Below are 62,606 nucleotides of genomic sequence, written 5' to 3' on the forward strand. Positions count from 1 at the left end.
CTCTGACTCCTGTAGGCTGGAGCTCTACTCATGGGTTACCTGCGGTTAGACCTGCCACCTCACTGTGTTACATGTACTGGGAGTGTAAACTCTTCGGAGGAGGAATTGACTCATCCCAATTGGAGTTATGAATACTGCTTTCACCTTGTCCATAAGAAGCAGCATGTCTGTGCCAAATCAAAAAGCATTTTACCTTGAGTTGCATGGTCCCTAAAGCCTGAATCTATTTCTGACCCAATATTTTTTAAGATGCAGGAGTCCCTTTTTGTCACTGTCAATGTGAGTCATGGGTCATTAATGATACAGTAATTGTCATATCATATAGGCTTGCAGCTTCTGTCTTGACTACAGACATGCAGCATGTTGCTATTTAGTCATCAAACAGAGGAAGTGAGGCTAATTCTGTCATTGTGATATTTTTAAAAATAGATATTTTACATGTGAACTATTTTCAGCAACAAACTGCATTGCTGGAAATAATGCTGAGAATTGTTTTGATTATATCACCTCACCAAAATTTAGTCTACACATTCCAAGCCTAAACACATCTGTGCCACCTACACAGCTGTGGTTGTTATAAGGTGTGTGTGTGTCTGTGGGTGGAATTGCAGCTCCATAATCTTGTAGCCTGATCAGCAATGATGGGTGATTTAATCTGCCTGTGTATTTCCACACAGGGTCTCACTCTGTGGTCTCACATATTTGTCAAAGTTGGCTCAACATTTGTTGCTCCTGGGAGTTTTGCTTTTATGTATCTTCTGTTTAAGGATAACAGCACTGGTTGATTTTACTGGTAACAACAACCTTACGCCTTTTCCTGTTGCCACAGTTTGTTTCTACCCTGACCCCAAAGTTTGCATTCCATACATTCATTAAACATCTACCCTGCCATAAAGTCATTTGTTTTCCCAAATTCTTTACTTCTGAGAAGTGTATTTTCAGGCTGGATTTCTTTTCTTGTGGCTGTTTTTTAAACTAGTTCTCTCTAACATAGAGTACCTTTCATCATAAAACTGGCACAGTAATCTGAGCGGTAAGTACCCTGCAGTTAGATACATCAAAGGAAGTAAAACAAGTCATAGTTTCACACAGCCCTCTGTCTTTGTCTAATGTTCATATCTATTACTTTAGTCCTGAGTGGTTCCATTATAACAGGATGGCTGGGCTTTTTTGTGAATCAGTATTGGCAGTTGGTTTTGACACATATTGAGCTTGTAAATCTCTAACCTTCAAAAAACAGAGAAAAAGGTGAATTGCAGATAACTAATCACTGAAGTAATGATGATGTCCTTGGATTCTGTTTATTTTTCTGTAGTTTTGGAGGAATTTTGAAATTTATGTTCTCTTGGCTTGTCTTCCCTTATTAGATGGCATTTCTGATAACACAAGTTAAAATAAACCTCTTATAATACAGCTGTCTGGAAACAATAAGTTTCTAAAGTACAGAGAAAGAGATAGATGATAATGACCTGATTCAGTCTGACCTGAATATCACGTCTAGTTCTGGTCACAGAGCCATACAAAACAGATAGCATGAATAAAAGGCTGCCAAAACTGTCAGGAGAATTTAAAAAAGCTGCTTACATCAAAAGGCCAAAAATTTTAACCTCAGTTTTAAAGTAAAAGTAAATAAGAAATCTGCTTAAGATACATAAACACCTTACTGAAAGCAGATGTTCTTATTTATTTACTCTGTTTCTTGATATAAGAAAATGACATATTCCGTGAAGTAGGACAATATTTAAAGAAAAGGTACTAGGGAAGTACTCTTCCACAAAATACACAAAAACCTGTGGAGTTTATTGTATTATTCTAAATCTGAGATTCAAGTGACAATGTGGATATTAAGAACTCCTGTAACTGTGCAAGAAAGAACTAGAGAAAAACAATGTAAATTTCATCAGCTCTTGAAATATTCTGTGACAAGGTTTGTTTACTCCCCACTTTAAGGATAGACAGGAATAAGACAGTTTGAGATGGATTCTATTTGGACAGCTTTTCATTTTTGGATGAAGTTGTGCAACCGTAATCATCAGATCTAAGAGGAAACTTACACTTTAAACACATGTCAATAAAATGAAATTCTTTCTTTGGAGCACCATGAAAAATCCATTGTATAGAGCTGTGAATGGAGCAAGAGGAACCCTAAAAATTAAAATTTCCGATGTTTACTTAGGGCTGCATGCACAATACTGGATTGTTTGAGCCTGAACTGTCGACAAGTATTTTCCCTCTGGATGCTTGTGCAGCCTCACACAGAGATAGTGAGCCCACATCCGATATTTACTTTGTGCATCAAGTGACTCAGTTTCAGAGAGTGTAACTCATCCTTTAAGTCTCATGAGTGCAACACAGAAAATTCCCTAACGCAAAGATGTAAGCTGTGTGTTTTTCCTTGGTACCAAGCAGAAAAATGCCAAAGGGCTTCCGCTGTCCTTGAGTAGAAACACTTGAATGGTACCAGATAAGGTGCTCTTCCAAAACAATGCACATATGCTGTGAGCATCTTCTCTGAAGTTATTAGTAAACATCAGACAGCTTGTACAAGACAAATAAGTTTCCCAAGTAGTCTGCAAAGCAGCTGTTATCTGGGCAGCTACATCGAGAACTAAATCCAAGTGAAGTCAATGGTGAGCTTCCTATTTTGTCTGAATTTTGGTTCAGACCCTCACAAGGCTTTTTACTGATCATTTATTTCTTAGTTCTCACACTCCAGGTGCTCATAATAGTTTTACAAACTAAATGATTGGAAATAAACTGATGTTATCATTTGTTTTATTTTTCCCACTACATCCTGATTCTCTTGTTATAGCTCTACACGTACTGCACTGTCATCTCACTATTTTGCGTTACTGTAGATAGAGCTGGATATTTCATTTCCAAGAAAGTCGATTTACACCATAATTTCCCTAAAGGTTATGTGCACCATGATTTCCAGCAGAATTATTGACAAGATACGTCTGCAGTACTGAGAACCTCATTTAATTTTTCTTTATTTGGAATTGACCTCAGTTGGAAACCTATTCTCATATGCAAGCTAAATTTTGGACCTGTGCTCATATCGGAGCATCTTTCCCTTTGTTTTGGAGAAGAATTTCCACATTTAACCACAAAAACATTCTCAAAATATTTTGTCAATAAAAGACACTGCTAAATCATTAGTGTGAAACAGTCAGTTTTCCATGAGAAAGGATCCTTGGATGACTGAAACCACACTGCACAGCCAGGCCATCAACTATGTCTCTCACACAGGCTACTTTGGGGCATAAACCCAACCTTATGTCCAGGCTCTGCCACTATCATAGAAGTTATTTTCCTTTATGGCTTTTGCCTGCAGGGTTTAATCTAATAGACTGAAATTAATATGTAGCTAAGGAGAGCATGAAATTAATATGTAGCTAAGGAGAGCATGAGTTTTACCAGGCTCAGTTATTCCAGTTTTCTATTCACATCCTCACTGCCCTGGTCATAGAATGCTAGAATGGTTTGAGTTGGAAGGGACCGTAAAGCTCATCCAGTTCCAACTCCCTTGCCACGGGCAGGGACACCTTCCACTAGACCAGGCTGTTCAAAGCCCCGTCCAACCTGGCCTTGAACACTACCAGGTGTGGGGCAGCCACAGCTTCTCTGGGCAGCCTGTGCCAGCGCCTCAGCACCCTTACAGTGAAGTTTCTTTGTGTAATGTCTAATCTAAATCTCCCCTCTTAGAGCCATTCCCCCTTGCCCTATCACTACATGCTTCTGGAAAATCCTCTTACCACCTATCGTATAGGCCCCCTTTAAGGGGTCCCATGACTGATGCAGCTTCCCATGTCCAGATATTTCTGGCATTTGTCTTACCCTGATTTGTCTGCACTGCTGATGTCTCTTGACTCTCTTATGCAGATCTGTATGATTTACTTGCTGTTATCTACTCATGTGCTATAGTAGAAGAGCAGTAAGTTTGACCAAGGATAAGATTCATGAGTTATTAAATTTTTATGGCCAAGTGTCGTAGTTTAAACCAAAGCACACAGCTTGTTCACTCACTCCCTCCCCCTTTCTCCCCCAACTCCTGAAGAGTCAGGGAGGAGAATCCAAAGAATGTAGTTCCCATGGGTTGAGATAAGAACAGTTTAATAACTAAGGTATAACACAAATCACTACTGCTACACTGATAAAAACAATGATAGAGGAAATAAACAAGGAGAGAGAATACAACACCTCACCAGCCGCTGACCCATAACTCATCCCACCCTGCCTGACTGAGCACCAACCGATACCCCCTCCATCCCCCAGAGCTCCAGCCCTTTTGGGTCTCTCTCGGTTACATCCTGGGCATAATATGCTATGGTATGGAATACCTCTTTGGCTAGCCTGGGTCAGGTGTCCTGTCTCTCCTTCCTCCCTGCTTCCCCTCCTCCCTGGCAGAGCATGAGGCTCAGAAAGTCCTTGGTCAGAGTAAACATTTGAGCAGTAACTACAAATATAAGTACTATCAGCACTGTTCCCAGCCTGAGAGTCAAAACACAGCACTGCACCAGCTACCAAGGAGAAAAAATGACTGCTACTGCTGAACCAGGTGCAGTAGCAAACCAAGACACATGTGTGCCAGAACCTGGAGGTCTGCAGAGGATTAGATATCTGGTATCGAACCTCTCAGACTTGGCCGCTGTGAGTGGCGACCTCTTCTCCTACCCAGTATTCCCCAGTAGTCTTGGAACCGTTAATTTAATGTATACGAATGGTACATATGCCTTGACTGCTGGTCCCCTGAAGTTATGGCTGTCAACAAGTCCACCTAAATTACCTTGTTTCCTCTACCAATAGAACTGACTTTAACCCTAAGCTACATTTGCTCATGTTGTTCCTGCCTGAGACTGTGGGCTGTCTGCAGGGGCACTTGGTGAAAAACAGCAAACAGCACTGGCAAAAGCACCACATGAAGTGGGCTCCTCCCAGCTATGCTTATACCCTGTGAACTCCAGACCTTCCATTCACAGCCGATTCCCAACAGACCCCTGTGTTCCTCTTAGGATAGCAGGCTCTGAAGACAGCTACATGACTTTACGTTCCTGTGAAGAATATATTCAGACAACACAAAACATGCAGATATAAAGGAATTTTTCTGACTCTCTTCCTATGGAGGCAGTCCCTGTAATGAATTTACAGAGCTCCATAATACTATTTGTTCTGGAGAAAGGAACACTTGACCGTGGAAATGGCCTAGCTGCCTCTTTTAACAAGAGCAGAACAGGATCATGCAAGGTCCAGCACAGACTATACAGTATGGATGTGACCATTCTTAAGACACTGCTCCTGTAGGTCTTCTATTGCCTGGTGGTAGGATCATGGTGTAGTCTGGGCAAAATTCAAGATATAACTTGAGTGGATCACTCAAACACACACAGAACTGCATCATCCTGTATTATTATTACCCTTGGGATTCTGTGATTCTGTGATTATAGCAGCAGGAAAATTGCTATACAACACAAATAAGAAAATAATAAGTTCTCTGCTGCCTGGAATGGTTTTTCTTAGAGCAAAATGCTCCTCTACCATTTTCTGTGAGGCAGACAAGGGCAGAGCACAATGTCTGCAGCACAGCACATGGGAGATAATGGTGTTCAAAACTGGGGGACAGGTGAATGAGGGTGCCAGCTGTAGTCCTGAACAGCACCAGCTAGAAATTCAAACTGCAGTGTGTAATTGAAAGGCTGGGACTAAAATAGATATGTCAACCACATGAAGACTGTGTTAGGTAGGAAAGAGGAAGATCCCAGGCCAGACATAGTCTCCATGGGCTTTGTACTGTCTGCAAGGTATTAGGGAGAACTGGTGAGGTCTTTCCTGGAAACACTGTTTTTCATCAGAAAAAGCAGAACCATCAAAACCAAGAACTGGTGTGCGTAGACACCCCATTTGTTACAAAAAACACCCAAACGTATTTGGCAGAAAGGCTTGATCCTACATCCTAAATGAACTTTCTAATTAGTATGCAGTCAGTCTTTCCAATGAGTAGTGTTAAACTGTATTTGTGTAAAGAAGAAATGTCTCCAGCAGGCTAGATAGAACTCACCACAACATAAGCGAATGTGCCATTCTCTCACCTAGAAGACTGAAGATTGAGGTCTAGACCCTTGCTTAAATCAATCCAAACGAAAAACTGAAACAGTATATTCTTCTCCCCAGAAGTATGCTGGTTGACAATATGGCTAAAGTCTATGCCAGAGGACAAATACTTTTCCATTAAATAGTTCCGAAATTTCTTGGTGTTTTAGAGCCTCAAAGTATTTTCAGGACAAGAAAGTAAATTTCTGCCTAGCTTAAAATGTTCAGTAGTCTTACCAATCTGGATGTATGAGGGATTCAAATATCAAGACCATCTTCTTCATGTGTAAAATACAAGCCTGGAAAATCTAGGTCAGAATTACCTGTGAAGGGCTTAGAAATTGTCCTTAGCTCTTCCAAGAAGATGCGATCATATACATGACATTTCAGACTCTTTTAGTTATATTTGTACTGTTCTGCTTGGGCTCTTTGAAATTGACATTTTTTTCTGCTTTTGCCTTACTTCCATATTCTGCAGTGCTTTCTTGTTTTGTTTTGTTTTTTCAGAAATCAAGCTGTATACTGAAAAGCTCTCTTATTCCCAAAGAGCTGGAATATATCTATGTGTGCACATAACTTTCCAATTATGAAAGTTAAATGGAGGGACTGAATTATTCCTAGGACTATATCCACAGAGTATGCTGCTTTACATGTGTTGTATTGACACGGAGAAAAGGACTATCGATGAACTGAAAAATTAGTGGCCATGACAGTAAATATCTAGAAGTTTCCTAAATATTTTAATATCTTAACTTGTTACTCAGAGATCCACATTTCAACAGAATATAAGCATTAAATTCTATTTAGTTTATATCTTCAACAAATGTAAGAATTTGCTATAGTGAGCTGCAGCTTCCTCACTCACCATGTCATTTTTGGTTCTGTACAGATCCTCTAAGAAGCAAATCTGTCACTGCCATCTAGTGTCTTCAGGACAGATTTCTGGAGATAGCGCTGGGAAAAAAAAATGTAGTTAGATTGAATTCCTCCTCCAGTTTCTCACCTAGAAACCACATGTAGCTCACAATAGCTCTTACAGTGTTTTTTGTCTTTCCAGCATATTAATGATTTTAGAGGAGAGCTGCCTATTTTCCCACTCTGGAAAGTTTAAATCATGTTTGCTCACTTCTTTCCCTCCTGGAATATGTATTTTCATCCCTTAAATCCTACTTGTTCAGAATCATACAACCAGCACAGGAACTAGCCCTGAGGAACATGTGACAGATTCATTTTTCTGCCTTATCCTTTCTCCCCTTACAATACAAGTACATGCATTATTAGGTGGGTTTATGTAGTTCCATCTAAAAAATATCAGTGAGGTGGGAAGTTCTGCTTATATTACATCCTGGGACATAGCTGTCAGCCTTTTGTGGTCATTTACTCACTCAAGGCACCCCAGGGAAAGCAGTCAGCTCAGTGTTTGTTTCAAGAAAAGGACTCATTTCTTTTCAACACGTGATGGTCTTAGGTGATATCCCATACAGGTCCCTATCAGACACTCACACAGCATTACCCTCTTAGGATTGCAGTGGGTCCCAGGGACCTGAGTCCTGCAGAGAGCTTTCCTTTCTACTTGATGTCAGCATCAGGGCCCCTCTGGCTCTGACCTCAGCCTTCCACTTCCACAGTACAAACATTTTCCAGTTTTTCTTAACAAGATGCCAGGAACTGACAGGCTGGTACTTTTCACACTGAGGTAGAGCTAACCGCAGAGCAGATCATGTCTCTCACTAGGGATGCAGACACACGAGTTGGAGCTGTGCCTGGACTTGTGCCGAAAGCTGCTTCCAGTCAGCCAAGTGGCAAACAAGAATCTGACAGTCTGGGCCGGTGAGCAGCTGGATATGATCATACTGAAGCCTCTTCAAGATCCAGCTTCTCATGCACTATCTTTTTTCCCTGCCAAATGTTCAGTGTTAACAGAAAGCCAAGTAAATATGAAAGACATTCATTGATGTCTCCTTGCTTCCCTGTCCACCTTTCCTGCTCCAGTGAAGCTCAGGTCAGACTTCTCAAATTCAGAGCACTCAGACTCAACCACCAGCCCTTATGGAAGGCTATTATTTTGACACAATTTTCCACCAAATCCTTACACTGGAATAATGAGGACCAGGATTACAAGTCCAGATCCTTATTTCACTGCAGAATAATTAAGCTAAACCGTAGTCTAATACCGAGCACAACATACACTTTCTTTTACAGGCACACCATGATTGTAAAAATTGATTTTCATATAAAAAAGACATAATATCTGCTTATTATGCATAGAGAATTGTACTGAGTTTTTCCTAACAGTTTTGTCAATATTATATCAACAGAACTTTGATATTAGTCCACTTTAAGGTTTTCCATTTGCAAGGGTTTTTTTTTTTCCAGCTCTATTTCCTTGCATTGCTTTTAAGCATATTAAGTTTTGGAATTTATTAATTCACAGGTTTACAGTCAAAAGAGACAGCTGAATCCATGAGGTTTTCTAGAGTGACCATCCATGTCATTTAAAGTACAGAATTGATTTCACTTAGCTCATTGGTGGGCAAGTCTGGCAATTTACACCTGCTTAAAGGTATTCATTGCTGATGGGCTTTGCTAGGCAGGAGTGGCTGATTGGTTGACTTAGGGGTTGAGGCAGAAGAGGACAGTGTAGTACAGTTAATTATTAATGCTAATCATTCAAATTAATGCGGAACTTAATTTCACAATATTTCTTACTAATTTCTGATATTTTCTATAATGATAAGGACTAATTCCATCTTCGTTTTTATTCTTCAGATTTCAAGGGTCTTTTACCTCTGTGTCTTTTTCTCCACCTCTCTTTTCTATAAAATTTTCTCAAAGGAAAAAAAAAGCAAACCAGATTTTTAAATAGAGGTGAAAAATTTAATTAATAAAATGCAAAGGCTCAGGCTCCTGATTTCTTTTATTCAGTAGCTCTGTCTTGCTCTTATGGCACACAGCATAGGAAATGTTAAATTAAGTAACTGCACAATGTTATTTTATTCCTCCAGTTTATTAAACATTTTTTTAACTGAAGAATAATCACAGTCCCACATAATTCATATGGATTTTAAAAAACAACAAACAAATTAAAACACAACCAGACCAAAAACTTACATGATACTGAAACAATTGATATAGATATCAGAAGAGTGATCAACATAAAAAAGGCATTATTTTCAATATTTTGATTTGGATGTTCAGGTTCTCTGCTGGCACAGCTAGGCATAACCTTTGTAAATGTCACTTGAATTATTCCAGTTTACACCAGCTGAAGACATGAGTTGTGTAATAGATGTAGCTTCATGCAAGGTTTGAACCTGCATGGTTCTCTTGCTGCTACTTCTTTCTTGTTTTGCAGTATCATACAGGCTGCTGATTTCTGCAGGGAATATTCTTCCCTTTTCCTGCTATACTGTCTGCTTTGGAATCACACATCACTGTTTCTCTACCTTCTGCTTGTTCCAGGGATGACTTGGGCATCTAGGGGGACATTCTCATTCGAATGGGGATACATTCAAATTCCTTTGAATTTTCTAACGAACTTCTGTGTTGCAGCCTGATGTTATGCTCGGGGAGTCACCAGGGAGCTCTGACTCATTCATTACACATCTGAATTCCCAGTACGTTAATACAGGTAGTTTGAAAATATAGCACTCCTGAGTTTGTCAGATCTGTTTCTTGGAACACGCTAGGAGATCCTTGAAAGATGCTAGACATGTTCAGATTGCTGGGAATTAATAGTGCTCATGATCATGTGGGATGTATCCAGCATCTCACTTTAATACTAGAGAAACTTGAAATGGTGTAATGCCCCTTGAAATGCTAATAATTTCTTTTCTCTTTCCTAATAAGTTAATTCAGTCCCAGACTGACATGCAGCTATATAGTTCCATATATACAGGAAATATTTGGTGATGGATAGCTAGTGCATGTTCATAGAACCTTGCTGTCCTCTAATAAATCTGTAATCATATTATTATTTCATGTACTACAATCTGTTCTGCAGTTTAAGACATGGCACTTAGCTGTAATCAGCACCAAAAAATGGAATTAGTATGCAGGACACGGACAATTCTTTTGCTCCAGATGCTGTATTCAAACTGCAGTGGGCCATTGAAGAAGTAGAGATAACCTAAGGAAAAGGAAGCTAAGATTAACCTGAATGAATAAAACCTTCAAAGTGGAAATACATGAAATATAGAAGAATTCTGAGCTAGTTAAGTAATCCTATTTAAGGCCTACAGGTGAAAAGAAGTCAAGCTACATAACTATACAGAATTGAACATTTGCTTTAATAAGACTCTGACTTCGTAAATTCTACATAAGTCACATTATAATACTTCTACATTAAGCATATCACTTTAAGTCCATGAGCAGAGAAGCAGGTCTTTTTTTGCTCCCCAACTATGTACATATACAGTTTATAAGAACACCATGGGTAATTTAGGTTGGAACGTGACTGAGTTGAGAACAGAAGTATTGATGTGAAAAAAAACAAAATTAGAAATGACAGTTTCCCACAGGACATTAATCTCAAGTTTCAACAACTAATTATAATAAAGTTTATTATCAGATTAGGTACCATTTCTTTGATAGACTGCATCCACTCTATCACCAATTCCTGCGAATTCATCCTCTATCAGCCTGGGATAGCCTGCTTCCATAACCTCTGCCTCTTCATCATAACTATAGTAAACAAAAAAGAAGATAAAAATTCAGAGGATTTAAACATCCTTGCAGTTCACTCTGTGTCCTTTAACATGTTTTGAAGTTAGCCGCATCAGAAATAGCCAGCAGCCTTTAGGTACTTTGCATCTAGTGCAGAAATGAAACTTAGGGCAATAACCAGGGCATTCTTCCACCAGATGTATAAGCTCAATAAATTCAAAACTAATAAACCTACATTTTCAGAACTGATCTATGAAGTATGTATTATATGGAGGTGATTGCACATGGATGTACTGGCACTACCAGCCTATCTTGAGGCTGTTGGGGAATGCAAAGGGATGGTGATGTCTTAATTATGCATCAGACCTGGCTGAAAGCCCTATGCATGGACAGCAAGAACCAGCCATCCTAGAGTGGGATTGATTTCTTACTCTCATAGCACCAATTCCCTTTTGTGTCACAAAAGTAACTCAAGGAAGCAAGAGAGGAATTTTATTCGGGTGACATGACAATATTACAAAGTCTCCTGGATTAGGGCACTTTATTCTACTTTCTTTCACTCTTTCAGCTTTTAAAGGCTGTGCCTATCTGTTTATAAAAAGCTTGCATACACATTTATGACATATTTTACACAGCTATTGCACCATGAAAACCATAAAGTAGAAACATGTGAGCCACAATCAGTGCCTGGTTTGAAACAACCTGTCGATCTTTTAATATTTCTGGACAGGTTGTAATTAGGGACACACCAATCTGTCTCCATCTTACCTCCAAAACTTATTTCCAGAAAAGAAGAGAGTCTTGCCAGTGTCTTTGATATGGACAGCTGCATCTATTCTTCTCATTTCTTTTGGGAACCCCATTTCATATATCTTTTTAGGAAAGTCTTCAACTATGTCATAGCCATTCAAAGCCCAGACTTTCTTTCCTGAAAATAAGGAAAAAGTATGCATAAGTCTTTTGTAAAGGTTCCTCTTTAAGAGCAGAATAAAATAAGGATACAATGATCTCTATTTTCATACAGCTAAGAGATTCTTAGATCACAAACTCTGCAGGTATTAAGCTGTTTATGCTAATTATGATCCTAGGTGTACATCTTCTAATTCACTGAAAAAAAATATAGATTTGCATATGATGCAACCACAGAATGGAGTTTTTTTGAGCAAGAAATGTAAGATGATTTTTTCTTTTATTGATAACCTTTACACCACTTAGTGAGCTTGAGTAAATGTGTACTCTGCCAACAACAAAAACTGAAAACTCACCCTTAAACATGAACACAAGATCTTTGATGGGGTTTTCATAAGCTGCATCTATTTTATTTGGAAGCTCTGGCCAAAAGGACTTAAGTAACACCAGTTCTGCATCGACCATCTGAGGGTGCAGTCGCCAGAAAAACCTAGTTCATAAAAGAAAATACACTATGTTTCTTGTCATACTACAGAATATCAGTATCTTAGATGTGCTATACTAAAAATCAGTTAATGAAGAATTATTTTTTTTTTCATAACATAGAATTTTCAATACATAGAGCCTTTGTAGACCTTTTCTTCCCTCACAGTCACCCAGCTGCAGCCCATTTCTGTCCACTCATGCAGTGATCATCTCAAACAACAATAACTTGGATCTTTTTTTCATTTAGAATAAGAGAAACACTACTGTCCCCTGTAAGGCTTCTGAATGTAGTGAACTTCATTCAAACAAATGTTAGTAGATTTTTGCATGTGAAGAAAGCTGTGTGAAATGAAAATTGTGTATAAATATTGTCAGCCTTCAGCCATATCAGCTTCACTTCATTATACTGGGTAGCCAAGTCTGTAATTGTATTATAAACCCTGCCTAAAAAGATACACGATGTAGATTCTTAAAGGCATCTAGATTGATTTGTGATATTTTTTAAGTTTATGTTTACTCAAATCACTAGTAAAAAAATGAAATGCTGTATTAGCTTGCTTGAATTTCATCCAGAACCCACCCATCCATGATATGGCATTTTCTTTACCTGTCCTTGAAGATCAGCATTTCTCCACGAAGTTCTGTTATTGCATCGAGTGATAATTCTGCATCACATTTCTCTTGGTGTTTTGGGATGTTTTGGGTTGGGATCTCTGTCTCCAGCACCTGGAATTATATTGTATGATCTAAGTTTGACAACTTTAATTTCCTTTTCTGTGGATCATGATATGGAATAGGACATGGAACTGTTCCCAATCAGCATGATGAATACAAGTATCATGCTTGTTTACATGGGTAAACTATCTGTATTGCAGAAAGTTTGTTCTCTCTCTCCTTTAGCCAAATACATTAATGGAATTTCAAGTTCAGCTATTCTGCAAAGATGTTGAATGGACTTGTTATTTTATCACGAGTTTTGAAGGTCCCAAGAATTTTTATTCTTCCCATGATAAAACATGTGTATTTCTGTTTCTCCCTTTTGAATCTGTTTACCTTCTCTTTTGAGACAGGTCAGAAAGCATAAAGAATCTGCCCCCCACTACCCACCACTAAAGGAGACAGCACAGTGACCAACTGTCCTCCATGGTGTTACTTCTTTTTTTTTTTTTTAGTTTTATTTTATTTTATTTTATTGATTTTAACCCTCTGAACTATTAAATCTGAGCATCTTCTGTTTCTGAAGTCTGGTTGCCAAGGATCCACTGAATTATCTTAATCAGTCATGACTGCTGACATTGAGCACCTGCAGTTTCCATAGTAACTGTGCAGTGCATTTGTAAGAGGTTATAACAACACAGGAAATATATAGTATGTATTATTACAGACTTACCATAGAGCTCTTGGATCCCTTGCACATCATCATCAGGAAGCACAAACCCTTTTTTCCAGTGTATGTGTAAATTGGAAACATCAGAGCTCCAGGGTCTCTAGAGTGTTCAAGTCCCAGTGAATGACCAAATTCGTGGGCAGCAACAAGAAATAAGTTATACCCTATAACAAATGACAGTGCAAGTAAATGTATAGCTTCTTATGTCACCAAAGTGAACTTGGACTAATCAACAAACCTGAACACTGTCTTAACACATGGGAAAATGAAGAAGAGAACTGGATAAATGGAAAAATTATGTATAATTGCTTGTCTTTTCAAACTACCATGGGTTTTGCTTCAATAAGGACTTAATCAATTGAGTATTTCATAGCTGGTGTTCAACCTAAACCTTAACTGACAATGTTGTTTTGTAGGCAGATTTAGATTTCTTGAAATCTCTTAGCAACACTGGAAAAGCTCCAGGGTGAACCCTTAGCCCTACTTAAATTTGAACAATTCAGGAATTCACTTCCGTTATAGAGTCCATACTGTTTTCAGTGTTGTAGAAATTAATGCCAGGATGGTAAAATACCACAGTCCCTGAAGAAAAAAATATTTTTTTCTATTAAAGCTCTGCCCTGAATAAGAAGATGAAGAATTTTCAAATTAAATGTAAGTCAATCATTTACAGCTGTTTTCTCTATAGGCTTAAGTAAAGGTAATTCCCATCAGCCTGTGATCAGAGCTAGCTGCCCTTGAGCTCAGTGAAATGACCAAATGACAAAAACACCCTGTTTGTGGCATTTTTTAAATTACTTCACTTAAAGGTGTATATCTTCCTTTTATGATTACAGGTTAAACACAGCTTCCTATGAGTGGACAGTGAACATAGTGGATGAATGAAACAGTAAACAGGCAAACCAAAACTGTTTCCAAACATCAAACAGGACCAAACTGTTCATCTACCACCATTTCAAACAATCTCAGAAACTTGCGTACCTCTAGAATCATCTGACCAAGCTTCATCATCATCAAAATGGGCATCTCCTCCATAGTCTGGACCCGGAGGAAAAGCATGAGCCAGTAAGCCAGAGGGTCCATCGAAGGGGTAAAAGTCACCATGTTCTATAAAACAACATTCAAAACAATTAAATCAATTATCCCACCTTACTGACAGCAATATAACTATAAAGTAAAAATAACTGGCTCTGTGTTACCTTTAGTGCCAAAGGAGATCATGATATCGGCTACACCACTTCGTATTCTGGTGAAGTTAAGTGTGTCACATCAGACCAAACTTTGAATGCTTTTTGAAAGCTCTGTCTACTTCAGTACGTCTTAGATCTGAAGTGTAATTCATAATTCTATCAAACAGAATAATATCTCAAGTTAAATTGTGTGAAGAAAAATGTGCAATACACTTTCACCTGACTGAACACCTCATTAAAAGTTTTTGTTTTCTTCCTCTTTATGTTCTTATCTAGAAACAAAGAGTTCAGCATCCAGTATTCAAAAATAAAAAACCCAAGCAATTTATAATTTCATTAAAATCATTCAGTGGCAAGCGGCATCTGAAATGATAAAACAGCTTTCTGTAATTTGTTTTATATGCACCAGAAGATAGAGAAACTGACAGATATATCCTGTGTATTAAATCAGATCATATCAGTAACTTCAAACTTTTTTCTTGCCATAATAAAAATCTCATGATTTTTTTAGCTGGAGGAACAAAACATGGTCTAATGACCTTTTTATAGGCTAAATTCATATTAAACTGATATTTATCACCAGATACTGAACTGATAGATTTCAGTGATTTTATATTTGAAATATGCTAAAGAAACTCAGGTTGCAACTGATCAAAACCCCCTGCTGACAACCTTAAAGTGTGAAGAGAGAAAGAGCACCAAAAACTTCCCCAGGTCAACTTTCTGATGTCACGGTGCAGGGTTTTGTCTGACCAAGCACAGACATCTATGCCTGGACTGTGAAATGGAAGAGAGACAGGGATCAGTCCCAGTCCTCACAGATACATTGCACAGTATGGCTTGCATCTACTGTCCAGGACAAGACCTGTATGAAGGAGACATTAAAACAGATCCAAGGCAGAGCTAAGGAGTGAGCTACAGATTAAGGGCTGTAAGGATCTCTGGTGAGGTGCAAGATATTAGTCTCTACCCCTCTTTCATTCAGCAACATGGATATGCCAAGAGTGTCTACATGGAGGCCATATGAGGTGCTAGTAGCTCACTCCATGTCAGCTTTCTCCATGAGAAATTGCAATGGAAAAAATATGTATTTTTTTCCTTGGGCTGTAAGATGGGCTTGGGAGACCTTTCCAAAAGTGGGACTAGGAAGATTTTAAACTGCAACATGAATTTTTGTCAAACCAAAATGCAACTTTCTCCCATCAGCCCCATATACTGGACAGCATAGTGGACAAGGTACCTGAAAAGGAGGTAATAACAATAATAACACTCAAAAATGTCATGCATTTACCTGTAGGTCAGATTAGTTTTGACCATTTCAGTTTTCTAGGGAAAAAGTTATATTCCCCCACATCTGGGACACCACATCTTGGTTTCTGCATCAGCTCATATGTTTTCTTCATCTAATTTGCCTGTCACCTCCAATCCAAAAAAAGCTTGCATTTCTTGGAGTTTAGATGCCACTGTATTGGCACTCTTCCTCATTATGCCAGCAGGATTTGGACGGAGACCATAATGAGTCTTGAGATAGTGCTAAGAAGTGGAAAAGAAATAATAAGCCTAGTTTCCAAACAGTGGAAACTGCACAACTTACTCTTCCTAAAAACATGCAAATGAATTATTTTATACTGGTACCTCTGCAAACTGAAGGTCTTTCTCTGTGAATTCATGGCTATCTTCAAGGGGAATAGGGATTGTCAAGCAAAATGACAAACCCAACAAAAAAAAAGAAGACAGCTGAAAGTCTTGATTGCATCATGCTGGATTTATGAAGTCTGAAGCTCTGGTGTCTTAGAGAGCAGTTACCTTTACTTTTATAGTCCAACCCAGTGAGTCACCACTTCGGGGTAAGTTAGAATTTCCTTGTCACTGAAAGTAAACATGCTTAGGCAGCTACTTTTTCTCTCCTCCCAACACTGTGGTTTAAGCATCTGTTGTCCCACTGAGGGCACTGAAACTGTATCCTCTTATAAACACGGTATCTGAATGTTGAGATAGATTGTGGGAAGAAATGGGCAGAATCAAACTGCACTTTTTGATTATTTTGCAGTAACTTAAACTGGAAATAACTGCAGTAACTTAATCTTCTCACCTAGAAAACCTGCCTTTCTACTGTTTGATAGGCAGTAAAAATATATAGCAACCTCATGATTTTAAAAATAAAATCTGCAACTTTTCAATAGTTACACTAGTTCAACAGTATTTTTTAATATTTGGAATAGATTCATACACACTTCAGTGTTATTTATCATTCATAAATGTTGATTTGGCTGATAAGAAATAACGTTATAGAGTATACACTGGGATATTACATTTCCTTTTTTCTCTAAAGTAATATAAATGTAACGCATTAACACAAATTTTACCTAAGAGATTCTTAAAGTGACTTCATATCTATCTTTCAGAATAATTTACTGCTTGAGATATACTCAAACCCAGAAATATTAAATATTGGGAAATAGTTTTGAATATTTAAAAATGTTTGTCATTAGTACTAAAGTAAGTCATACAAAGTGCCTAGTTCATATAATTTATCTTCCTCATGAAACATTAATTTACTCTATGAGTAGAACACAACCATAGATCAATGAGACAGATACTAGTCTGAGAGAGTCCAATCTATCAGTTACAGGTAGGCAATGAATCTGTGTGCGTAGAATGACAGAAATATGTGAATTTGTCTAATGAGAAGCTTAATAGGATAAATCTGGCATTGTGACAGACACAGGCATTATTATGCTTCAAAGCTTAAAGAGCATTTCTGTCTCACCAGGGTCACTCCAATCTCAGCAGCTGATTAGACTTGTATCATATCACATGCCCACAATTGTGGGTCCAGGGGGAGGACCACTCTCCCCAAGGGGAGGGTTTTCTGCCACCTTCCTCTTTCATGGAGCTTCTGCCTGTATGAAAAACCTCAGGCAACTCTCTCATAGACACTGATACACACTTTCTGGAATACACTACCCTGCCACAGATGTTGTCTTGGTGACAAAACAGGAAAAGGACAAAGCAGTAAAGCTGAATGTGTAAAAGCTCAATTTGTAATTCAAACAATGTTAACCTTCTGTCTTAGAATGACAAAGAGGCAAAAGCAAATAAAGCTGAGAGGAATTTGTTATGTAGACTATTTCTACCTCTATTCATTTCAGCCAGTACTAAATATGATTACACCAATTAGGGATAGACTACACCTGCTCAAACAGTTTCTCTATTGTCCTTTACATTGTCCATCACCAGTGCTGGGCCTTTTTCAGTGATGTTGACACAGAGCCTGTTAATTATCCCACCTTCTTAAGAAGCACTCTGCCTTGATGCTTCAGGATGAACACTGAATGAATCCATGTTGCCAATGTTCTCACAGTGCTGCACTCCTTGCTAATGCCAGACTGCCAGATTATGTTAGTTGCTTCCTTCCAGCACTTCTGTATTGATATTTACAGCATGTTTTCATTAACGTTGGGATACTTGATTATGCAGTAAGCAGAGTTTACAGAGAATTTTCCTTGATTTATGTGAAGCTTAGGAACAGTGGTGCTGCCTTGTCATGGTTTTCATGGGTGTAAGGAATACTTTCTTGGCACCATGAAGCTCTGTGAGTGTCACTGCTCTGTAAAACAGTACCAGACATCTCAGAAATCATAAAATTAATAGCTCCACAAGTAACATTCCTATCAATTTGAAATTCTCTGAAATTAGCTTTCTTATGCCTAATGGAGCACAGTTGTATACAACTATTTGTGTCTCACTGCCCTTTGCCAGACTTAATTAAAGGTTTTCATTCTTTGTCAGGGCCATTATACGACTATTCTTCCTCAGCTCTGATGCTGGAATCTTTGCTTCTGAAATAGAAGAAATTACTTTCCCAGCCAACTATTACTGCAAAACGTCATCAGTCCATCACACTTTATGAGAGAATGATCCCAAATTATTCCTAAATGGTTTCAGGGGTTGGCTTAATATATATAATTTAACTAACTAGTAATTAATGGCGATAAGCAACCTGAGACAAACATCTGAATGATACAAATATAGGACAGGAAAAAAGAAAAAAAAGCTAGAAACAAGAGTAAAATTAAAGAATTGTGTTAAGCCTACTGAATGATGTGCAGCCCTGTTCTTCAAAACATTTAAGTTGCAGTAGTCAAAGCAGTAGTAAATAGAGTTGTCTAGCATGAAGAGAATGACAGATTATATAGGGAAGAACGATTTTCACTTTCTACTCTCTGTGATTTTTTCTTTGCACAGATGCTCTGAGTACTTTGAAGTTTACAGTGAAAACTCTTTCAGGACCTTTGCCTTCAGTATCCTTTACTGAGCTGTCCTGAGGCATTTCCAATGAATAGTTGAAAAACTGGAAAAGGTAATTATAGTAAAAAACTGAAACAGGCAGCTTTTCTGAAAACAATTTCTCTTACTAGATTGGTGTAAGATGAGATGCATAAAGCTGGTCCTTCTGCTAACATAAGACAATGAAATGAACAAGTGAAAAGACTGTTCCAAACAGATTCTGCAAGTCACAGGGCATAAATTAAACTAGTAAAACAGAAATTGATTTTTGAAAGCCTGTGTGTGCAAGGAACCATCTGACTATGGCTGAATAGTGTTTTTACACATTCAGTTGAATCTTTTGGAAGCCCTGGCCATGTAAACATACACGATCAAATATGTTTTCTTACACATTTCATTGCTATTTATATTACACCAGTGGCTAGAAATCCTATATTAAGGCACGGATTTTTATGTCCTTATACACAAACTGAAGAAAGACGGGTGAGGGCCTGTGTAAACAAGCACATAAAAGGACCAATGAAAATGAGCAGCATTCCTCCTTTTTCTGGAACTGCATTGCAGACATAGCATGTGATTTTCTTTTTAAGGGGAAACAAAACACCTTACAGAGCTGGAAACCAAAAACAGACCTCTGAAATTACTATTACCTTAATACACTAACTCTTTAAAGCTTCAAAGAAGTTGAGTTTTTAAAGGTGGCAATGATAAATGGCAATTTCAAAGACTGTCAGTGTAAACCAATGTAAGATATTAAATCAATGGCTCAGTCTCAAGTGATGCCACTGAGTTAAAAACAGTTAAAAACTATGAAAAGAGATGTAACTGAAGGTGAAACAGTCAGCAGTGGTTCACAGACCTTGTGCTGACCCCAGTTCAAACAAGTAAGCCTGGAAAGTTGCATTTTAAAAGCACTGAAACCCACAAAACTGCTGAATAGAAAGATTTCAACAAGCACTGCAAAATTTCTGCAGTTCTGGCATCTTGTGGGCATGGGTAAAGTTGGCTGGACTGATGGTAATTTTCACAGGCACAGCAGACCCTGGAACAACCAGATCAGTTTCAGCCCCCTCACCCCCAGAAAAAAATGTATAAAGTATGGGAGATGTGGGGAGAAGAAATGAAAAGTGCCTTAAAGCAGCACGTTTAAATACAAGAATTATGCCAACCATATGGTTTCAACATACATTTTGCTACTGCAGCTAATTGAAAGGTGTCATGTTTGATTTACACTCTGTGTTTGGTGCCCAAAATAGCACTATGTGGTGAATGCTCTGTGACCCTGAAAGAGCAGACACTCCACTTAAGACAAATAAACAAAAGTGAATGGGTACCTTTGTTAGTGTTTCTTACCTCTAGTTGTATTTCAGGTGGACTGTCTGCAGTGCGTAGGGCTACACCATCATGTTTGGATCAGCTTCCTCTGGGAAGAGGGTGGTATTCTAAGGTGCATTGTGCAGTTGGGTAAATGGAATCACGGAGTAGTTAAAAACATACACTCTGACTCTGCTTCTCCACATGGGATTTCGTCTGTGGGACCTGTTTCAAGAAAAGGGTCAAACACAACTGTAAATGGTTTCCATTAGCTGCTCTTCAGCTGGGATACCAAAGGGTGTTACACCAGCCTGACTACTTTTATATCAAATAGCCAGCCATTTGTTGGCAAAAAGTTGCAGCTGGGGTGCCCAGAGGTGTTCAGCAGGGTCCAGTGCCCAAAAGTAAGACACATATAAATGTATTCCCAAGAGGCAATGGCTGTTATTTGAATGGGTCCCTGTGGACTGTGTGGACTGCTCAGTCTACCATGGATCTGCTGCTTTTCTACTTGCCTGCAGCACAAGACAGCTTGCAGCACAGCACCTGCATGAGCTTGGCAGGACCCAGGGGCTCCTGCCACACTGGGAACTGCTGATCAGCAGTAACTTCTGTATCCACTGAGCTCCAAGGTAAGATTCAGCTGTAGACTAAAAGAACACAATTTGGGCAACTTTTTGGGAGCACTTGTCTAAACTCTCGTTATAAACAATAAAGTCAATACACTCACAAAAACCCTAGGCAGCAGTTCAGCTTACAATGAGGTAGACACGTTCGTATTGTTTCAGTTGCCCACATATAGATATCTCATTTTTTAACAACAGAGAGCTGTCACAGTCCTGTGTCATGTCTGACAGGTTCATACAGATGTCTTGGGTTCCCACCTGCATCTCAAAAGGCACTAAATGCTTTTCTTTGGGCTGCTATGCTGAGTCCCTCACAACTGGGATCTGCTGCCTGTAGCAGAGCTGACTATAGGGGAGCCCTACCATCTGGTGCACACAGATACTTCAGCTTATGTGACATTCTAGAGCTGAACTTCAGGCCAATTTTCTGCTGATGTCTGAACAAACCAGGAGCCACCATGCTGCAGAAGTTTGCTATTGCTGTTCAAGATGTCACCTTTGCAGCTGGAAGGCATTCACGCACTGTGCAGCGAAGAACAGTGCTCCTGCTCACAGCTGCATCTGGCCTGGAGGAACAAGGGCTCCCACCTCATGCTGACATACAAACTGAAAGAAAGAAAATGCCTCAAAGAGGTGTAGGAATACAAGTTTTCTCTGTCCAAATATCTCCTGAACAGGTGGAAACTTGCTGGATTCAGGAAAACTGCCCCAGAGAAGTGAGGACACCCAGGTCAGCTGCTTCATCCAAAGCAGGAGCTGCAGTCTCCATGGGAGGAGGTCAGACCATGCTCTGCATTTCCTTCCACTTTGAACACTCATCAGGACTGGAACTAGCTTCCAGTTTTGGTCTAACCGTTCTATATCAGCTACCTGCATCATTTTTCTGCTTCAGGATAAATGTAGGATGCTAAGCTATCTATTATAACTTGTCAGCTGTCACCTTTTCAGAGCAATATTTTTGCATGTGCAGTGGTATGTCAGTAGACACTAAACTGCTCAAGATCTGCTCATTTATTGTGCTTCTTGCTGCAGTTAGAATAGTGCTCCTGTGTCCAGGCTGCACTGAATGTTTGAGGAAGATATTTATAGCAGCTGCTGTAATTGAATTTCATTGATTCTTGAAAGAAATAGATGGAACCTGTAAAAATAATTTAAAAAAGTATTTGAAGAATTACTGCAACCATTATGTTCTGAGATTGTAGAAGTATTTTATTCTTTCATTATGATTATTGCTTTGTAAAATGTGGTACCCATTTATCAAAGACTGATACTCTCTGATTGGGATTTTCAGTTTTTCCACATGTGTAGGGTTTAATGCTTAATGCGAATATTATTTGAAGTTATTTGAAGTTACATGGAATTTTGATTTAGCACAGTGATGTAGCAATGTACTTAAATCACAATGTAAGTATAAATTACAGCTAGCAAAGTATAGCAATTGCAGCATACAGCTGAATCACAGTACAAATGTAATTACTCGTCTCTATTATATGCTCAGTGTAATGACACTGGGTGTTCATAGTCCTTGGAAAGTAACCATCTGTTGAACCCAGCTCAATACTCTTGGTCTCTTCAAAGTTCTTTGGCTGGTTATCATACTCAGTGTGGAGCTGAGCCATATATACACTGCTCTCACACAAACACCCCCCATGCTGCTCTAGCTAACTCAGGAATGCATTTTGCACTCTCGATTAACTCAGGGGTGAACATTTACATAGCTTGCTGATCCATTACACTCAGCAGGTGTAGCCTCAGTCCCATTTATGTTGAGAAATGCTCAGCTCTCTTTGCAGTGCTGATGGCCAGTCCCCTCCGTATATTCATGAGCACATTACCCTTACCCTTCACCTTAGAGCCTTTTTCACTGTAACTGTTCATTGATTGTTCACATGAAGCACAAAAGATTCAGTTATCTCTACTACTAACAAATTGTATACAAGCAATGAGTTTGTGTCTAGCTGATGTAATTTTGCACCTAAAGGGAAGGAGCTGGTGAGCAGCACAAAAAATAGAAAACAAAATCCCAACAATCCAGTTCAAATGTAAAACCTTCATTTTCTGATTTTGTTTCTTGAGACGCACACCACCTTAAATTTCTGTTTTAACTTTCGATGTTTACATTTGCAAACACTCACAAGCATGAAAACTGTATCAGCTGGTTAATTGTTCTTATCAGTTTCTGACAATTATTTCACAGCAACAGAAGATCCACTAACATCAGGAAGACATTAATCAATAAATTTGAACATGAGAATCCACTAAAGATAGATTTCAAGTGACAGCTGACTTTTGGAGCCCTAGTTTGTTGGGTTTTTTTTTTCACTAAGACTAATGTTACTCAAAAATCTGTAATTTATGGAACTTGAGTATATCTTAGGTGTCATACATAAGCATACTCACTAAAATGTTTCCAAAGTATCTAATTTTGATACTGGATTACTGTTGTTAAGGTACAGAATCACAGATTAACTCGGCCTGGAAGAGACCTGAGGAGGTCTCTGGAACAACCTCCTGCTCACAGCAGGGTTAGCTTTGGGGTCAGACCAGGCTAAACAGGGCTCAGGGTTTCATGCAGTCATGGGTGAAAACCTCCAAGAATGGAGACTGCACAATCTCTCTGGGCAGCCTGTGCTGATGCCCAACAACCTTCATGGGGAAAAGGTTTCTCTTCTATCCAGGCTGAACTTCTCTTATCTCAGTTAATGCCCATCGTCTTTCACCTTCGTGCTCTCCACCACAGTGATATGCCCAGCTGCAGCTCCTCAAGACCTCTCTGTAGGCGCTAGGAACTGCTGCTAAGTCTCCTGAAGCCGTGTCTGCTCAAGGCTGACCAAGCTCATCCCCCCATCCCCTCCTCACAGGCTGGTACTGCAGCCTCCATCTTGATGGTCTACCCTTAATTTGATCCATATGGGGGAACGACCTTTTTGACTAAATGTACTGCCACCTTTATATTATATTGTTCTGCAATGGAAAAAGATTGGACATTTATTTGTGCCACTTTTTAGATGAAAATATGCACTCTGCTAGGTAGCACTAGGAATTTTCTTAAGTCACCATTTAGTAATCTCTTAACAGTAATTCAAACCTTAATTTTAAGCTTACCACTTGCTTGTAGTACTTCCTGTAAAACTGTACACATCAGACATCTAGTTATTCCCTCACCTTATTCTCAAGAACTTTTGCAATAGAGTTTGAGAAACTGCTTTTAAAAAAGCCCAGCTGTATAAACAACATGAATGTGGTTGGCAAGCAAAACCAGGGCTGTAAAAATTATACTTCCATTCTTAAACATTTTTAAAAAGTATGGTTTTACTCCTGAAACTCCGTACAAATAAAAAACTTACAGCAATCTTCATTCAAAGATTGTTTTTTAACTTGCACTTCTGTGAAAGACAAGCACCTGTCAGTTTGTGATGATTCTCCTTTTTGGGTAATTTCAATGCAACTTCTTAAATTCATTTGACATTATTCTGAACTATATGTGTGCATATATGGGAAGCTTTGGTTCTGAAAACAAATTTGGGGCAGATTTTTAGGTGGAAATTCTAGTAGATGTTGATTTGGAAAAAAGGAAAGACATCGGGCACACAGTTCAACCAGGGTGTGCTTCTTATGATTGATGCATTTGGAAAGTGTCAGGTAGTATCTCGTTCAGTATAGAACAATATTTTGTGTACAGTGGCCACAACTCTCAGTTTTACTGGTGCTGAAGACAGGGTTTCACTCCTCAAAATCCACATCATGATAGTAGTGGATCTTCAGTTACTGTGAATTTCTTGTCAGAAACTGATTATTATTAGAACAATTAACCAGCTGATACAGTTTATGTGAAACCTAATGTGATTCAGACTAAGTTATTTTGATATGTAATTTTAGTAGTTTGAGCACCGCATCTAATGCTATAACTTAGCTTGCACACTAACAGTGATCTATATGAATAATGTGAACAGAACATTTTCAGCTATTACTGCAGATCTCATTTCTCTTTCTGCCATTCTGTGGCATTCTACCCTTTTCACCCCGGCCTCTGCTGTATAGATGCTCTTCTGTATTCACTTTCAGAAAAATATAATAGCTTCAGTTCTTCTTTTTCACAAGACCTAGCACATAATGGCCAGCATTCAATTGCAAATACATGGGATGGGGAAAAGATGATGTATTCTCCCATCTTGCCCTTGCTAAAATGTACTCAGTCCTCTCTGTAATGTGGCTTTAAACACCAAGTATTTGCAACATCGTAGCTGTAGGATGAAATAAGAACGAAAGGGAGGAATTTCTGCAGAGTTTTTTACAAGTCCTTAGAAAGTAATTTCTCATCACAGTATCTCTGCTCTTCTTTATTTACTGAAAGTTCCAATCACGTGTTTTCTAGCCTTTGTAATTAACATTTTCTTTTCATTCTATGATCCTATGAATCCATGATCCCATGACTCCATGATCCCATGATTCTATGATTCTATGAAATCTTCCCTTTCCCAAGAATAAGGTTAAATATTAGATGTTGTAGACTCCTCCTTGACACAATAAAATAAATAAGTTTTTGTCCTGCTAAACAGCACCAAAGGGACAAAAATTGGACTGGTATTTTCATACCTGACTGTTGTGGTTTAAAACCAGCCACGCAGCTCATTAATTCACACCCCTCCCTTGCTCCCCCAACTCCCAGAGAGTTGGGGAGGAGAATCCAAAGAACGTAGCTCCCAAGAGGTTGAGATAAGAACAGTTTAATAACTAAGGCATAACATAAATCACTACTGCTACTACTACTAATAATAATACTAATGATAAAGGAAATAACAAGTGAAGAGAATACATCTCACCAGCCCCCGACCCATAACTCACTCCACCCTGCCCGACCGAGCACTGACCGATACCTCCTACAATCCCCCAGAGCTCCAGCCCTTCCGGCTAACTCTCAGTTACAACCTGGGTATGACATGCTATGGTATGGAATACCTCTTTGGCTAGCCTGGATCAGGTGTCCTGTCTCTCCTTCCTCCCAGCTTCCCCTCCTCCCTGGCAGACCATGAGGCTCAGAAAGTCCTTGGACAAATGAAACATTTGAGCAGTAACTAAAAACATCGCTGCTATCAACACCATTCCCAGCCTGAAAGTCAAAACACTGTGCTGCACCAGCTACCAAGAAGGAGAAAAAATGACTGCTACTGCTGAACCTAGGACACTGATGAAAAATACCTGAGTAAGAAATCATACAGGAGTTTATATCTGTAAAACATAAGGAAAACACAGTAGAGAAGCCATTGTTTTAGCTAGTTTACCTAGATTTAAAACATCACAACAAAAAATTGCCTGTTACAGGTAATATATGCTCAGTCATTTTTTGTGGCCCATTGCTGTTGATTTCTATGTAGACTTTAGCCATCTGAAGACTGCACACAGTGGCTTACTGGGTTTATGTCATTGTCCTAATGAATACTATCTGCAGGCAGTCATACTTGTTACCAAGGGATTGTGCTAAATCAATTGGAATTTCTGTCTAACATCCAGTACAGAGATGTACTTTTTGCCCATTTCGATAGTTAACTATGTTCAGATGTTTCACAAACACAAGGCATATTAAACAGCTGCTTCAAATAACTCCCACTGTGTTAACTGTGTATACATATTAGGAGTTAGTTACCATTCCATGATTTATACCAGTGGTCAAACTTTGGATTTGCTGAACTGCTTCAGTCTCCCCATTTAACATACAATGACTAAATGGTCCATCTAGGTCAGCATTCTGTCTCTTAGCAATGGTAATAAGAGATGATATCTAGGGAGAATATGAGTCTGATGAGATTTTGACTGATACCGGCTGCTTTCACAGTCTTCTGTAATAGCAAGTTCCACAATTCACTTACCACTTTTACAGAGATGTTTTCATTTCTCTATCTTAAATCAGACTTCTGCCAAGCTGATTCAATGCCACCCTCATTGTAATTCTGTAGGATTTGATACATAACAGCTTTAATTCACCTTCATAAGTTTGCAAATCTTTGTTATATTAAGTTCTTGATCTCCTCCAAACTTCTATTTTGGTAGCTGGTCCATTCACTTAATAATTTAAATTGCCTTTCTGGGTACTTTCTTTACTGTCACTATACCCTTTCTGAGACTGGGAGAATAAATCTGCACAAAGTACTTAAGCATTGGACACATGAATGTTTCATATAGTGACAAAATTATGCTCTCAATCATTCGTGTTCTCAGCACTTATCCTGATGCTGCCCAGCACTTTGTTGTCTTCTTTTGGCTGCCACAGCATATTGACCCATGATTTCCGAATGCAGATTCGTTCTTGTAGAGTTCACTCTTGCTCTTATATAATAAGTTGTTTACCTTCCAAATCCAAAAGGTAGAAAGAATGTGAACTATCTTAAGAGAACCAAAGCTGACATGACTGCAGATTTTTGATCCTACTGCCTTCCTGGTAGCAAAACAAAAACAACTCTAGAAGAGCACACAGTCCTCTAGTATTATCAAAACATAAGGATTGATTTAGCTTATTGTGCAATTTTTGTTTCATTGCTTCATTATCATTTACAGGAAAAGAATAATAACAGGAAGAAAAATCAATTTCCCAATCAAAGCTGGCACGACAAAAAACCCTATGTGGCTAAACAAACTGTAAGTTAAATTATAGGATATACAATGTGCTGTGCACCAGATAAATGTGTATTTTTTTCTAAAGCTGTGTGAATAACTGAATCTTCTGTTCAGTTTGAATAAGAAAAAATAAAAAAAAAAAATATTTGATCTAAAATTTTTTGTGTGTCTTTCTTATTTGAAGGAAAAAATAAACTAAAACCACATTTCATGTATCTTTAATGAGAGCTAAAGATTAAACAAAATGAATTTAAAACCCATGAGTAGTAAGTACAACCATAAGATCCAAGGAAGTGATCATTCCCTCTTATTGGGCACTTGTGAGACCAAATCTGGAGTGGTGTGTCCAGGTTTGGGCTCCCTAGTGCACAGAAGAGGCTACCAAGATGATTAAAGACTAGGGCACAGGATATAGGAAGAAAGGCAGAGAAAGCTGGGCTTGCTCATGCTGGAGAAGGTAAAGGGGAAACCTTACTTCTATCTACGAGTACCTGACAAGAAAATGAAGAGAAGATGGAGACACTTTTCTTGGATGTGCACAGAGAAAAGAGGCAGCGAACACAAACTGGAACATTGGAAATCCCACTTACATATTAGAAAAATTTTCTTTATCATGAGAGGTAAAGTATTTTAGATGTTTTGAATCTTAAAAAAAATTCGAATAGTCAAGTGCTTAAGAACCATGATCTAATTAAACATGAGCGAGGTCCTTTCCAACCTAAATCAGCCTGTTTCTGCAGTTTTTTGATGGCTGTTCTGGATCCAAGAGGTCATCAGAAGGTCTTTCAAAAGAAACTTAAATATCTTAAGATCTCAGCTGCTGAGAAACAGCACTCAACACACTGCTTTTGGTTTGCTTATTGTTGTGGGTTTCAAGTGGATCATGCTCCTTCCGCCCAGTTCAGATTTGTGAGCAATTTCAGGTGCAGTGAAACTGTATTTTTGAGTGAACAAAATATTTATCTAAATGCTTTTTTTAGCTCTGATTTTTTTCATATTTCTTAATAGTGAATCAATGATAAAATTCTAAAAATTAGTCTTCTAGCTTCACAGTGTTTCACAAATATTAGGTGATTAATCCTCATATATAGCTATTACTTAATCAAGAAGTTTCTTGCAGGATATATAGTAAAATTGAGAAAGATTGGTCCCAAACTTGAATGCTATATGTCAATTTCAGTGCAGTCATTTCTGGCAGTTTGCTAAGCACCTCAATTTAGTCCTCAAATCCTGGTCAATAAAGAATCAATAGTATGTATAGAGAGCAGAATCTTAAAAATATTGGTGATATAATCAATAAATATCAATTTACAGGCCAATAATATCAGCGAACTCATTAAAGATGGTCACAGATTTGGAAGTCCAAATTCTAGTGCATGATGCTCAAATGAAGTTTGCAAATTAATTCTTCAACTAATAAATCTGACAAAAAAGTATCCACTACCAATGGTTTCCCAATCTAATCTCTATGTAATCATAATGTGTTGGTATTCCAGCACCAAACAAATATCAAGTTGACAATGCAAAATACGTATATTTTTAATAGGTTTTCCCTTCAAATTCCATGCCAGGCCCTCTATTAATTTGTATGATTAGCACATTCATTACAGAAGGGACAAAAAAAAATAAAATATAAATCTAAGTGACTGGCTAAAAATTTATTGACAATGCTACCTACACAGGCTTTGTAAGAAGACAAAGTGATTAAAATGGGCTATTCTTAATTCTTCCGCAATGGAATTTAGATGTGTGAGTGAGCACCATGTATATGAGAGTTATAAAATACCTGGGAACATAAAATCATTAGTTAGCTTGCCAAAGCTAACATGTAGTTGTCCAGGACTAATTATTGTGCCCACTCTAACCTAATAGAAATGAAACTGTTTTCCTGTGATTCGATAAGACTTGGATGATAGTTATTTGACTCACATAAAACTATGACTCACTGTCTGAAACTCAGTATTTTTTGACTATTAAAAAAATAGAGCGACAATTGAGGCAGGGAACTCCTCTGTCTTGTTCACTCAAGGAATGAAGAGCAAGGTGTTTCACAGACATTTGAAAGCAGAGGTCTTTTCAGTGAGTCACTAGTGGATTTTCCACAACTGCTATCAAATAACTAGAAGCATAATAACAAATACCTGAATTCTTAGATGAGCTGCATGTTAAATAAGGCTCAAAATAACCTCTTCTAAATATTGTCTGTTTCAAGAAAAACAAAGCTAAACTTTTCCAGGCACAGCAGCATGTTGTCATTTTCACAGATCCTTTATCCAAATGATCCATTTGACATGATATTACTCTATGTTTTCTTTTTCAAGTCTATGGAAATAGACACTGCTCTGAACAACTTCATAGTATCTTTCTAAAAAGTCAAAAAACTGTGTTAATAATATTAATTTATTCACAGTAGAATATTCAAACAACCAATGCTGGATACAGCAGCCTTCCAGTATCTGAAGGGATCCTACAAGGATGCCAGAGAGGGATTTTTCATCAGGGACTGTAGCAACAGGACAGCAAGTGATGGGTTCAAACTTAAACAGGGGAGATTTAAGTTAGATGTAAGAAATAAGTTCTTTACTGTGAGAGTGGTGAGGCATTGGAACAGGCTGACCAAGGAAGCTGTGAATGTTCCATCCCTGGCAATGTTCAAGGCTAGGTTGGACAGGGGCTTGAGCAATATGGACTATTGTGAGGTATACCTGCCCATGGCAGGGGGCTGGAACTCTTTAAGGTCCTTTCTAATCCACACCATTTTATGATTTTATTCTATAGATATAAATATTAAAATGCAACCAACTTTCTTTCTCACTATTTACCCAAATTTCTCCAGAGTGCCAGGACTCTGATAAGTCACAGATCATTTTGATTAAAAAAAAGATGTGTTTTCAAATACAGTCCTATGTGGACAGTAATACTAATACAATATTTATTCTGATATTTAGATATTCAGATATTTATTCAGAGCTATCTTGTTAAGAATTTGGATATGTCTCCATGTTGCTGGACATGACTACAGAGACATTGAAAATGTGTCAAAGGGAAAATCCCAGTTTGCCCAAATAGTTTTTCCCTTGGAATATTCTATGTAGAGTAAGCATTTTCTGTTTCTTCAACAGAATCTAGTGATTCAGTCATGACATTATTGATCACAGAAGCTACAGAATACTTTAACCCAGACATTCTTTGCTGATAGCAATGAAGGTACAGAGATACTGATTTCTCTGAGCAGCTGCTAAGTATCAGGGGCTCTTTGGTGAAAAAGTTTCATTATTATCTGACTCAGACTGAAACCAAACCAAACCAAAACAAACAAAGTCATCACAAGGGGTAACCTTACTTGTCAGTCATATTTATAGAGTAGGAGGTTAAATTCCAATGTAATGACCCTTATCTTGACTAACAAGTGGCAGACTTCCACTAGTAGAATGTTGAACCTCAACAGCTCTAGGCTAAATCCGAAACACAAGATGCCAAAACAGGCCCACGTTCTATTAGAATAGGCATGACACAGAGGAGAATACATAATACATGTTGAAGTTTACACCAACTCAACCTGAATTAGTGAAATTTTCAACAGCAGTATTGGGTTAGGTCAGCCATGCATTCTTCTTAATAAAAGCCAATAACGCAATAAAACTTTGATTACTGTCCTTATACTGCAACACCTGATTAAATGGTTAGCTGGGGGGGACAAGGAACTTTCCTAATATATATTCATCAGCCTTACACACCATATTTATAAACATATAAGATCATCTAATACAGAAAAAAAAGTTTTCAAGAATACCCCATTCTACACAAACTTGAGTTCTAGACAGGCCTGGGGTCCAGAAAACCTCACAGAGGTGCAAGAGGAGAGACTGTGTTTGCAAACTAGACCATATTCTCTGATTTAGGCATTAAAAGCAAAGGGCATTCAGATGAAACAGTAAAAAAAAAGAAAAGATAATAGTGCATGCTGTTCATAAGGGTGATTAGACTATTTAATTTGGGAGGATGATTGTCTTGATATTAAGGGGAAAAGATTCATAGAATTACTTCATTATCTTCCTCCCATGAAAGATGCTCCAAGTTATCCCATGTTCAGTCCCAGCCTCAAGCAGAGTTAATCAAGCAGCAGTCTTTCTAGTGAATGTATTTATTTTTCCTGTGAATAAGAGAAAGAAAAAATAGCTAATTCATGGGTTGGAACTTTTCATGCGTATGAAAAGTCACATATTCATGCATTTCCTTCTCCATTTCTCTTGAACAACTAGCTCTATTTATATGAAATTATGTACATTCCAGTTGTCATTCACTGAAGAAGAGCATGTTAAATGTGACTTTCTTGGAGAAGATACAGATCAAGAAATTTTGCTTAGTTGGATAACCAGAGGTAGCTTCATAATTAAACGATTTATGGCTAAAAAAACCCCTCCTAAATAAACATAAATAAACCAATCATAACAAAACACAGTTTAATTGTGTTCTTTATCTGAAGCCTCCATCAAGAACAACTATTAATGTTATTTGTGTGAAACTTTTAAAATTAAAGAGAAAGCAAAGTGAGAGGGAAGGAAACTACTGCCCAAAGTCTGGAAAGGTGAAATAACTGTAATTCCAGGTGTCCTGGACCTGGTGGTCTGTATTATGTCACAAAATGAAATAAAAAGTCTGGTAAACACAACATATGATTCATATCCTGGTATTGAGCTCAAAATGCCTAGAAATAAGTAGAATAAGAAAAAATATTTAATGAAGCAGCAGACCCTGATTTCTGAGATACCTTGAACTTGGTTTGTTTTGTCTTCCATTGGGATGAAGCTTTGCATTTCAAGGAGGAAATATTTATTGCCTAATACAAAACAAAGCTATTTAAGAGCATTGCTTATGAACACTCCATGTGTCACATACAGCAGTAGTCATAACAAATTAATGACAAAGAAAGGAAGTATAATAGCCAAATTTATAGCGCACAGCAGCTGTTAAACACTACATCACAATTCCTACATTGTCAAGCTAGATATGTACTTACTCAAACACGTTGCGAGTGGTTGTAAGAACATGAATGCTCTCTGCAGGTCTACAGCTTATCAAAAATGTGGATTCAAGTCTAGTATATACAGCCCTTAGTTAGAATCCAAGCGTGTAAGATTGGTTAAATTACCTTTAAATATAGGGGTTTTTAGCAGTGCAAATGCTGACATCAAAAATGAGATTTTGTGGCCTAAAGAAATGTGAAATTACTGAGTCAGAGTGGTCTGTGGCAGCTGGACCACAAATACAGGTTCATCATCCTGCAGCCACTTTGGGTAATAGAAATGGACATTTTGGTTAAGTCAGAAGTACTTGCCAGAGGTTACAGGTGTTCCAGGACAGATCCTCATGAACATTCACCAAATCAGGGGAACTAAGTCTCAAACATCTGTTCTGTAATACAGAAGCTGAAATGTGACAGAGTTGAAAATCTGCATTAAATACTAATAACTTTGGCAATGCTTTCAAACTAATGGTACTTGTAATAATAGAGATTCCAAATTTTTTGTTCTATTGATTAATAGATGATTTAAAAACATTGGTTATATTTTGAGGCCCTAAGCTTAACTAATGATGGTTATGGAGGATATTTACTTGTTCTAGATGTCAAAAGAATATCTAGATATTGCTTTTCAGCAGGAGATAATACCTGTAGAGACTATAATCGACACTTGTGCTGTTCTAAATCAGTCATGAATCAGTTGTGAACAGAAATCCAACCTTACGCATTCTATGATTCTAAGAATTTAAGACATCTGGTGTTAATATTGATGCCTTTATGCATATGAATTACAGGGCAATGTGCTGTATGTTTTCATAGAATCATATAACCATTTAGGTTGGAAAAGACTTTTAAGATCATCAGGTTCAACTGATAACCTAGCACTGCCAAGTTGGAAATTAAGAAAGGTGATTGATAGTCTTAGATAGGAGGGAAATATTTTTCAGAGTGATTAAGTTCTACAGTGAATTTGGGTCAAGAGCTGCACAAGAGAGCTTTTATTGAGTATTGAAGAACTTCTTTTTAAATCAGTACTTGGTCTGTTGGACTTCAATGAAAATAGATTTTGCACATATACAATCCTGTATTTCTTTCATATCACAACTCATTACCATAAGGAATCAACACAGAGTTATTAGATACATGTAATCTCTTCTAACTAGCATTGTATATTAGACTTTTAATCTTTAATTTTATATTTGCAATTGCAGTATTTGAACTGTGTCCTGGGTTCAGCAGTAGCAGTCATTTTTTTCTCCTTCTTGGTAGCTGGTGCAGTGCTGTGTTTTGACTTTTGGCCTGGGAATGGTGCAGATAGTACTTACGTTTGTAGTTACTGCTCAAATGTTTACTCTGATCAAGGATTTTGTGAGTCTCATGCTCTGCCAGGGAAGGAGGGGAAGCCAGGAGGAAACAGAGACAGGACACCTGACCCAGGCTTGCCAAAGAGGTATTCCATACCATAGCACATCATTTTTATTGGTGGTAGCAGCAGTGATTTGTGTTATACCTTAGTTACTGGACTACTCTTATCTCAACCCATGGGAGCGGGGGGGGTGGGGGGGGGGGGGGGGAGCGAGAGAGAGAGACTGTGCTTGGGTTTTAAACAACGACAAACTGGTATTGAAAACGCCATTTTCACATCTTTATCTTGCAAAAGAACACATGATTTACAAGCTTGGCTTTTAGTCTGTTGAAGTAAGACAGAATCATTCCATCAATCTGTTTGTAATTCCATTAATTTCTTTGTAGTAACTCCTTTGGAGTGCTATCAGGACAGTATCTTCCCCATCACATACTGAGGGCTTATTTTTCTGTAACTAAAGGGAAAACAGTGATCAGATACCCGGAACAAAGAAATTGTAAGATTTTTAGGGCACATTAACTCACAGTGTAATTCCAGCTGCTGCTGAAGAACAGCACCATAGTGGATTTCCTTCTGTCTGCTGATGATTTTGGTGCATGCAATTGTAGAGTATGATGAGAATGAGAAGCTAGTTTGTGGCTTTCTCCTCAATTCAGTCTTCATTTTAGGAAGTAAGGAATCAGCAAACTTTATCTTGTTTCTCAGCAGGGCTTAAGGAAGAAGGGGGTGTCATTAAGCATCAGTAAATTCTTCCTTTATTCTAGCTCAGCTCTTTTTGGCTGTATTGCTACACTGGTATTGGCAAAACTATCCAGGATGAACTGAAATGATTAAGAAAGTCAACACTACTGAACACCCTGGCCTTTTCCTTGCATTATACTCAGGAAGTGGAAACTCCAGAAATTTTACCAAGCCAACTGTAAATAAAATATTTGCCTTAAAATAAATCATCTGGTGACAGGGGATAAAATTTGCCAGCTATATAATCTTAGCAGAAAACAAGGTTAAAATTCTGATGAAAGACTGAAGTTTCCTGATGAAATCCAACTATGGGTCCTGAAGTAACTGGCAAATGAAGTTGCTAAGCCACTGATCACCATATTTGAAAATTCATGGCAGTCAGGTGAAGTTCCAAATGACTGGAAAAAGGGAAATATAACCCCCATTTTCAAGAAGGGGAAAATGGATGACCCGGGGAATTACAGACCAGTCAGTCTCACCTCTGTGCCTGGCAAAATCTTGGAGCAGATTCTCCTGGAAGCCATGCTAAAGCACATGAAAAACAACAAGGTGCTTGGTGACAGCCAGCATGGCTTCACTAAGGGGAAATCCTACCTGACCAATCTGGTGGCCTCCTATGACGGGGCTGCAGAAATGATGGACAACGGTGGAGCAGTTGACATCATCTACCTGGACTTGTGCAAAGCGTTCAGAACTGTCCCACACAACATCCTTGTCTCTAAATGGGGGAGAAATCAGTTTGATAGGTGGTCCACTTGGTGGATAAAGAACTGGCTGGATGGCCACAAGGAAAGAGTTGGTCAATGTCTCAATGTCCAGCTGGAGACCAGTAACAACTGGTGTCCCTTGGAGATTGATGTTGGGACCGGTCTTGTTCAACATCTTTGTCGATGACATGGACAGTAGGATTGAGTGCACCCTCAGCAAGTATGCCATGACACCAAGCAGATGCCAACCTTCTGAAGTTTAACCATGCCAAATGCAAGGTCCTACACCTGGGTCGGAGCAATCCCAGGCACAGCTACAGGTCGGGCAAAAAGGAAATTCAGGGCAGCCCTGGAGAGAAGAAGTTTGGGGTGTTGGTTGATAAGAAAATGAACATGGGCTGGCAGTGTGTGCTTGCAGCCCAGAAACCAATCATATCCTGGGCTGCATCAAAAGGATCATGACCAACAGGTCGAAGGAAGTGATCCTGCCCCTCTACTCTGCTCTCATGAGACCTCACCTGGAGTATTGTGTGCAGTTCTGGGGTCATCAGCATAAGAAGGACATGGAACTGTTGGAACAAGTCCAGAGGAGGCCACGAGGATGATCAGGGGACTGGAGCACCTCCCATATGAAGACAGGCTGAGAAAGTTGGGGCTGTTCAGCCTGGAGAAGAGAAGGCTGCATGGAGACCTCGTAGCAGCCTTCCAGTATCCGAAGGGGAACTATAAGGATGCTCAGGAGGGACTCTTCATTAGGGACTGTAGTGATAGGACAAGGGGGTAACGGGTTGAAACTTAAACAGCAGAGGTTTAGATTGGATATGAGGAGGAAGTTCTTTCCTGTTAGGGTGGTGAGGCACTGGAATGGGTTGCCCAGGGAGTTGGTGAATGCTCCATCCCTGGCAGTGTTCAAGGACAGGTTGGACGGAGCCTTGGATGACACGGTTTAGTGTGAGGTGTCCCTGCCCATGGTAGGGAGGTTGTAACTAGATGATCTTAAGGTCCCTTCCAGCCTAAGTATTCTATAATTCTATGATTCTGACCAGTTGTAGGTAAACTCAGCCCCATGGCAAGGAGGGTCAGGATAACTTGGGCCCTATGGTGAGGATGGTCTTGGTGCTCAGACCCACAACAAGGAGGTCTGGGATTGCTCAGCCCCCACTGGGCCCAGCATGGGCAGGCAGAAACTTCCAGAAGATACTGCAGTCTACAAACCTGAGCCAAACCACAGCTATTTGAACGGCTTCCCGGCTGGCTTGTGTGGAAGCCTGTGACCTACTTCTTGCAAAACCCAGCTCACAAACAATACCTCCCTACCTGAGTTCTAGATTATCTCCCAAGAAAACATTTCTTAGTACTTGTCTCTTGATTTCCTTTCTCTTTCCTCTTTTCTGTTCACCAACCTGAGGACCACTCTGTAGTGGCTCCCCTCCTCAGCCCTGTTGCTCCCCAGCTGGGCTGAACTCTATCTCACTGTATAAGTAGGAAAGTCAGCTTTCTCAGAATTAAAGTTGAGAGGAATATATTCCTAACACTCATCCGAATGCATTATAATATCTATATTCATATATTTCTCTCTGTGGGTACTTCCCCGAGTCAGTAAAAGGCTTCCTAAATTACTCATCTTCTCATAGCAATGTTTGGCAGAATTTCATTATGGGAGGCCTTGGTGTATTTCTTCTCGTATCCAGAGGAGTGAGAGACAGCTCTGCTCCTGGAAAGTCTGTGATGGAGAGAGAGAAACCTGGAGAATGGGGACTGTGCCAGGGTCTGCAGCAAAACCCTGTGTCCTGATGAGCACCTCCATCATAGCCATGAGTGGAGAGCTCCTGAGCTCAGCAAGAGGAGCACAAAGGTAGCTCACCCTTGTTTTATTATTAATATGTTGTCTTGGAAGAAAATCAGGAAATAACAGATTTCTGTAATGACAGATAATTGTTCTGGTTTTTATAGTACAGTCATTTCACTAGTTATAGGTAAATCATGAAATTAAGTGTTATCATCTATATTACCTGCAGCTTTGAACATGTGGTATAAAAAACATGAACTCTACTATTTGAGTGCCTTGAAAGTGACACAAAATAAAAACATAAAACCATTGTCATAATTTTCTTGTAAAGAGCCATGAAAAATGTACTAACCAAAGGAATCAAATGTTCCATGGAGTCTTTGTATGTTCTATTTTATTTTATCTCTTCTCTAAGTTTGGGGTTTTTTTAATTATCTACTGTTGAACATAGGCTGCTTTCTCCAATCTCCTCTGAAGGTATCATATTTTTCTAAGACCTCTACTCCAGTTTGTGTCTTCCAAGCATAATATGTTTCTCAATAGCAGTATCTGGACTTCCAACTGGATTTTTGATTATGCATTTTGCCAAAAAAAATGGACTTTAAAAAAGAATGGACTTTTATGAATGGACAGTCACAGAAATTGCTTTGAAGGGTACTCACAGCCCCAAAATCATAGTTACAGTTAGGCCTCTGCATGATGTGAAATAACCCTTAGCAAAAGCCTAAACATAATCATGAGCTATTGAAGTGACATGACATGATGTGATGTGACATGATGATACTGGAGCACATGAGGGACAGAATTGGTGAAGCTGCATTGCCACGGGGACACAACTGTGTTGTGTGCTACTCAGTGCAGAGCAGCATACACACCATTCTAGTCAGCATTCATGGAGGACTAGGGCTCACTTGCCTTTCTGTGCCTTTTGGAACAGTCTTGTATGTAAGACTGCACAGCAGACATATAACAGTTATGACCTGCAGTCATGCCTTCTGGACAGACTTATGGGGGTGCATCAGAAAAGCCTGGGAGAGGCAGAGGAAGCAATCACAATGCTTAAAACAAGAGCACAGGATGAGAGGAAATACAAAGTCAGCATACTCTGTCCTGACATCAGTGAATTGAAGTCCTTCATGATCTGCTCTCTTCTCTCGAGGTGCACGTCATGTTGTTGTGATGAAGAAGCATGGTCATACCTCTCCAGAAAATAAACTGTGAGAATCCTTTCATGTGTTCCTCCCTGTCTCACTTCTAACTGACATCTAAAAATCCTGCCCCACTAGCTCACTTCAAGATCAATTCTTAATATGTGTAAGGTAGCTAAAAACTCAGTTTGCATGCTGAGCTGGCAGAGGGCTATGGAACGAAAACCTAACATTAGGCCCTGTAAATCTTTTTCTCATTCCTAAGTATTGTGCAACTCATCAGACTTCTGAATGGCTCTCATTGCTTTTTCCTGTTTTCCAAGCAAAGGGTTTTGTGTTCCTAGAAGCACTACTTTTGCCAAAGATTGTGACCACAAAAATTGCTGTTTACATCACAGATTCAGAGGGCACAGACAGCAAGTCTGTCTCTTGTCAGGGTAAAGAAGAAAAGAAGCTTCAGGATCTGGGTACCTTAGTGGTGAGGTGACTGTCTGCTTGAGCTAGTGTGGGAAGAGCCCACCACAAGGAACATGACACTAGCAGTGGTTGCTGCTGCCAGTAAGGACTGCGGAGTGCCACAGAACAGAGCATTTCTTGGATGCCTTTTGTTGTTACATGCTAGGTTAAACTGAAAAATACACCTCTCTCCTTCAAATAAACTACCTAGTTTGAGCATCATAGTGATTATCGGCAGCAGAACTTCTAGCAGCTACTGACAGTAATCTGAACCATAACAAAGAAATAAGCTTTGTGGGCAAGAGTCAAAACATGTCAACACACAAAGCATTAAAATTGCAGGAAGAAACCAGCACACACTTTTAAATGTTTTGTCAAATTGAGGTAATTTTCTTTCCTGGCTCAAGCACAATACTGCTGAGGCGAAAGCAAGTTTGTACAAATACTTCACTGTGGGCTCAATCCTCCCATGGTGGTGAGCAGCAGAGCTTGCTGGGTGCCAGTGGACCTCCTGTAGATGCTAAGAACAGGACCACTCTTATAATTATTTCACTTCAGACCTGAGCCTCGTGCTTGAAAATAACTCTCTGACCATGCTAGAGAGTCTGATTTCAAGTCAACCACAATTTGTTTCTTCATCCAAAGGAACCGGCACCTTTATATCTTTAATCAGCAAAGCAATTCTTAGTCCTTCTGCTTTCCATGAAATATAATTAGTATTTTTCTACCCCTCAGATGTATTAATTTCACAGAATCATAGAATTGTCAGGGTTGGAAAGGACCTTAAGATCATCTAGTCCCAACCCCCCTGCCATGGGCTGGGACATCTCCCACTAACCACGGTCACTCAAGGCTTTGTCCGACCTGGTCTTGAATGTTCTTCTGTATAGCTTTAAATGTGTTAGAGATCCTTGGAAGTCAAATAAAACAACATGATTAAAACTGTCCAGAGAAAGAAATGATAATACACTGTTTCATGTATTTATGCATAGTAAAAATTAGCAGAAACAAGAGCTCCAGATTAAAATAAAACTAAAATTTACAGATCTTATTACCCATCTAGGTCATTGCCTTGCAATTATAGCTACTCTATATTGTTTGCCACAACTTTGTTTTCTCTTGCTGCATAGATAAAAAGGTTTGCTTTTGGAAAGAAAGGAGAGATGAGAGCAGCTGGAATAAGAGATAATTGGTTTCAGGAAAGCCAACCACAACAAAAATCAGGGAAGTGGTAGAGGCAGGCTTTTGAGAAAATAGTCTACGTATAAGAAAATAATCTGGGTGTAGGACACAGTAACCTATAATAGAAGCAAATAAAGTATATAAACTGTATAAAAGGCAAACTTCTGAAGCAAGAGAAAGGTCAAAATAAGATACCATTATACTTGAAGATATCTGAGAATAACGAATTGAGTGAGAAGTGAAAACACTTTTAAGTATGAATATAAAGTCATAGCAGCAGTATGTGGGCATAAAATGGGAAAGATTAGACATTAAAATAGCTTTTGATTGTTGAGTATCACATGAAGCAACAAATGCAACCCATGCAGTTAAAATAGAAAATAAAGACAAAGGAAACATGGCTCTGTTACTTGTCAGGTGAAGGAGCGGGATGAGGAAGTGGATCATCAGTGCATGAACTACATCAGGTGGGAACACAATGGGCTCCCAGTGAGACTGAATTTCATGTAGTAACCCACATCCTGGGTCTGGTTTTATCCGACATTTTCACTAAAAGCTGGATGGAGGAATTGGGAGAACAACAGAATGCGTCACCAGACTGTAAGGGTGACCACAGGCTGCTGGACACTGCTCCCATCTGAAGACAAAGTTGGAGCCATAGGCAAAGGAGACCCTGCTGTGGTGCCTTCTTGCTAGAAGATTTCTGCTTAACTTGTGAGCAGCTGCTGCTTCTCCTCATTCTGTATTAGAGATGGTGAAAAATTCCCTTATTTTGCAATTTATGAATGTTCTAAAAGGCATTTTGAGGAAGTCTTATGAAACTGTGTACAGACAGATTTTGATTTATTGGATTTCTTACACTTTTACCAGTCCAGGCTGCTGTACACCAGCTCTAGGATCTCAAGCTCTCCTTTCACTCAGGAACATGCAGTTACTTATTCTGCCAGAATAAATTAATGACTAAATCAAATGATTGCTCTCAGAAACTCCCTGTCAGTGAAACAAATCCATTTTCGATCCAGGATGCTTGTATTTGTGAATACAGCTATTGGCTTCTGTTTTCTGGCATGCTGAGTAGTACTTGCAAGTCAGCTCTATTTAATGATGATTTCAGCTTTCTTTATGGAAGCCACTGGTGCCTATCTTCTTTTTTAGTTACATAGATCCTAAAGTATAGCATAGATACTTGCAAGAAATTATGATACTTCATTTAAGGATAAATTCTTTGCCCAGGTCACACAGAAAAATGCAAGAATTCAGACTAGTACACAATAACAGTCTACTCTTCTTATGGTTTTAGGTAAAAATATGTTAGTATAAATAATAATAAAATTAATCTTGTTTTTAATATGATTTCAGATCATTTGACCTTCAGAATACATAGACATCAATTCAGAGTTGTGAGATAAAGAAGCAGCCAGCCATGCTGCTGAGAAGGATTGCTAAGGCACAGTTTTGTGCAGTAGCTTCACCTTTTACCATTATAGTGTATTTATGATGAATACTGAATATGAGATACAATGTGGGTCTGACAGTCAATCTTTACTTCATCTTCTTAAATGCACTGTGATTCAATGTAATGAATATAAAGAACATAAGTACAAGAGGGAATGTTTTTCTCTTCACACCTTTATTCAATAAATGAGAGCACTGCTGAACACTTGATTTCTTTCTTACTGGGTATTTCAAAGGTTCTGTTGTTCTTTCCCTGTAATTCTTTCTCATTGCATACTAACAGTTTGAAGTAAGTTCAGGTGTTGTCTTAAAAAAACAAACATTCACTAAATTATGATCTAGAGAATAACCTTAAAAATATTAGTATGTGTGTTTACCCATGTCTTCAGAGCTGTCCTGTGTCTGCTATTAACCAAGTTTGCTCTGTTTTGGGAAACCACCAATGGGAGCCCAGAAGGATCTAATGTGTTATTCTATTTGATGGATACACTTCTTTGGCTGTAATATTTCTAAATGGAAACAAAGGACACAATTTGTTCCCAGTTGTTCCCAGAATTAGCTCACTGTGGGTGGGGTTGGTAGTACTTGACACAGTGCCAACATCTGAAAAATGAAAAGTATTATGAATGTGTTTTCTAGGAGCAATTTGAGTGTCATCTCAACTGTACAATCATACGAAGGGGTGGGATCCCTCTCTACAACCTTCACAAATTCATAGTCTGATCCTGTCCACATTACTTGGTGTACCCACATGGATATCATCTGCAATTCCAAGTCCCAAAAGGACAAACAAGCAAAGGATGAGAGACAGGGTATAATATAAAGTAGCAGAAGTGCTAACAAAAATAGTTGCTTTATGTATTTCAGCCAGGTAATAAGAAAGTGACAATATATCCCATGAAAAAATTAAATAAGTAGTAAAATGAGCAGTAAATCCAGCATTCTGACTGTTTATCCCTAAGCAGAGCACTGTGATTTTGCTGCTACTTGGAATTCAGAAGAAAAGGATTTTTCCAACTAGAGATGGAAAAGCCAAACTGGTCATTAAACACTGCTATAAACGTTCTGGAACAGGCTGCCAAGCAGCAACTGTCATTGAAACTGGGGGGGGTTGTCACATGGCTTTGTGCTGAATTGAAAAGGTACAAGCAGGAATCATTTTGACCTGGAGCATTGATTAGTGCAAATTACATAACATGGAAATATAACACAATAATGTAAACTGTAGTCCTTTCACAATATAGAGCTAATTTTGTCTGTTATTACTCTGATTTGTGCTCCAGATGACTCTGGCTCTAAAAGCAAGAAGAAAACATGAACTGCAGTGGTTGCAATTTAGGGGAGCTCACAGCTGAGTGACTATGAATAGTAAACACAGCACTGGACAGAAACTCCCTGGCTGCAAACCATAGCCCAGTCCAGATGTCTGCCAAGAGCGACAAGTGGTTTTGCTTCACTTTCCTTTTGCCAATCCTTTCTGTTCTTAAAGAGTACCTGAAGACACAGAAACTTGGATCCAATATGCCGTGCTTGTGTCAATGCTCTTTGCTGACAAAGAGGCAGCCCTCTGATAAAATCTTAATAGAAATCATAAAAATAAGAGATGGGGGAGGGCTACTGTCATGAGTCACCATCCTTCCTGCCAACACAGGGTTATTTACTTACTGTGCCTAAATTAGGCTTCTGTGACAAGTAGTTTTTAGGAATTTTGAGTTTTGTAGTATTTTCTCTGGAAAATACCATATTTGTTTTCATTTTGATCTTAAATGTGTAACTGTGTCATGCCACTGTCAATATCCTCATTCTTCTCAACAGCATGAAAATAAGCTGAATATCCAGGTCTAAATATGAATGTATAGTTCAAAGTATCAGATGTACAGAGTGTTCAGTTCCTAATGGATGAATCCTCAGTGCCATTGGGTGGTCTCCACTTTGCCTGAAATCCCAGGTAGAGCAGAACAGCAGGGTGCCAGGGTCCAACCAGCCCTGCCCTGCCCTGCTCAACTGGCTACAACCCACATGAGGCTCTTCACAGCAACAGAAGTGACACAGCGGTGTCCAGACCCCCGTACCCTGCTCTGTGCAGCCGGGTGTGAGAGAACTGTCCATGCATGGAGAAAGCAGAAATCTAGTTGTTACATTTGGAATTAAAATAAGCATTTAGTGCAATGAGAGATGCCCTCGTGTATCGCTCCTGCCTAATCTCAAGAGGCATGCATTTTTTCCCAGGACCCATCTCCTGTCTGCCAGTTTCCTGTATATCCATGGGATGCTGGGATTTAAGACAGCCCAGGTGGCACTAGCTCAGGATGTCAAACACCTGAATTGCTCCTGGTGTTTAGACATCACATTTAGCTGTCCGCACCCTCATGCTGAGCTCCATCTTGCTCTGCCCCAGCCCTGACAGCAAGCAGGAGGCCCAGGGGAACTGGGGTGGAACAGGACAGTGAGGACCTGTGAGGTGACCACAGCCCCAGGTCAAGAGGCTGTGTCCCAGCAAGTGACAGAGAGCTCTCTGTGTTGGCTGTTTTCCTCATGGGCCTGAGTTGTGGAGTTTGTCCCATCCCACTGCATTTAACAGGGATGAAAAGTGACAGTGATTTTCCCCACCAGCCAGGGGCTGAGACTTCCATCAGCCCTGGATCTCCCAGTGATGTGTCAGTAGACGGAATGTTGGTGGTGACTGTGTCACAGAGGGTGGAATGTTGGTGGTGACTGTGTCACAGCAGGTGGAATGTTGGTGTTGGCCATTCCATTCCACAGGGGTTGATAGCACAGACACCAGGACAGGTATCTAAAGGGCTGTGCAGTGACAAGGGCCAGACCAGCCTGGAGGTGAGCAGTTGAGTGAGCCAGGGCTGAGGTGAGAGGGCAGGAGGAAGGCAGGGAGGGGAGGGCCGGGCTGCTGGGCCCGGGCAGGGAGGCAGTGGCTTCCCCATGCATGGCAAATGGTGGCTGCTCCTCCTTTCACTTCCAGAGCCAGAAGCTCACACAAGGACAGGACCGGAACACGGCACACTCCTGACCATGGGCACACAGCCAGACACTGCCTCCTGCTGCAAGGACACAAAGTTAAGTCTTGGAGTGTGGCAGGGCCCTGCTCAGGGGTTGCACATGGTGAGCAGTGGTGGCTGCCCTGCAGTTATCTTCTCTTTTGCAGCCACAGGAACGCAACAGGACAGGATCAGACCTTGGAGCGCTCCAGTCCTCAGCCACTCATGCAGGGAGATCTGCTACCTTCCCTGAGGACACTGATACAAAGTTAAGTGATGGAGTCTGGCAGAGCCCTGGGCAGGGATTGCCCATTGTGAGCCAGTGCAGCTGCTGTGTGGTTTGTTATTCTGCCTTCTGCAGATGCGGATCCTGGCAGTTGAAAAATTAACTACCTGAACTACACAAACCCAGACAAGGACAAGACCAGACCATGGCACACTCACACCCTTCTTTCCACAGCCACTCAGCCAGAGATTTCTGTAGCATTCCATAAAGCCATTGACCTAAGGACAAAGAAGCACAGACAGCGTCAGCCTGTACCGTGCATCTTCCCTCAGGCAGCTGGAGCCTCCCCACAGCCATAGAGAAGGGGAACTCCACGCCACTCACCCTCCCTGTGTGAATCTGACCTGGAATAAAATTTTCTGATTCATGGACCATTGGCTGATTCTTCTGCTTTGTGTGGTCTTTGTGTGGGGGCAAATCTCCTCAGATTAGAACTCAAACCAGAAACCAGTTTACATAATAGGTTTATTAGAATCAGATGCTTTCATATGTTTCTGAATTCCATGGGTCTAGATCACATTTCAAATATACTTAATCCAGTAACTCCTCAGAGTGCTGTAGAGATGCTTGCCCTACACATGATTTTAAAGGCTGTTTTCATTCATTTTGTTCTTGTGCTGAAGTATCACAACAAATACAGACAGAAGGAGGTAGACTTGGAGTCTTGCTGTGCCTAGCTTTGCTTATTTCCTGTTTAGGCTAGAGCCAGAGGGGATAAAGCTGGCAGAGCTACGAGGTTGAGGTTAGTGGTCCCTAGGTACTGCAGTCGCGGCAGAGTCGTACCGCCGGACTCAGGAGCCCTCAAGCGGCAGCCTCTGGTCACCTCCGAGAGGCTCCTCACAGGATCATAGAGCACAGGGCTGGAGAGACCTAAGGGATCATCTGGTCCAGCCTTTCTTGGCAAAGCATGACCAAGACTAGGTGTCCAGCCGAATCGTTAAAAGTGTCCCAGTGTTGGGGAATCCACCAGTTCCCTGAAGGGATTATTCCAATGGCTGATTGTTCTCATTGTGAAAAGCTTTCCTTTAGTGTCCATCTGGAACTTACTGCTCATCACCTGTCATCTTTTCCATGTGACTCCTTGTAAAGAGTGAATCTCCGACTTCTTTGTAGCCACCCTTCAGATACTGGAACATGGAGATAAGATCTTCCTTGAGCTTTCTTTTCCTAGACTGAACAAACTCAGTTCTCAGCCTTTCCTTATTTGGCTTTCCAGTTCTTTATCATATTTGTGTCCCTTCTGTGGACCCTCTACAGCCTGTCCACATCTTTTTTGTACAGTAGGTACCACAAACTGATAATCCAAAAAGAGATAATGCTGCATTATAAATCACAGCCTTGTTACTGATAGCAGTTTGACAGGGCTTTCCAGCCAGGCTTTCTTAAAAACAGCACTCTTGTAACAGGGCTGTATATAGACATCATCACTCCTGAAGTGAAAAAGTTGGTGGGTACTATGAAAGTATTTAGTATAATTGTGTAGCACCAGAGCAGGTCAGACCCAAGGTACTACTACATTCACAGACAGAGGGTTTTCTAACACATGGTGAGACTAACACGGTTCTAGTTCATTCCTAAATTGCATGGTCCACATGATGTTATGCTATGATCCCTGAATCAAAGTCTCAGTTACAAAACAGATAACAGAAAAGAGTGCCTTTCTTACAGGAGATGTGCAGCTTAGGTAATAAAGAATACACATTAGAAAATTAATAAAACACATTGTTAAATGATACACATTTTGCAGCATTTGCTGTAGAAGTTTCTTTCAAAATTTCACAGGGAACCACAGCCTTCTGAGTTTTCTGAGCTTGCCTATCATAGGACTGATGCACTATAAAAACCCATTTACTATTACACAACACTTAGACAAAATAAAGGCTGATGCAGTACATCAGTGACACACCAAGGCTGGGAAAAATATTAAATGCTCACTTTAACAATGGAAAAAACCTTCTAAACAGAGAAGTAAGGACCTTCCTAATAATGAGGTTACTTGAGAAAGAAAAGTCTGCATGAGATAAAGGAGCTACTGTTATTTTTAGAGAACAGACCATTTGTATTTTTTATTTATTGGGAAGCACCTCAGGTGAAATTTTCACTAGATGTTTCAAATTATACATAGAGGAGCAATCAAAGTTAAGATTGTCTTTGAAATCAGCCCTTTTTTATAAATACCAGATGAAGTTATAGGAGCATTTAACACTTTGTCCTACATAGAGAGCAAGTAAAATTCACACATGAGAAATATTCACTCTGAAGTCATGTTAAGAAACACATCCTAGCCCAAAATAAGCTAGCCTGAGTACCAGAAGTGTAGATGTGATTCTTTGTGTGAAGTAATTTCTCCTGCTTTTGTTTTACTCTATTTTTTTCTGCAAACCATAGGGAAGAAAAGAGGTAAAAGTTCTGAAAAGTCTTTCTATCACAGAATCATTGTATGTCTGTATGCTTCTTAAAATAGAAAAAAAATGCAAGAGACAATAAAAAATGATGAATAGAAAAGGAGATATGTTTGATCACTCTCCTCTTACGGCTGTTAAAAGCATCACATATTTCTCCCTCATGGCATAGCTTCGCAGCTCATTCTTCTACCTGTGACAGTTCCCTTAAGCCATTAATTCCATTTTTATTACAGTTTTTTAATTTCTCCAGGCCTTTAGCATTTATTTCATGAACAACATTAAACTGAGATAGACTAGACTACATCTCTACGGAAATTCCAATTGCTGAACAAAGTAGTTTTAGTAGCTCTCTCTGTACCAGAGCTGATCCTGCATCCCCTGCTCAGGTTTGGCTGTAGCACAGCTAATGATGCCATCTCTCACATGAAATGGCCAGTGACTCATCTGCTCTAGCTCCCAGTAGTCTGATGAACTTTTCAGTGTCTCGGATTCACATCCAACTTGTTTAATCAGCTGATACTTTGCACTGAATATGTTCAGTTACAAACCTTATTTCTCTGTTGAACTGGACTTCAGAGTCGGAGTTGAAAGTGATTTTAAGAGACTTTGTGTAGAGTTTAGTAAGACTGTGCGTACACTCCCTTTGGTAGAGGGCACTCAACAGAAATCCAAGCCCTACTAAAATGAACATTTAAGTTTATAACATTTATCTGAGTTTTCCTAAAAGCCATGTAAGTTTAGTGGGCTACTGAACAGAAGGAAGACCAGTATTTGTGACTGTCTTGTGTGAGCGGCTCAAACAACTAGTATAACTTGGGATATTTCCTATATTTTGCCCAGGAGTAAAATAGGTACCAACTCTCTGAACTGCTGTAGAGCTCACACATGATCTGCTTGCTCAGAATGCCAAATGCAGCAGTTCTGGGGAGACCACCAGCAGATATTTGGACACCCTGGGAACCAGCAGAAGCCCAGGCCCATTGCAGCTATAGTCACATCTATGGTTAGATATTGCACATAGGTAACGAAAGTATGCCTAAAGGCTTGGGTGGATCTAAATGCTGGCTCCTAATCTTGCTCAGAGGACAATGTCATCTAAGAAAATTGTGTTTTCGGGACCTCCTGAGCATACCTTGCACACCAGTGACAACTGGAGCTCCATTTCACACAATGGTTTGGGTTGGATGAGACCTCTGGAGATCATCTAGTTCAATCCCCCTGCCAAGGCAGGGCCACCTAGAGCAGGTTACACAGGAATGTGTCCAGGCAGGTTTTGAATGTCTCCAGAGAGGGAGACTCCACAACCTCCCTGGTCAGCCTGTTCAGGGCTCTGTCACCCTCAAAGTTGTTCATCCTCATGCTGAGGTGAAACTCCCTGAGATTTAGTTTATGGCTATTGCCCCTCCTCCTGTCACTGGGCACCACTGAAGAGAGTCTGGCACCATCCTGCTGGCACCTGCCTTTGTTAAATTCACAATCTTTAATCAGCAGATTAGTGTTCACTCCAATATCTCTGGTTAGTTTTACCTAAAAGTCAATTTGCTAAACTGAACTGTTTAAAGTTTCAAATCCTCCTTCTGGGTTAAAACTAAAAATAACCTGTTACATTTTAGTATTCTAAATCATAGCACGTTCTCCTTGAAGTCAAAAATAGGAGACGGTAGGGAGATGATTATTTCTAATTTGGTCACAACAGTGGGTTGCACTGACAGCAGACATAAAAAAGGTCTATTGTAGAAGGCAACATAGTTGTATTAACCCTAATTTATGTCTTTTGTAATACACTTGGGTTAGAAAAGAAGATACATTCTTTATACAAATTTTAAATTTGTACCTTAAAAATGGGGAAACTCACTATTTCAAAGCAAACCCTTCCATTCTGGTTCAGCTTAACATGTCTCCCATTTCATTTTAGGATCAATGGTATGTTTTGTTTTTTTTTTCCATTTGCTGTAGATAGAAACCAAGTGTTTCAATGTTCTTCCAAATACTGAATTGCGAATGCTCTCTCTGGTCTCAGTCTCTCACATCAGATAACTTTGCTTGAACTATATCTAGCTGATTTTCAGAGCTACATTTAATCCTGTTACCTAGATGAGAAACCATAACTTTGCTCCTCTTTTGTACAACCTTTCTTCCACTGGTTTCTTTGTGCAAAGAAAGATTGAGAAAGGTTAGAGCCAAGGTGTAATTCGGATGAAACAGGAATATTTGACTTTGATAGCAGTTGAATGTAAACGTTTCACTGGAAGACAGTTGATCCTATAATGCTTTTTATTGAAACTAGGAAGAAAAGCATGATTTGAATTTCAACTATACAACCATAACTATTCAAAGATGTTTAAAACACTCATGCTATGCATTGCAATATTGTAGCTTTAGTTCATTGCACTTTGCTTCTGAAGCTTAGCTTCCAACCACGTAATTTTCCAATCAAATTATTCAGTAAAATGATAATTAAAATAAAATGCTCTTGCCTCTAGTCATAGTTCCTCTTCATTTCATTCTTCTGAAACTTTTCTATTCATATACTGGAAAGATACAAAATTATAGAGGAGGGAAGCAGGGTAGGAAGCGACAGAGAGCCCACGATTTCTTGTTTCTGAGTGTAATTTCTTCCCTTTGTTTACAAAACTGTGTAAAGTTGTGTTTTTATAAAATTATAAATGTAGTGGTTTAACATATTGCCAATTCACTATAGTTTGGCCATATAAGGGAAACACTGGCAATGTTAGTACCAATAAGGAGCTTCAGTAACAACAGGAAACATATACAATTTGGGGGCAAAATGTACTCACAAGTATATGTAAAGCTTCCCTCTGCTTGTTGAAAAGGTAAGCCAATAAACATTAATTCCTAGCCAAAATTGCTACCCTATCCTTAGGTAAAATCACATTGAATGGTGTTGAGGGGCACAGAGTAGTAAGTACATGTGTAGTACCAATTCTATCCATACATCTGGATCAAAGTCCATTAATTTCTCCTTCCTGCAGGCATAAATCCCACAGAAGCTTTAGCAAGACTGTAAAGTCAGTAAAGCAGGGGAGCACTCCTGATGTGCCAGTGATTTGCCCTAAATCCTCTGGCACATGAGTCTATTAAATGAAAATAATTTTGTAGCTACAATACTGTCAACAGTGAAGTTTCACTCATTACTAAAGTGCTTTTAAACTGGCACATGACAGGCATTCTGCATGTGCTCATCTATGATCAAAAATATGGCCTTTAACACAAACCTGTTTACTTTTTTTTGTACATGCAAATTTCCATCTTACACAAACAGAAAATTTACATTTAGAGGATGAAACACATTTAACTCACAGGGTGTTGTAGATTTAACAGACTTCTCTTTTGGCTGTATTTAATAAGTTTGTTTTTGAATACTCAAACTGAGTATTCAAAACATCTATGTTATATCTTTGAAACAAGAAGAAAACAGTCAGATAAAGTTATTTAACCATGTTTTAACAAGAATCATTTAATAAATCTGAAATTGAAGCCACATGAACTGGAGAGCTGTTCCCAGAACTTGTATGGCATCTCTGGGCTGTTGTCACTGTGCAGACAAACTTAATTTATCTTCCATGGCACAGCTCGGACATCTCCAGTTGTTTGATTGCAATGCTCTGCACCTCTGTGCACACTACAAAGCTTGTGCAAGTGGGCAGAAAAGCAATGCTGGTGCTTTGCCAGCAGTATGCTCTCCACTGCTATGCAGTGCTGCTGTAATAGTGCCAACTCTACTGTTAGCAACTGAAAAGCAGAAGAAAATTACGTGATAATTTCTATGTCTGTTTATATACTGCTGCTCTAAAATTTCAGTTAATATCATTTGCTCACTTGCTGTCTGTTGGTGGGACATAAAGCATTGATTTCAAAGGACATATCTGTGAAGCTCTTGTTCATGCTAATGAGAACTTGCAAAATTCCATGCAATGGAGTGATGTAAAAAGTCCTTCTAAAACCAAATTAGCAATGTTAAATAAAGCAACCATGTAAACCAGCCACTGATAACAAATGATGGTTTTGTGCCCAGAAGTTCTATTTATTCCCAACCATATTTTACTGGCACCACGCTGTTCTGTAAAACCACGATCACTTCCTTGTTACAAAATGTGTTGTACATTGCATGGAAATATTTCCAGTTGAAACCCCAGAGCTAACTCAGCAAAACCAAAATAACTTGGGGCTTTCTGAACTGCAAAAATTTCAGCCCACAAATTAAATCTATTAAAGCTGGTTAAATCTAGTCCTGCTTTGTTTATATTTGAAATGGCTGTTGTAATGTTTTTCCTTTCAAATGAGCTACCAGATACTGATGTCTGACATTTTCATAACACATAGGTGCTCAGGAAACTTTTGTTGAGACCATCACTTACTAGTTCCTTTCTATAGATGAAAGTTGTCAGAAGCCGATTGCCGGTGGGGGTCACATGTAGTTAGGGACAGCCAACATGCATTTGCTCCTGACAGTCAGCTTGACATCTCCAACAAACAAATACTCAAGAGAGAAATAGGAGTCCACTGGTCCTATGTCTCCTCTGGACTCTTTTTACAGTTGGGGAACATTCTGCCATTAAGTGATTTCCCTCTTCCTAGCAGCCACCAGAACACTATCAAGGGTTATGTTGATGTAAAGGAAGAGCGCCAACAGTTTTTGGATATTCAAGTCTTAAAAAACAAAGCCCTCTGTGTAGCACATTAGGGATCTGCATAAGGAAACATCCAAACCCTGAAAATTCAGACCAGATAATTTTGTTTGCATAATGCACAACACAAGCCAACAGCTAAGCATCTCACAAACTGCCTGACACTTCCTTCTACTTCTCTCTGCCTCACTATGCCCCACCATTCCTAAATATACGAAGATGTTGCATAATGTACTGTGGCAATCTGTATTTCTCACTGCAATGTAACAAAAAGAACTTGCTTAAAAGAAATACAGCAAACTTCACCTGTTTCAAAGTGTAGCCTAAGTGATGAACACATAAACCTGGCCTGCAATCCAACCTGAATCTGAGTGCTTCCTCTGTCTTCCACCTGATATTTCAAGGCAGAAGCAGCTTAGCAATTAGTATTTACTGCTTCTGTTGTAGTTAAGGCTGCCAGTATTTCAGGTCTGGCAGAATATTCAGGGATGAGCCATTACAAAATCTAAGCTACAAGGGCCTAATATTAATGTCTCGTCAATCATTGGGAAACTAATTTCTGTAAGTATGAAGTATTAAGCATGTTTGGAGAACTGGGCCCCTGTTATTTACCTTCAATTGGCAAAATTTCATAGAATCATAGAATCATAGAACAGTTAGGATTGGAAAGGACCGTAAGATCATCTAGTTCCAACCCCCCTGCCATGGGCAGGGACACCTCACACTAAACCATGTCACCCAAGGCTTCATCCAACCTGGTCTTGAACACTGCCAGGGATGGAGCATTCACAACCCCCCTGGGCAACCCATTCCAGTACCCCAGTAATTACACAACTTGATTAGAATCATCATCAGTGAACTCAAACTGTGCTAACACAAATCCAATCTTTGAGGTAAAGAAGGCCAAAACATACAAGAAACGTATAAACCAAGTAATAAACAGACATGGGGTGATTTTCTGTCTTGCATGAGTAACATTAATACTACAAAACAAGTCCTGGGTTTAATCGCGTTTTTAAGGAATATTGAGCAACTACAAATGATGTTCTTAAAGGTAAAAATATTTAATAATACGACTGCAGGAATGTTCTAGTTAAGAGACAAGGACTATGCAGAGCACAGTATTTATTTGTAGGACAGTAAAGTCATTAGGTTGTGACAACAGTTTTACACACAGTACCTGGTACAGTGAAACTGAAGCCTTACATACTGGTACCCCACCTGTCCCTCCCCCCTCAAATTAATAGAAAAGTAGTATTTTTTTATGTTATTAAACAAGGGCTGTGAACATGATCCCTGATGAACAGTGATCCTTTAGGAAATTAAAATGGGCACCGCAAAGTAAAATAGCAAATGCAACTGTATTCTGAAGCTTATTCACTGGTTACAAATAGCTACTGACACTTAAGATGTCTCCCCACGACTTCAGAAACCCGTGATTTTCCATTGAGCTATGCATCATACTCTCTGTGTTGTAAAATTACATGAAGAAGCTCCACAAGGTATAACACCTTACATTGTTGAAATCATAAGCTTTTAATTTAAAAAATATACATTGCTATTAACACAACATAGATTAAGCTGTACAGCACAGGCACAACAATACCTTTGTGCAATTTAATACACAACCTAAAATCACAGCTTCATAAACAAGAAAAAAAGAAGTCAGAAACTGGCAAAGGGTAGGCCTTGGCACATGGACCATCCTGGCGGTGCACTCAAGTGTCAGTAATAATTATTGTCTTTCCACGAACATTGTTAGGTTTGGCATCTTCAATTCTACAAGGACATTTTTTCCACAGTAGAGTATTTGTTCTGTAAGCTAGTAATCACCATTTCAGGGGAAACAAAAAAACCCCAAACCAACCTAAACTATATAATTAAAGTCAATGGACCTTGAATAAGCCTGATGAAGATTCAGGCAGGGAACAGTATTTCACTATCTAAACTTTAAATTGGCTCCTAGGACAGAACCATTCAAATGCAGAAAAAAACAGCACTGAGAGAGAATTGCAGAGGACAGAAAGGTGACCAGCCACCTCCATAGTCCCAGAAAGGTACATATGCTACATGAAAGCTGAGGAGAACAGAATCACCTTTCCAATTCCCTTTTCACCTTCAAAATCTTTCTGGGCAGTTCCCACCAGGTTGAATACCAGAAGGAAAACATTTCTATATTTGTTTTTATATATAAAAATGTGTGTGCATGTATAGAGACTACAACTCTGAAATAGGAACAGAACAAACCCTTGGTTAATCAACTCATCATGGAAATAAAGGGAAAAATGGTAGAATACAACTATGTTTAATTTTCAGATGTGTTTACTATTCTTTCCCCTCTGTGCCATGAATATTTCCATTTCAATCATGGCCAAATCTGTGTCGCAATCCATGCCTAACCCTTGGAACTTCAGCACTGGTCTTTGCTTTGTATTACTACTCAGCCCTGATGAAAAATCATTTTTGGGATGTTTTTTACAAAACAAACAGGGAATAAACTGTTTGTTTGGTAGATCCATGCAAGTAGATCCACTACCCGAAACTCCTACGCAAAAGCATAACCCAGAAGCAAGTGTCAGCTATTGAAAAGGACCTACTTGTTATATAAATAATGTTCCTTTTCCTATTGTTGCTGCGTTCTACAAGAAATTAATGTGATTAAGTTACTCATTAATTAATAATGATTCATTTCAGGTGTGTTCCAAATCATTCATTCAGGTGTCCTAACATTTTTTCTGTGTTCAAATTGAACTATGTTGAGCAGCTAGATGAGGATATAATATTAGCTGGTGAAGTTTATCATATTTCTGTATAAGTTTCTGTATAAGTTTTAATAATTGAGAGGCATTACATTATAGGATAGCATTTCCTCTTTCAGTAGACAGACTGTTTTAGAGTTATCTGACTTTCAGTACAAAAGATAATTTCACATTAAGCCTACAATTGATAGGCTACAAGTCACATCTACCATTTAATTTTACTATAGCAGGGAGAGCAAACCTTCCTGAAATATTATAATGTTTAGAAAAATCAAAGTTTCTAGAGGAACAGGAGACAACCAAAACATTTTAATAACTTACAAAGTAGTTTGTTCCAATATAGAATCAGTTTGGATTAAGAAATAGTACTTGGCTCATCAGGATAAAAATCTGCCTACTGTTAATGCCTGTGAAACAGACAAACTCAACAACTTACATCTTCTGTTATGGTCAGTTATTATTCAGGAAAAAAAAAAAAAACGGAGATCCCAGTATACAGGTATTGCCGTACTCCAATTAGCCAATATAAAAACAGAGGCAAGATTAGAGTGTGGATGAAGCAATACACACATCTGAGGAATGAATTTAATTTTGATTACAAGCCTGGCAGTGCTTTAAAAATAAAAAACGAGGTAACACTAGGTATCATCATCTTGCAGGATAAGTTCAGTCTTAAATATACCTGCCTAACAACAGTGTCCTTTCCCACAGAGAAATACAGCATACACAGAAGGTAAAGAACTGCTGCTATTGCTTGTAGATATGAATACAAGGTACTTGGTCTGCATACCTCTGAACATCCCACTGACTCAAGAAGGCATCAGGAACTTCGCTATCAAAAAAACCCAGAAGATGGAGTGGATCTATGGAGACAACAGTTGGGCATTGCCTTAGGTCTGAGGAGATTGATGATCTTTGGGAGAGAAGACTGCCCTGAGGCAAGTATAGCATCTGACTTCAGCAAGTAGAATGTGTCAAACAAGCTGTATCTGCAAGGAAAACACTGTCACTAACTCAAACATAAGACTGCCTCTTATCCTTTCTGTAATGGGCTCAGAAAGGCCCTATGAAAGAGCACACGAGAAAACACCAAGTCCTTTCCTAAAAACAGACAAGTGACCCAAAAGATGTGCGGGGGTGGGGGGGGGGTGGGGGGCAGGGGAGGCTAGCCCAGGAAAAGCTCGTTCTCTTTTCATTCACATGCATTACAACAGGCTGTTGGAACAGCGTTCATCCAATGAATAATTCATGACAATTAATTACCAGGATCATTATGTTCTATCAGCACCCCTCCACGCGTGGTACATAAGCAAGAATGATGTGTGCTGTTGCTCCCAGTTGAGAACAAGTTCTGTTTTTCTGTACGTGCACACAGGACCGAGAAAATTATTCAGCAAGGTTAAGTTAGAAATTAGACTGATTCATCTTCCTGGAATTAAGTCTCTCAGTAATTTTACGGATACACAAAAGAATCAGAAGCAGCATGATCATTTTTCTGCCCTATTACATACCATTTTATTCATCATACTTAACAAAGCTAAACCTGTACAAGTTTGTACACATCGCATTGAAATAACTTCTCACTAGCTTAAAAAGGAAAAACAAGTAACAAAACATCAGAAACATTAAACTTATGGTCCCTTTCACAGGCTTTGTGCATCAGCATCAACAGGTCAGCTCCAAGCCTCTGAGCGAGCACCTTCGACGGAAGCCCATGCCGCAGCGCCCTCTGCCGGGCCGCCTGGAGCGGGACCGAGCTGGCACCCGCAGCGACCTCGACGTGACGTTACAGCCAATAGGAAAGAATTAGACGTTTCAACAGTAAAGATAATTCGGACCGAAACCACATATACAGTTAAAGACATAGGTAAACATACACGACTGTTTAATTCAAGACCACATTTTTACATAGGAGAAATATTACATTTCAATCTACCAGTATGGCTTTATCCATGAACAGGTGGACTTTTTCAGATTTAAACCCCCAAATTCTTAGTTTTCTGAGAAAACTAAAGAATAAAACCCATAATTGCTAGCTATGTTAGGAAGAATTAATAAAGAAATGAAAGCATCATCAAAGTGAAGTTGTAACATCAAGATAGACATCACTATGATTTAGATTTGGAAGACATTTCACCTTCAATTTTATTATTTGTCATAACTGTGGCAGCATATTTCACCTGTGAACTTTCATCTTAGAATACTGAAAAATAAGGTGTCACTTTTTAATTCACGACTGAAATGCACCTGAGCAAAGCAAAATTTAAGTTCAAAGGCTAAAGAAAGCATGTAGCTGGACTCAGTTTTGGCTTGTGGACATGCACAAAATTAAAAAAGAAAATAAATAAACAGCTGTTGGCACTTATCCACAGTAAACTGCAATGTGATTTAAGAAAAGACAGCTAATAAACGTGATCAGGTCACAATGAAATTGTACAAGCCATTAGTTCACATTTAAACAACAAATCTGATTGCAGGTTTGAGCACAGAACCATAACTTAAAATCCTATTTTATTAAAATCTGGAAAACTATATCTATTTTAAGTAGTTTAAATACATTCATTCCCAAAGTTTTACAGTAACTGATGATTTTCAGTCACACACACAACCAAGTTATAAATCCCTGAAATGTGGATTTATTATAGGAATACTGATAAAACCTTAACAGAGATACAAACGATACGTCACATAGTGTCTTACACCATAATGGTAAGTATTTGACCACCCTGGATTGGTAGATGCATCACTCCTATTATACTCTAATACCATTCTCTAGGACCAACTGGTTTAAACTGAATTAACAACAGTTTGCAGTTACCTAAAAAAAGATTATTTTTTTAATTACACTATAAAATATTCATCTTCTAACCAGTTTCAAAACTTCTGGAAACAGAATTTCCCAGTTATAATGGGGACTAAACTTACTAAGTAAAGAGAGTCATTGTAGTGAATTTGAGAAAGCCATTTCAGAACCAGTGCCCTTACAGAGGATTAACATACAGCAGTGTACCACTCTATCACCACATCTTGGGACTTGCGAAGTTAATCTTATTCTGGCACTAACTTTCTGTGGAGTAGGGCAATTTCCAAATGAAAGGCACTCTGTTATGAGTGAAATCACCATTATCAGCAATGCAAATGGGAACTTGTAACATACTGAAAAGAACTGCTGTAGCCAATGTGAGGTCTAAAATTTAGTATTTCCCTTAAACAAGGTGGAAAAATATAGAACAGCTGTAGTGCACGTGTACACAGCCACTAGCCACTGTACAAGCTGAGACCTTCCAAGTATCTCAGCTGTTGCTTGGTTTGGTTTCCGTCCACTTTTTTTCATTTGGGCAGAAACAAATGAAACTGCACCACTAGATGACATGCAGAATGACCTGTAGATGATGACTGCATCTCTTCCTGCAGCCCAGAGAAAGCAGGTCTGGAGAGTGAGTTACATGAGTGGTTCTCTCCAGCAGAGAAAGAGCACAGGCACACACTACTAGTTTGTCCCACTTATTATTTCTCCACATACTTTTTTTTTTTTGTTTATCCAAATGCCCCTCTCATTAAAAAAAAATCATCTTGGGAATAAAGCTTTCCTTAAGGCCAGGAAAGCTCATGCTTGTTAGTCTGAATAAGGGATGTGCAAAACAGAAGTAATTTCCCTGAGGCAAAGATCTTCAAGTCATGCCTAGCTAACATTGTCTATTCTTATTTCAAGCTGTTGAAGTATTTGGCACAACAAGGCCTTGATCACTGACTGAGTCTCACAGCATTATCACAGTCTACATAACATTTATATAACAAAGTAGAAGTTACAAGTGCTTCATTCTCTCACTCTATTTTGGTTTCTCACATCTACACATTAACATCCCTTTCCTCCTCAAGGGTGGCATTGGGCATCCTGGGCAAAAGGTAGAATGACAACGTCTACTGTATTTCAAGGTTGCCATAAATACCGAGTGCCTACAAGGGCATAGTAGTTATTGGAGTCAACCCACGGAGTAACATGGTAAAAATTAATAGCGTGTTATATACAGGTCAAAGGTAGGTTCTGGACTTACATTATGAAAAGGATACAGAGAAATAAAAAGTCTTGTCATGAATGCTTCCAGTCTAAAACATGTAAGAAGCAAAGCTTGAAACCAAGTCTTTCCAGATTTCCCTTTTAAAATATAAATTGCACTTTTTTTTTATATAAAGCAATCCACAATCTAAATGGTAGCAAAAGTCTGAAGCTGCCTTACAGTACCAAAGAGTATTTGTGTTCCCCACCTGAAATGCAGGCAACTAGTTTTCAGCCATTTTACATATAGAGCCGTATGCTCTACATCTTTCTGCTTTAAAAGGGCCTGCAATTAAATGCCATGCCACTGGATGGTTACTGAATGAAAGGAAAGAAAATAGAGTTTAAGGCCTTTTTCTCCACAAGGAGCTGAAAGCTGTGGCATAACCCATAGCCAAAACTTAACATGCAAATTAGCACACTCCCACCCAGGGCTCCAAAAAACCACATAAAAATCAGTCATTCTTTCTAATGTCTGTCACACAAGACAATCACACCATCATCAAGAAACAGTGCCAATTCAGTGTTTTTAAGGTCTTCAAAAAATTCATAGCAAAGGGCACTTCTGAGAAAGAAGAAATCTTACAAGATTTGGTTTTAAAAAAGACACCACACTCACATTCAAGGGACATTCTTCACTTTTAGGCCTTTGTCACAAGTCTCAATCTTTATTGTTCTGAAATAAATGCTATAAACATAAGACTCAAAACAAGAACTCCAACTTTCAGTCTCAGAAGAGGTGTGGTTCAATGCCCATATCACATGTAACAAGATTTCCTTAGAAAAGGAAGAAAACAATACTCTGAAGTCTTTCTTAAGAATGAAAATGCAATCCTTTGTTTTTCTCGTTAGTTTGTGTACAGGTGGGCTCCAGAAACACTTTTGCATTTTCTCTTGAATTCTTGCTATGACGATTGACGAACCTTTTGCCATTCAACAAATTCATCCAGAAGTACAGGCCCTGCAAATGGATGAAACTTGGAGTTACATTTGCCAATGTCTTTCAAACATCCTCTCCTAAAAGTATGAAGGTTAGAACTATTGGTATAGGTAACATCCATATCAATCCTATGGTCAAATACTTATTAAGACTCAAAGATGACTACAATAATATCAATTCAAGGGTGGCAAAAAGTGCACAATAAACACTACATGAAACTATGGAAGTGTTCCTGACATCTGATGGGTGCACTGATCTGAAAACATAAAAATAAGGTTATATTGTAAATCAACACAACTATTTCTTTCTTCCTTCCAAAATTGCACATAGTAAGAAAACAGACCAAAATAGGATGCCTACAGCAGTTCAGTCATAGCATGACTGTCAGTGATATGTTCAATCATGAGTTCAGCCCCAAGTACCAGCAGCTAGACTACTTGATAAGAGTTTTTTTACATATGAGTATAAAACGAGAGTTTGCTGTTTATAATTCTATGTGCAAGTCTACAGTTTCATGTAGCAAGTAACCTCACTAGAACCTCAAGTGAATATAGGTTGGCTCAAGTACACTATCACACCCCTCACATATTACTACAACTAATACCTGCAGTTTGAAGATGGATGGTTAGCAGGACAGTTTTTCTATGAACTGGAGAAGAAATATTTTATACCTTATTGTTTGTAACAGGAATTTGTTTCATGCAAACTGAACATACTGAATTAATAGTTGAATAAGCAAAATGCTATGAATACTTACATGCACCATCTTCATCATAGTTGCTAAGATCTGCATGAACAGTTCTGCTGAACTCTAGCACATTGTACCACTGATCCTTGTTCATAACTCTATACTTCGATTGCTAGGGAAAATAATTTCAGAACATTAAAATGTCAAGTAACATTTGGTAATGCTGCATCTCATTTTTCTTCAATCAGTTTCTAACTAACAATTTAATGGGTGACAGCAGCTACTACGTCCTTGGTTTTCCATTTTATTTGAATACTACACGCACCATTTCTAAAACTGAAGCTACATAAAATGGTTTCTTGAAAGATCAGAGCAAAATCAAAATACCACTCTTAAGCTTTGAAAACTGACAAATTTTTGTCTTGCCCTGAAGTAGGTATGCCTAGCTCAGAGAGATTTCCAGGATGAATGATTACAAAAATTTTCTTTTGTCCGAGGTATAATACAGTATGATTGTAAAGACATCTACTTTGCAATGTCAGCACTGATTTGAAGGCATAGGATAGTCTCAAGCCTAGAATGCTCAACAACCTACACACATCCACATTACTAAGTTTCCTGGTGACCAAAATCAGAGCTCAAGGTACCTATATACTTAACCTACACAAAGGAAATTTGAAATTTAGCATAGGTGCAGCTCAAGGGGCTCTATTATTTATTTTGACATGTACCTTTATAGTCTAATTAAGCTAGAAGTTTAGCTGCCTTTGATAAGAAAAGTGGAGTGGAGCACAGGGTCTGTGTTGCATACAAGAACATCACTGTTTCATAAGCACATCGAGGAAATGAAGAGGAGTAAAAACCTCATTCTTGAGCAAAACACCACAAACCCTGAAATCTTTCCACAGAACAGGAAAACTACTACGTCATCATTCAAAAAGTTAAGAAAATATGTACCTCTAGGTATTGATAAAATACTGAAAACAATGGCCAAGTTCTTCCAAGCAGAAGAGCTAACATGGATTTTGCAGTATCAATATCAAGACTTCGCTGGTCTTTATCCTAGTTGAACAAAGAAAGCACAAAACCCACTCAAGTACAAGCCTGTTGAATAATTAAAATAATAATTTCTCTAACATGCCAGTAGTCTTACCCTTGCAAAATCAAAGGCATATCTATAGATATTCTTAAAGGATGAAATGTCATTCAGCTGTGACCGTAAGAAGTCAAATTTACTCTGCAATTTTTCTGTACAATCACACCTGAAAATAAAGAAAAACAAATTACATTAAAGTTCAAAAAACATTAGGACAATGAAAAAAGTGCTGGCAAACATAAGCTAAAATTACCAAAATGAGATCACTAGATGTACAGGAGTAATGCTATGACTTAAAGAACACTGAACATGTTCAACATTTGCAGCTGACTGGAATTATGAATGCCCGGCTTCTGTAATCAAGTTTTGTTAAAATGCATCAGCAACATAATGCAAAGTCTCTGCTTTACTTCTCATATAGTGGTCTTTTAATGCCATACTCTGCAGTTTATAGTCATACCTGACACTATCCTATCTTTCAATCTCTGGAGAAAACAGTATTTGGCATGCATTAAGGTGGTAAAATCCAGCAGTAAATAAGGGCTTTATGCCACATTTCTTCAGGAAAAAAAAACAGCCCCAAAACCCAAACGTAAACATACACTTCAAGACTACATATTTATGAATGGCAGGATTGAGCAGGCAGTCTGCAAAACATACTAGTTTACTTGTGTTTTATGACTGATACATGCAAGCTCTGAGAAGCCTATCACCTGAATTAGTCAGTAGCTATTCAACTGAACTCACAGGCTGTATGATAATGTACTGCTAGTTGAAAGGATAACCCTTTGGCAAAAACAACCTTTTGGCAGAAAATAAGATCTCCACTTATTTTACTTAGCAAGGACTTCTGTTTCCAAATAGAAAAATTAATTTACACATGCTAATCCTCCAGGAAAGACTTGCTCAAAAGAGTTGTTAAATTATCACATTCCGTTATCATAAAGTAATAGCTGCCATGATTAAAAAACAAACACACACAAAAAGAAAATAAAATTCACCTTGCCCTATATTCCTAATGACAGAAACAATACTTTCAGAAATGCAAATGTACATAAATACTTCCTTTGGTAATGTGTTCCCCTTCTGGCAGCCTGCCTCTCAGAGAACACATCTGCATCTTTAGCAGACCCTTGTGGACTTGTCACATAAGCCCACAGTAAAGGCCCTTGAGAAACACCACAGCAGGTTGCCCAGATGCTGGACTTTGCTCATGGCTGATACTTCCTGTTCCTCAGGTCTGCTAGTATGTGTGTGAACATCTGTTTGTCTGCCCCTCTCAAGCTGCGACAAGAGC

General features: G+C 39.0%; 1 protein-coding gene and 1 pseudogene across 1 annotated transcript in view; both read right to left on the reverse strand.

Moving 5' to 3' along the window:
• Window positions 1-10,064: 10,064 nt before the first annotated feature.
• LOC117438331 (collagenase 3-like) lies at window positions 10,065-16,483 on the reverse strand (annotated as a pseudogene).
• Window positions 16,484-59,219: 42,736 nt separating this feature from the next.
• The window catches only part of LOC117438332 (DCN1-like protein 5), a 13,701-nt gene continuing 10,314 nt past the window's right edge, over window positions 59,220-62,606 (reverse strand). Inside the window, exons 5-8 of the mRNA XM_034073880.1 lie at window positions 61,367-61,475; window positions 61,171-61,275; window positions 60,283-60,385; window positions 59,220-59,546 (exon numbers count right to left, since the gene is read on the reverse strand). Of these exons, the coding sequence (XP_033929771.1) occupies window positions 59,491-59,546; window positions 60,283-60,385; window positions 61,171-61,275; window positions 61,367-61,475 (373 nt within the window). The 3' untranslated portion in view covers window positions 59,220-59,490. The remainder of the gene's footprint in view (window positions 59,547-60,282; window positions 60,386-61,170; window positions 61,276-61,366; window positions 61,476-62,606) is intronic.

The sequence above is a fragment of the Melopsittacus undulatus genome, unplaced genomic scaffold, assembly GCF_012275295.1.
Source record: "Melopsittacus undulatus isolate bMelUnd1 unplaced genomic scaffold, bMelUnd1.mat.Z mat_scaffold_145_arrow_ctg1, whole genome shotgun sequence".
Taxonomy (NCBI): domain Eukaryota; kingdom Metazoa; phylum Chordata; class Aves; order Psittaciformes; family Psittaculidae; genus Melopsittacus; species Melopsittacus undulatus.